Raw genomic sequence first — 71329 nt, 5'->3', positions numbered from 1 at the left:
AATATGTCACTATGGTACAACAATTTCATCTCCTGAAACACTTTACTATGACTTCACGAGTATGAAACTTTTTGAGATGAGCTTCCCTTGATATGTGTTCACTACCACCTTCCCGCCTTTTTTTCCCCGCCTCGTTTTATCTGAAAATAAGAAGAAGTAGACCTTTAGGCTGACATAAAACTCACTATGAATGCCTGGGATAGCCAATATTGGGCTTGAACAGAAATGAAGCTAATGCAGGTTAAAGAATATAAAAGCTGTATAAAAATGGGAATTTGCTTTCAATGACAGTGGTCAGTTGTTGTATGGTGTTCTTCTTATTTCGTCCAAGGTTTTAAATCACATAGAGGCATAAAAAATATATATAACTCCTTGAATTAAGACAATGTGCCTTATTTTTTGATTGTCAGCGCATTAACATCAAACTGGTTTTGAACAGGTTTCATGGGTCCATGAGGTGATGACATACTTGACACACAGATGCACGTACGCCATGGAAACTTTCAATTCAAGGAGGAAAAAAAAAAAAAAACACCCTAAGTTGACGATGCAAGTTTTTAACACAACAGCTGTGATAAGAGCTTTGTTTGGCAAGACATCCACTAACAAATGATAAAACAGCAAAGCATCAGTTCACGCTCTCATGAAACTTTGCTGTAACTAACTGTGATGTCTAAGGCAGAAGGCTCTTTAATGGCCTCCCATTCATTTTTGCATTTCTCACACACACACACACACACACAAAATTGCCATCTGTCAGTTTGAAGCCCCTAGTTTTTCCTAGTTTCTCACTGGCTGTGTGTTCCTCTCCCACCCAGTACTCTCCCCTGCTGAAGAAGCTCTACTGTCAGATCGCCAAGACCTGTCCCATCCAGATCAAGCTGTCCTGCTCCCCTCCGCACGGCAGCATCATCAGGGCCATGCCCGTCTACAAGAAGGCGGAGCACGTCACCGAGGTCGTCAAGCGCTGCCCCAACCACGAGCTGGGCCGCGACTTCAACGATGGTGAGGCCGTGATTGTCCTGCATGTCCTACTTTGAAGTAATCATTTGTGACATTTTCATTTGAATAAATTTCCGTTTTGCTACACTCTATTGATTGATATAACACAATAGTGGTTCATGAATGGTTTTACATTTGCTGTTCTAAACACCCGGCTGTCAGGTAGCTCTTTCCTGGGAAAAATCCTCTGGCACATAGGAAGTGATGCAATAAATAAAATAAATAGAAGAAGAACTGGGTAGTTAGCATGAGCAGCGATGGCCACCATGGCTGAATAGACAAAGAAAAGAGGGACACCTACAGAAACTCAAACTTCATCCAAGGAAAAATACTTCACAGTACTGGACACACAGTTTGATTGACAGGTGATCTCTGGGAAGTGCAGTGCAGAAACACCACAGCAATGATGTCACCAAAATTAAGATTACCTCTTAAAAGGAGAATTCCACCAAAATTTGCTTAGTTTGTTATTCCACAACTGTAGACATTTTCCCAAAATGTTATATTATTTTGCTGTTTTTGTTTTATTCTGTTATGAGTTCAATGCATGTGAAACAGTGGACTTAGGAAAAGATAAATTACGTTATTCATTATTCATAAATCACAACATTTGTCGTAAGCAAAAAAATTGTGCGTAAAACCTTTTACCCCCTGGTGTCTTGTACCTGTGCTGCTTTGACTCAGCTAAACCAACTCCCTCCCATCTCCCACCCGCCCTCTGCTCAGGCCAAGCTGCCCCAGCCAGTCACCTGATCCGGGTGGAGGGGAATAACCTGTCCCAGTACGTGGATGACCCCGTCACGGGCCGGCAGAGCGTCCTGGTGCCGTACGAGGCTCCGCAGGTCAGTGGATCATCAGCTGCATCATACAGATACAGACTGGGTCGAATCAGCTGCGTTACGGTGTGGATGACACAGGCACACATGTTAAAAAGCACGAGTTTGAATTTCAAGATCAGAAACAAAATTTGCTTTAGTGTAGCACACTAACAGATATACTGATACAATGCAACTTTATTGCATGTAACGTCATGGTATTTGATTTTACTGTGATGATCTACACTGAATGTACAAAATATTAGGGACATTTACTCTTTTAATGAAGTTCACTGAGGAACTTCATGAAAAGAGTAATGAGGTGAATCTAGGTAAAAGCCATTGTCCCATATTGAGTTCCATTCTATACCAATCTATACTAATCACAAAGGAGGAGATAAAGAGGAGTAGACGAGTTAGAGGATTTTTAAGCTTTGAGACATCCGAGATGTGGATTGTGCAAGAGGGGCTGCAACTCAAAATCAAGATGTCCCTAATATTTTGTACATTCAGCATAGGCGCTATATTTCAAGATAAACCAAGTATCTTTCAAGTTGACTTCAGTAAAACATATTTCATATACATATAAAACATATATTTCATTTCATTTTTAGTGAGGGACTTCATAGGAGGCACATCTATATATAAAGATGTTGCGAACCCCGTCAGGCAAGTCCGAACAAGTACGAGAGTGAGAACTCATCATGTCTGCGATTTCACCCTAACAAATTAATGAGAAATGCAGGGGGAAAGCATTACTTTTCCTCTCACTGCAGACTGCATTGCAACATTGCCCTCTGGTGGTGGATCGCTCACTTGTTTCAGATGGAGATCAACCCTAACAAGTGAAATATAAGAATGAAAACCAGATAGACAGCAGGTACCATAACATAGGGATACATCTAAGAAAAAAAAAATATATATATATATTAAAACCAACATTCAGGAATTTTAGCTACCTATTGAAACCCCCTCTTAAGACATTCAGAGTTTTCATTCCTGTTTTTGAGAAATGTATTTATTTGCAATTCTAGTCAGTGGGGTTTGAAATTACTTCTCTAAAAATTGCATATAAAAAGTAATTCCATTCACTTCCATCAGTAAGTATGGCGACGGGGTTGTCCAGCAGTTAGAGTGACTGTCCCATCATAGAATGTCATAGAATCCCATCAAATAAATGTAAAGTATTGCAGCATGTAAGAATAAGTAATAAAATAGTTTTGCTTGTGTGCAGATGATATGTGGTTTTGCTAGAAACGTTTCTGACTCTGTTTACTTCTAAAAGTCCTGAACCTTCCTCTTAGACACGTTAAACATGAGTAAACCAACAAAACATACAGTAAATCCCTCGGCATCCGCTTATTTTACCTGTAAATGAATTCAAACTGATGGGATTGATTGTTGTGTGTTCCAGGTTGGGACTGAGTTCACCACCATCCTATATAACTTCATGTGCAACAGCAGCTGTGTGGGTGGCATGAACAGGAGACCCATCCTCATCATCATCACCTTGGAGACCAGAGAGTAAGTCCACAACCAGCATTAAATGTTTTGGTGAATATAACGTTTGTTGTTGGAGTTACATCAATTTTGTAGCCTGTGTATCCAGTTTGCTTGCCAACAGATGGTAGACATTGCAACAGAATAGATCACAACGACATGTCAACAAAAAAGACACATATGGACTAATTTTCTAATTTTCTAATACCTTATATGACTTCAACAAGCAATTCTCAGTTCTCTGTGCCTGTGTATTCTGCAGTTCTTACTGATGCAGAGACTTAGAAAAGTTTCCCAGTATACTACAGGATAACAGGACCTGTCTGCACTGCAATGGGGTGTGAACGACCCACTATAAACAGTAGATTATACACATCACTTCATATACATTCAATATTCAGTATTATTTAACTAGTGCATAGTGTGAGACCAATTAGCGCATTGGTCCACTGTACCAAGCCAAAGTAATACTGAATAGTAATGAGATGCATGAAAACAATTCTGAAATTGAGAGAACCTGCATTCTATCAAAGTTTGCTTGACAGAGTCCAAGTTCTTCATGAGTATTTTTTAAATCCCCAATCCTCCCTGCAGCGGTCAGGTGTTGGGCAGAAGGTCATTTGAAGGCCGGATATGTGCGTGTCCGGGCCGAGACCGCAAGGCGGACGAGGACCACTTCAGAGAGCAGCAGGCCCTGAACGACAGCGTGGCCAAAAACGGAAATGCCAACAAGCGTAGTGAGTCGCTTCAATCTGAGCATTTCTAACATCTAGAACTGTGATCATGCACTGTATATTTGACAATGTCTGTGTTTAGAGTTCCTATGCAGGTCTGGAAAGTTACTAACTAATATAAAGTGATAATTCCCAGGAAAAGATTTGGAATTGCAGAAAAAATCTGGAAAAGTATGTAAAAACTGTTCCGTCCTTTTGCATATGACTACACATTTTATACAGTTGTAGACCCACTGGCATTTCAAATATTGTTATTATGATAAAATAACCTGCAACAATAGAGTGATATGGCTTAGATGTCATATTGCTCAACTGCTATTAGCATACATCAGATTGAATACTGACAAAAATCTTCTAATCCAGTCAAGGTATTTTGGTCTGGAAAAACAATTATGAAATGGGAAATGTGTAGGAAACCTGCTTGATGATTATGATCCTGTTTCTCTCATCTGCAGACTTCAAACAGACCCCGCCAAATATTCCCAGTCCAAATATTAACATGAAGAAGAGGCGGCATGGAGAGGAGGAGATTTACTATATTCCTGTAAGAGCCTTTTACATATTGATTTTACATGACAGTAATCTTAACAGTGAAATAAAGACATATAAATATGTGCCTAGGGAATCATGCACTTCATTAGATTTACTGTAGAAGGGTTTCAGCCCCTTAAAACCATTAAATCCACCCTTTCAGGCAATGTTGAAATATTTTATGTTGACTTCTCTTTTACGTCATTTAGACTCGTCCACGCTGCATTAAAACTGTTCCCAATATGTCTCTGGTAAAATAATGTGGCAGTGTTTGTTTTAGCAAATGCTGTCAAATCATGCTGCTACATTTTAGAAAGTCTCTAACTCGGTAAGTAACTCAGGAAGCAGAGTGTAACGTAATGCAGCACTGATATGAAAACATTCAACTCAGGCCCAATGAAATAACGATAAAACAGCAATTTTGACAAGACCAAATTAAGCTTTCATGTTTACTGTGATGGATTATCACAGTAACACAAGTCTGTGGAAGTTGTTTTTCATAAAGTACAAGAATGAATGGCAGCAAATGAAGGGAGGAAAACGAGTCCTGATATCTCCAACTATGCTGACACCAACAGGAGGAATGTAAAGGAGAGGCCTAGACGATTGGCACAAACTTAAACAAAACAGCAGTATTATCCTTTAAAGGACGGTCTCGCTACTCACTATGCCACCCTGCTGCCCTAAATGGAATATGTTATATGTTATATGTTATATGTTATGTTTGTGTGTAGGTTCGTGGAAGGGAGAACTTTGAGCTGCTGATGAAGATCAAAGACAGCCTGGAGCTGGTGGAGCTGGTGCCCCAGCCACTGGTGGACTCCTACAGACAACAGACACAGCAGCAGTTGCTGCAGAGACCGTGAGTCACACACACACACACACACACACACACACACACACACACACATAAGCTCTCTTTCGTACTAATTTCCTGATGAACTCTACGAGTGAAATAATAGGGAGAAATGAAACTTGTACATGCCAACCTTGAAGCTCAATAGCAGGACCATGATAACTCAAAGCTGAACTTAGATTCTTGTTCGCTTGTACTTTTTTTTACAGCCAGTTTTGAAATAAATGAGACAGGAACATATTCAGGTGCAAATAGAAGAGGAAAATAGTGACGATGTTGATGGAGGGGGAGGTGATTTGGGGGGTGGAGTAGAGAAGAGGGGTGTGTGAAGTGTCTCTCACACACACACCAACACACACACACATTCCCTCGACATCCTCTAACCTCTGCCATTCCCTCCTCTTTTCTCTAGGAGCCACATAGCGTCTCCCTCCTCCTACTCTCCACTGTCCAACATGAACAAGCTTCATGTCCATGGAGGCCTCAGCAAACTGCCCTCAGTCAACCAGCTGGTGGGGCAGCAGCCCCAGCAAAACCACACTGCCCCCAACTCCTTAGCCCACATGGGTGAGTGTCTGCGCATGTGTGTGTGTGTGAGTCAAATCAAATCAGATTTGTGAAGTTCTCTATAGACTCTTTTCACAAACATGGCTGACGTACTTCTGCTTCGTCTTTGTAGGGTATAGATCGGCAATGTTAAGAAGCCAACTTTCTGTCGCCTCCGACTCTGTCTGTGATCACTTATTTTGGGTTTCAACATAATGTATAACACAATACAGGTGTTGTCATTGACATCTTTCTGTTTCTGTTGCCAGACGACTGCAAGACTATAAAAAGTGATTTACAAAATGCTAACAGCACAGAAATTACCGTTGGCATTGGTTAGCTAGTTAGTGATCACAGACAGAGTTGGAGGTGACAGAAAGTTGGCTTTTTAACATTGCTGGCAATGGTGAGAAGTGATCTATAACCTGCAGAAGTACGTCAGCCATGTTTGTGAAAAAGGTCTATTGAGCAAACAAAACAGTCAGTGGCAAGAGAGTCTATATATGCCGTTATACTGAGAATGCTTCTTGTGTTGTTTGGCTGCTGATTGCCTTATTGATCCCCCCTCCCCTCTCCCTTCTCTCAGGTCCCAACATGCTCAACAGCCACCACATGCAGGCCAATGGTGATATGAATGGTGGCCACAGCAGTCAGCCTATAGTGTCTACTTCCCACTGCAGCCCGCCCCCTCCGTATAACCCTGACCCCAGCCTCGTCAGGTACCTCACCCTCCAATGACACTCCTTCTTTCTCCTCCTGTCAAAGACAATCAAAGATGCAGTCGTTGTGTTAAAAATGAATCGGTGCCATGTTGGTGCCAGGTACTTTGTTGGGCCATGTTTGGTCAAATCGTTTTAGAAAAGTTCCCTTTTGAGGCAAAATTTGAATAAATGGAACTGTGTTATACAGTCAGGCTGTGGCCGGAATGGATCACTATCTGCGGGTTAGGGCACTAATACGTACGTCAGACATTTTTTGTTAGTGTCCGAATCGTAAAATGATATTGTGGAATGATTTTGAGGGCACTACATATTTCCCACAATGCACTATAATATCTAGTGAACAAGCCTGGTCACTAAAACGGTGAAAGTATACCAAAATGCATTGCGAGTCTGTCGTCACCTGGCCGTTACCAAACAACGAAGTTGTAACCCTTCCGTGGTTTTATAATGACGGCATCCTCTTCTTCACTAAATCTCGTTTACAAATGCAAGTAAATAAACTTTTTTTGGTATCAAAAAGATGTCAAGCTATTCTAAAGATGTTTTCTTGTAACTGCCAATTCATAACTAATTATAAGTGCACGTTTTGTTACGCTAATTTGAGCTCGTTAACGCTAACATTAACATGAAGGTCTCTTCAGGAAGGTATTTATCTCTAGCTGCAAGTTATACGGTACATAGCTTATTGTAACGTGTTTTTTTGTTAATGTCAGCTAGTGAGAACCGCACACCTGGATTGGCGAAGTGCTGGCTGTGTGAAAATAAACAGAAAAAAGTAGCCACACACAACTCCGATGCATATAATATTTATTCACCGACATAAGGTCGGAAAACACCTAGATGGGAACGTCGGTGAATATTTTTTTTCTGTTTAATGTCAGCTAGTGACACATATATGGTTGGCTTTGAAGGAATATTGGTAACTTGTCAAATGTTAGCTGAAACATTTGTTTATGCGACTGGTGGACGCAGGTTGATGATGAATGATGATGAATTAAGTGTCCGAATTCACTCATTAATCATGTGTGATTTACCGCTAATTAGTGCACTAATAGAGCAGCACTATATAGGGAAATACAAATGAGAGAATAGTGATCCATTCCGGTCACAGCCTCAGAGTTTGATTTCAATATGGCTGCTGTGTAGAGGCTTTGCAGTTGCATCATAAATCTCCTAGCAACCACAGCTGGCGCCATTATAGAAGTCCACTGGAGAATTGGCTGCCCTCAAATAATGTCTATAAATAACAACCAGGCAATAAGGCTAGACACCTGGAAAAGATTGTTGTGGTATGGGTGTAGGTCAATTTGCATTCTGTACATTCTAAGTAAAAGTGAATAATTTGATAAGGTGGATTTGTTTCCAGATTTAGGCAGTGACACAGAAGCTGCCAGCAGACTCATTTAGCTAGGCAAGTGATGTTAATGTTAACATGCAACGACTGCTTCTACTAGTGTGAACAACAGGACAGTGATAGTTAGCTGACCAGATACTATGGTTAGCTAGCTAACAAGCTGACATTATCTAAACACAAAATCAGTCAGATATATCAGTGGTGAAATGATCAGTTCCCAGTCAAAAACAGCACAGAAATAAACCCTGTCTATTCACTCTGCTGATACGGCCAAGTCGCACATTTAGAAACACAGCTATTCACAGCTATTGCTGCCCAGGAGATGTGGACCTCCACTATGGCTGCCAGAGGGTGCGTTATGTCACCTGAAAGCCCTCTGTAGCTATAAACTGTCACAATTACAAAAATCATCCACACAGTCATTTTGTATACAGCCATAAAACCCTTTGCCATGCACTGCTGATAATTTTGCTTCAAAGAAATTTCCATTGTTTATGTTTTCTAAGTTCTATTTAATTTAAAACTTTTTCATATTTTTTTTTCTAAGATAATGTGTCAATGCAGTGGCATTAATACTGGGACTTTGCTTTTGCAATTTGAATAGTTTTGATACTGTAGGTTTTGTTCAGCTGTTTGGTTTTTAGATTTGTTCTGTTCATTGTACAGTTAAATTGTACAGCTAGCTTCTCTTTTGTTTATAATGTATGTTGCCAAAACTTTAACATTTCATGTATTTATAATAAAGGTTTTTCATCAAAGCAAGAGTGGCCTTATGAATCATTGATAAATGCATGCTTATGATTGATGTGAATGATTTATGTATCAAGATGTTCATTTTCTGTACACTTGAGGCTAGACTTGTGCCCTAATTCTTTATAATATATTAAAAGAAACTAATAATAGCTTTAGTAGAACTAATCTGATGGTGATGGTGGGTTAGTGAGAACTGTTAACATGCAACATAAGTGACTTAGGTGCATTTCTATTCAGTCCTGCCTCAAAGTAAATGCTGACTCTGACTTTCTGGTTAGGACATCCTCTAATCTGATCAAGCACACACTGTACTTTAAATCAGTCAGCGTTAATGACATTGATTTTTGCGTCTTAATCCTCCACCTTTCAGCTGTGTAGCTGTGGTCTAAGCAGCCCTGCTTTTCTCCCCATACAGTTTTCTAACCAGTGTGGGCTGTCAGAACTGCATTGACTACTTCACCTCCCAAGGCCTCCAGACCATCTACCATCTGCAGACTCTCTCCATGGAGGTAACCGCTCCATCCTCGCACTCACCATCTCACAACGTATTTGGAAATGTAATATGACACTGACCATATGCTATTGATCTGTGAGTTGTTGCAAATGTGCCATTGGTTATGGTGGTTGAGTTTCAATGGCGAGACATTGATTTTCTCTTTTTCTTTGTTGTTTGTCTCACTAATTTACTCTAAAATCGTGTCTTCCTCCTTCTCCATTACTGTCTTTCCCTTTTCTCCCTCCTCCTTCTCCTCCTCCAACGCCTCACCTTGTACCTTCCCCAGGATCTAGGTGCGCTGAAGATCCCAGAGCAGTTCCGCCTGGCCATCTGGCGAGGTCTGCAGGACATGAAGCAAGGCGCTCCTCTCCCTCCGCCTTCCTCTACTCATCACCATGACTACCACGGCCAGCAGCTACTTCGCTCCAGCAGCAACATGGCCGCCTCGGCTATGGCGGCCATCGGGGCTGCCGGCGGGGAACTCCAACGTCAGCGCGTCATGGAGGCCGTGCACTTCCGCGTGCGCCACACCATCACCATCCCCAACAGACCAGGTGTGGTCGGGACGTCCGGGATGGGAGCCGCTACTGACGAGTGGGCCGACTTCGGCTTCGACATGCCCGACTGCAAGGTGTCCCGCAGCAAGCACTCCATCAAGGAGGAGTTCATGGAAAGTGACATCCACTAAGAGGGAGGGAGAGAAGGAGAGTCATAGAAAATAGATCTTGGGACTGTTTGCCAATATTATTGTCACCATAAGCCTACTTATAAAGTAATACAATGCAGATAGGATCTTTAAATGTGTTTTTAGGTGTTGCTGTCATATTTCAGTCAGTGATTTTGTAGAGAGCCATGGTCTTTCATGTTCCCTATTTTAATATGGGACATTTTCATTGTGTTAATGCACTTCCTATGTAGTCTTTATGTTGTGCTTGAACACTTGTTCCATCCAAGAGATTGAACATGAGATGACAAAAGGACACAACTCTACAACTCTACAATAGCAAATACCACTGGAAAAACTATACAGTGTGATCTGAACTATGCTTTTCAAACAACGGGACTCTGATAAGTGCATTGTGACGATGGACAACAACAGCAATTGTTCTGGAAAATGGGATTTTTTTTAAGTTGCGCTGTGCAATAATACAAACATGACAGACTTTTCCTCTTCTTTTACACCTATTGACATAGGCCTATATGGTGAGCACAAAGATTGTAGGGATAGACATATCACCATTTGGCAAACTGATAGTTGCCATTTTCTGTTTTGAATACACAGTGAATGGAGGGGACACAAAATTAGTTCTCAGTTGACTTATTTATTGTTTTCCTTCAGTTGTACAAATGTATATATCTTGTAAATGTTTTGTATTAGATATGTGGTTGAAAAAAGGTATTTTGATTCCAAATGGTGTAGCCCCTGTTTGAACCACATGTATAGACTTCAAACTCACAGCAGCAAGAAGACATAGTTATGTATATGCTTCAATAGTTTTGATAACTTAATGACTCTAAACACTCTAGTTCAGTATACCCCTATCTTATCAATGTAAAACAAATCTTGTTATGTGGACTACTGTATTAATAGTGTGTATTCATGAGAACTAAGAAAAATCAAAGTCATCACAAAATATAAAAAATCAGACGTTGCCTCCATAACAGATTTTTTTCATAGTTGTAGGAAATAGGCTACTATGTTGTTTCTTGTGCAAACACATCAGCATTGGAAACCATTGTGAAACAAAATAACAAAAACAGTATTATATCTTTACAGTGGGGATTTAATCAGAATTGTAAATCATAAATTCAGTGATAAATACATCCCTGTGTACCAAGACACTTGGCAAGACAGTTAGTAGCCTTCTCTGTGTATTTTGAAAAGCCTTGCAGGGCAAGGTCCTCACATGATTGATTATAGCTAGCTGTGTACCTATGTATCTTCATGGCACTTGTTTGTGGTTAATGATTAACATGTTCGATAGCAACATTCCAGTTTTTCTAGCTTTCCATCCAACATGTTTAATCATGGTGCGATAGTAGTAATGCTGTAAAGTTGATCTGTATGAATTAGTTCTTGACTTTGTGACTGTAACTCGGACCTGTCTTGCAGTCATTTCTTTACAAAAGCACTCTATGTCAGTGCAGGAGCAAAACTATGTTTTGTTTTTTCATCAAAAACTGTTTTGATAATGACCATTATTGATCTGGCGTCCATAAATGAAATTGTTTGGTGTGTTTATTTATCTTTCGTTTGAACGCTCACACACGCACACACACACACACACACACATAGCCAACTGGTCACAGAATGAGCACTTTAATGCTTTAAAAGGAACATAATTTTAGGTTATTTGTGCTTATGATCAGTATTATGCTTTATCACTATGTAAATGATAGATTGCCTTTTGTTTTGATATTTCTGGTGAGATTTTTTGTGTTTGTTTTTTAAACATTGCTAAGAGATGTACCAATGTAACTATTGATGTTTGTCAATGTTAGTTTCTGAGGTTAAGTACAGTGTTTTTTTCTTATAAATCATGGATATTAAAATGTTTGCATTTCTTTGATTTCCCTCTTATCAAAGTCGAAAGATAGAAACTTTAATTGCTGGTCTAGTTAGACCTTTTACTGGAATGGACTATAAGTGAATTGTCTACAATATCAATGTAGCCAAATTTGATAAAGCTATGATTTAACCGTTAATGATTGTATTGTATTAATCGAGTAGGTCGGTAAGTGTGCGTTCCTGTGTTCATGGTTTTCGGAGCTCTACTATCTTGCCTGCCGTATGTTCGAGTCCTCGCGGAAATACTGACGTGTTCACACTAGCCTGCACGAGAAGTAGCTAGTTAGCTAGCTAGGTAGAGCCGGGCAGTGACACAGCGGCCGCATCAGGTAAGAAAGGACTGTCATTGAGCATTTCATCTCTGATTGCAAACACAAACAATTGACGCAGACAGCTAGTGAAATCAGGAAACAAAAATCAAAACTGTTGTATAATTCAATGGATAACTGTAGCTATCAGAGGATTGTGTGATTTCTAATTGGGCTAGCTCGCTAGCTATGATTCCGTTGCTAGCGAAGTGCCGTATCTCCGGAAGTGAGTTGTCAAATGTACCAACTCCTTGCTGGTAGTTGTAGTTCAACATTCCCCTGATGCGCGTTTTTCGCAATGGTGAGGGAGGGGTAATAGACTACAAAGGTGTTGTTTCAGGTTTAAGGCATAACACTCGGGAGTTGTGGGAAGTGTAGTGACATATTTTTCATTGCACGACCGATACGGGTGAACTGTAGCTGTACTAAAACTACATAACCCATAGAGCGAGAATTTGGGGGAAGGGGCAAATTATATTTAGATGGCTAGTTAGCTATTTCTTGAGCTAGTTTGTTAGCCAACGTTTGTAACTTAGAATAACATTACTGATGAAACGTAATTTCCAGCTGAACAATATCAGTGCGTTATTTATTGAGTTGTTGTGATACGATGTGCCGGAGAGGCTAGATGGCTAAATATGACTTGTGAGCTTGGTTGCTAGTTGGCTTAGCTAGCTAGCTATTTAGGCAGCTAGCTAACCACGAACAACTCTTCACGGTCTCACTTTGGTTTTCTACAGGAGCATAAATGAATCATCGATGTACAATACTCAGTACAGCAACACAGTGTAGCTACCAATCAAATTTCTGTAACGCGGCACTAAACTACAAGGCAAAGGTGGGCAACTACCTAGTAATTTCATCATCCCAAAGGTTTGATAGCTACCCACTACAGCACTAGCAAGTCATTGGTTAGCAATTCAGATATGTCATAGGTAGTAATAGCAGTAAATGTCGCAATCTGATTAACGCTAGTTTCAAGTTACAACGGCAGTGTCTAACGTATATTGTTGATTCCTCACAGAGCTTTACTAGATCTTGTTCTTTTGGTAATTTCCCCCCGGTGCCAGTCCAGTCCCGACACGGATATCAATCTCAACCCCCCCCCCCCGCTATAAACCATAGATTGTATTAGTGCAATTGCTATGTGCGTAACGTTACCTAACAGTAACAAGTTCTCGACCCATGTTGGGTCCATCCCATCATAGTTGAAGGAGCACTGTTCAGCACACACAGGCTGACATCTGACCGTGCTATACACAGCGTCGAGGGATATGTTGTTAACTAGTTTTATCTGCTGTTCTAAGTCAAGTTTTAGTACATGTAGGAAAGGAACCAGTCACTGAGTTTAATTTGTGTTAAGAACACACATCTACAAAGAATTGGAGCCATACAACTAGAAACAGCTGTGTCTTCTTCACCCTGTCTCTTCTCCTGAGGGACAGCCTGCACCGGTAGGGCTGGAGGCTTGGAGCTACTTTAAGCTCACAGGATACTTATTATTGGCACATGAAAAAAGTAGAGGATAAAACACATTTCCTTTGGCAGGTTGTGGAATTAATGCCCTATAATGTCTTCCACAAATACAGGCACTTTCTTAAAAATCCCTTGAAGAAAGCTAATTTATTTTAAGGCCAGGTTTAATAGACTCTATAGAAGCAGATTCTGTTTTTTTAGATCATTTTCATAAAAAATATAGGCTTTTCTTTTCATATTTCTTATTGTTGGAGCAAAGCATTATGGTACTCATAATATATGAAGCTAAAGATTTTACATCTTGGTGAAATTACAGCATGGAATCCTTTTAGGAGAGACTTGTTCATGTTCTGTCCCAGATCACAGGAAAATCTAATGCTTAAATGGAATTGAATTACACCTCAATCTTTATTATGAAATTGACTTATGACAACACTATTACAAGGATATACAACATAACCTTTTTTATTCAAAAGGAAAAGGACCAAAAAAGCAAATGAGCTGTGTGTTGACATATCTTTCTTGCCTCTGGACATTACCTAAGTAAGTTGGAAGCCATTCCACCATCTGACAAACTTGTCAAACGTCTCAGCCTACCAGCTACAATGTACTCAAGCCTGGGAGATGCTAGCCAGTGTGTAGCTTACAGACTCTGTTTTAGCCAGACCAGACGCCTTAAGTAGACTAGACTGATGCTAGAGAAGCGTTACTAATGGAAATGTTGTCTGTTTCTCTCCTCAGACAGAATGTCAGAAGGGGACAGTGTTGGGGAATCGATCCATGGGAAACCATCTGCAGTCGCTACCTTTTTCACACGGCTCGGACAGGTAACTTTTCTACAACTGAGCTTAAGGCTCTCATCAGATCTTGTCAATTAGGGATGAAATGTTTTGATACTGGGTGTTGATATCGGCACGATCTTGGCCTAAACACTGAATCATATCAGAAAATGTGAATAGTAGGAAACCGATCTGATCCCCTGACATAAATTGATTTAGCCTAAACCATGCTGCTAACACAAGTTCAAAAATTCATATTTCCTGCTAAAACTAACATTGTGTAACAGACGTTAATTAAATTGGTGTTAGTAAAAGGCTTTACTTTGGCATAAATCAGTCATGTCATTGTCTGTATTTTTGAGAAATGTTTCTATATTGGATTTTTTTCAGAACCACTGTGTTTTGTACCTCTTACCACAGCGTGTCATGTCTCGTCCATCTTCAGATTTCATAAAAATATCACACCCACAAACATAGGCTACATCATAGTAGACATAATTTATTTACACACAGGTAATGTTTGCCAAATATTTTAGTAGAATATAATGCTCCAGATAACTTGCAATGGTCTGTGTGTTTAGTTCTGATGGACGTGTTTTGCCAGCGTCGCACACCAGCAGCACAGTGGAGAAATACACTCCAGTGTAATACTTACTGTGGTTTCAGTTTCCTACCTCCAATCGCATCTCCTTTATTCTTTCTTTTTTGTTGACATACCGGTAATTAAATATATTTGGAATTGGCAGATACCTAAAGCTTTGTATTCAGTATTGGTATCAGCACTGAAAAGGTGGTATCAGTGCATCCCGACTGCAGATGCGGAAGTGCACATCAGATCTTCCAAATGTTAGGTTCAGCCAGGCATGAAAAGACAGGGATAAATTTGTCATGATTGAGAACCAAGTAAGATCTTTGTAGATGAAAATGGGAATTTAGAATGTTAATTTAAGAAGAACTTATGACAAGGATAATCATCAGATGGTCCATCCCTGTCCAATGGCACCGCATCTCCTCAAAGTGAAAGAGAAAGAGAAACCCTATTGTAATGTTTTTTCTAACCTTACCTGTTCATAGTTAAAAACAAAACAAAAAAAAAAACCTGTTCATAGTTGATCTTCTCTACCACTGATGGTTGCATTCTGTTTAATTTGTGTCTTTGCTCTTCCAGATCTATCAGTCATGGCTAGACAAGTCAACACCGTTCTATGCAGTGCGATGGGCAGCCACTCTACTACTTACTGCTGTCTACATGATCAGAGTGTACATATTACAGGTAATTACAGCACCTCTTTGCCTGTTACTGACATTTAAAGGAATGCAATGATCTTGAGGAAAGGAACCCTTCAATCAAACTATGGGACAGTAAGTTGGGGAACAGTTTCACCTCTGCATGTCTAGTGTTGACTGCGGTATAGAGCACATGCTAATGCTTCTTAGAAGGGATGTAACGAAAGTTTGTGACACAGAATTTTGTGGGAAAAAAATGTATGATATGCATTGTGGAGTTGATAAAACGTTCACGGTTTCAACTGGTCTAATACCTAAGAAAAGTTGTTCAGAATGGTCTTTTCAGTTTTGCATACCACACTGGAGAGCACAAGGCTAGCACGTTTTAGCTTGGGGCAAGTTTTAGCTTGAGGACTCTCACTCTAAAGGCCCATTCACATCTAGAACGATAACTATAAAGATAACTATAACTATAAAAAGATTTAAATCGTTATAAGTAAATAGAATGTCTGTGTTCACACTACAACTGTAACTATAAAAACATCCAAAACAACAACTATAACTATATTCTTGGTTCCATCTCAGAGCGATTTTTCTGGCGGTAGAAACAACGATAAAACATTTTCAACCAATTAAACTAAAACAAAGAAGGACGGGGTGGGAGAATTCAATAGTTCACTGCAGTGACGGAGCTGCTGCTGAGGAACTGATTACAGAAGTCCAGAGGAACCCGGCGCTGTTTGACAAAGACCACCGCCTCTAAAAATGTTGAAAAGAAACGTGACATACCGGTCGGGATCGGAACAGCTCTTGGGATTAGCGGTAAGGCGTGTTTACTGACCTGGAAGCTAGTTAAATCGCTACCTTTTGCTAGCATGATGCTAAGAAAATAGCATAATATCTTGGCCAACCTGACCGCATATGCGCTATTATCCTATGTTTTCAATATGACCGGGAGGGAACAACAGACCCCTCCAGTATCCTGTTGAAACCCATTTAGCCACGGTGAAGTTACAGGTGTTTCTCTCAACATGGGCTACAGGAGACTTTACTTTTTGATCCACAGTAGATGTAGTGTGCAGAGTCTCCTACTGGTAAAGAAATGAATAGCTTCACTTGGAGACCATTAGTACCATTAGCAGTCATATAAACAAAGCACAATAATGTCATGAAAGCGCCATAAAAGAGCATTATTATCTGCCATCTCCTCTCTCTTTTGCGGCAATGCATGAACCCAAATCCTTCGGCTATTTCGTTATTTACTTTAGAGAGCGAGTAAAATAAAAGCACGTCGTTAAAGTAATCATGCTCCATTTTTTCTCTGAATATTCGGCACCGATATCGTTGTAGTGTGAACGCTTGAGCAACAGCATATCGTTATAGTTTATAGTTATCTTTATAGTTGTCGCTCTAAGTGTGAATGGGCCTTAAGTCTGCTGTGTGGCAGCATTTTGGGTTTCAAATTGAGGAAAACAGCAACAAGACAAGACTGTTCGCAAGTATTGTGAGAGAGTCTTGTCTAACAGGTAACACTAGCAACATGCTGCACCCAGTCGCTGATATGTGGTTAAATGTTGTGTTTTAAGTTTCACAGGTAGTAAAAACATAGCTGTTTTTCTTAAAAAGTGTTAAATGTCTTAAAAAATTTAGAATTTATCTTAGTCACCCTATTAATGGATTGTACTTTTGTTTCTGTTTTCCCTTCAAAATTATAAAGGGATTTTTCAGCCGTAATTGACTTTCAGATCATCATTTCAGATTTTGCTAAAAATATTGTGACAATATCAAACCATGATCCAGTATTGTTTATCAAACCGAACCATTAGCAGAACGTATCGTTACAATCCTACTTCTTAGATGATGCTAAGCTAGCTTGTATTGACCACTAAGCAGAGTGTGCCAATGCATTAGCGTGAACTGTAGCAAACTAAATAAATTCTTGACACCCATAGGCGAAACTGCTCCCAATCTTCTTGTTGCATAACAGTAAGTTAATGAAGGAAAGTTGGCGTATTCCTTTGTGTTTTCTTATTTACAGTGTAGTATGCACTGTAAATAAGTCCTGCAGTATGCTCTTGGGCAAGCATTGTGTCATATTAGGGCTTTCTCTTTGATAGCAAAGAATAACACAGTGAGAATGATTGTATGGTTTGGTTTTTGTTTGCTTTTAGACTTTAGTCGACTTGTCTGTTCTGATTCCATGAGAATATGTTTGCTCTTTACCATGTGTATATGTGAATTTTACTAAGGAATGTACATTTTTGTGAGTATTGGCTGCCCGCAATGCCTGTTAATATGGTCATGCTCCTTATGCTGCTTTTCAGGGTTGGTATATAGTAACATATGCTTTGGGAATCTACCACCTCAACCTGTTCATCGCTTTTCTATCACCGAAAGTGGATCCTTCACTGCTTGACGAAGGCAAGTTGACTCAACAAAATCAGATCAGTCTTTTGTGATGTGGGCATGTATAGCTGACAGTGGGCTACTTTTGGCAGTGATATCTGCTCTTACATTCAGGCTGCCATTTACTTGACAAGTCATATTTATGTTAAATGTCAATTCCATACAATGTCAGGAAAATCAGATGTTGCTAATGATGCATTACACTTACATGACACAGGCATGCATCAGATTGTTATTCTGAAAGCTTGTTCACAGTAAGTAATCATCAGAATAACAGAATACTGTTATTTATACATTTGAGGATTGAGTTGAAATTCACTTCAGACCATTTTTGTGCTGGAAACATTAGTGAATGGAGATGGATACATTAAAAATAAAATTACCTTTAATCAATAATCCATGACATTTGAATGTAAATAAATGTCCATTTTACTACTCTCTATTGCCAGTTGATATAACACAATAGTGATTCAAACTGTATCCAGTTCATGAAAGCTTTTACACTTGCTGTTCTAAACTCCCGGTGTTGAGTAGCTTGTTCCTGGGGGAAAAAGTCCTCCGGTGAACAGGAAGTGATGCATTTTACATTTGCGATAACAACAGCAGCAGTTTGTTTGGTATAAATAGAAAAATAGGAAATTGAGTCTTTTCTAGAAAATAAAACATGAATTAGTATTTTCTATTAAACATAATATTTTTTGCTCTCAGTGTCATGTTTTGGATTGGTGGTTGTTGGCCTTATGCTGAATTGCGACTGAAGTTCATAGTTGATCCAGCTTTTTATTAACCACTACATCACTGTGTGTAACCTGTCTCACCTGCAGATGAGGGCCCATCCCTCCCTACCAAGCAGAACGAGGAGTTCCGCCCTTTCATCAGGAGGTTGCCTGAATTCAAATTCTGGTGAGAGCCCACCTCATGGCCTGGCCATCCGTCGCTCTCATCCGCACAGCGATTGCAAATTATCTTCTTTCAAATGACCTGTGTGGTCCCAGGTTGAGTCATGCGGCACTCATTTGTAAGAGGTGGTAGCAATTTATCATAAACCAAAGATACTGGGTTATTGCTTGGGTATTATAATTAGTTTGTGTGTGACCCTATGACCCTACAAACTATATAATCTTTGTTTGCTGAGATCCACCCCACCCCCCCTCTCTGGCGTAACTTTACTCTGAAGGGCCGCCCGACTGTTATTAGTCTTCTAAAAGTGCAGCTTAACGAACCTGCATTGGGACAGCAGGAGTTCATATTGTTCAAAAGCCTTGAGCAGGTAGTTTTAAGCATTTTAAAAATTGTGTATCAAAGCAAAACGCTATTAAACTATTTTAAGGTATGTGTCAAGGCAACCTTTCTTTGTGTTCTACTATTGGAAAGTTGTTTTAACCTCACATGACCTTGCGTGTATGTGTGTATGCAAACCCTCTTTCCACTTGTGTATTAAAGCAGGAAGAGTGGAAAGTGGTTTTGCATCAGTCATCTTACAACTTGCATTTGCCTGGTGTGTGAATAGATAACCTTTGGTTCCTCTTTGCACGTATGTTTTAACACTGCCTGTAACCTAAGTTGTTGTGGCCGGGGGAGTGGAGTAATTTTTCCAAAAATGTGAATATCCTATATTGTCTAGATGGTCTATTGTCTATATTGTCTCTGTATACATAATCTATCCAGTTAACAGCTATAAGTAAGAGTTTAGGACATTGTTGATGCATGCTGCCTCAGTGGGATCATTATGGTAATACATTGTTTTAATTGTGTTTAATTGTTTGTTTGTTTTTCATCTTGCCAGGCATTCGGCAACGAAAGGCATCGTCATCGCCATGATTTGCACATTCTTTGAAGCCTTCAACGTGCCAGTGTTCTGGCCTATACTTGTAATGTACTTCATCATGCTCTTCTGCATCACCATGAAGAGGCAGATCAAGGTAAAAAAGCTGGGCTGAGCCAGGCCATAATTCAGTTACTGCAGTTGATCCAAAAAGTGTGCTGTGGAAGAGGCATGTTGTGAGCGCAAAAGCAAATATGTCCACATGCACTGCATTAATTCTCATGCCTGAGTATTCTGCATGAGCCCTAATTCCTTTGAAAGCACCTGATACAGCCAGTAGGGCTGTACTTGTCTATGTACTCTATGTATGTTTGTATGTATGGTTTAAATTCGTGAAAATGTTTGAGCTTAATGATAACTGTTGCTAATTCTCCTTTCTTCTCTTCCCCTCATCTCTAGCATATGATCAAGTACAGATACCTACCCTTCACACATGGGAAGAGGACTTACAAAGGCAAGGAAGACACAGCGAAACCTTTTGCTAGTTAAAAACTCCCACTTTCCCTTCCCCTCCTTCACGTTTGAAATTAAAATTTATCAAAATAACAAAAAGATTAAGTGAGGAGTGACAAGGGTCAGTGATTTTTTTTTGTTTTGTTTTGTTTTTTTGAGGGGGACAATTTAAAAAAAAAAAAGAAAAAGAAAAAAAAAGAATTTTGATCCATGGTTGACGGTGTTTGATGAGGATAGGAGTGGCACGGATCAAATTAGCCTGGAAACGTTGCCTTTGTCTATTAAGGGGTATGGGAATTTCTGTTGAGGACCTTGATCCTCATTTTGGGATTGGTCTGCATTTGTTCAGTAGTAGGTGAGACACAGTGCTACCTTTTGCCTTTTTAACCCCATGGGGTAAGTATAAAGTCACCAGGAAGGAATCACACTGAAAGGAATTGCAGTGAAATTCATTTGTGGTTTTTTTTTTTTCCCAATGATGGTGATTCCAATAGATCTCCGTCTCCCAAGTGAAACAAATCTGCCAACTTTTGATTAAGACATTGATACCTACTCATTTGTAACAAGTTCTATATGGAAAGTCAGTAGTATTAGAGCAAAAATAAATAACATGATTAGATGTAAAAGTTGAAATCTGAAGGAAATGGTTTTCAAGTTGAATCATTTTGTCTCTTGTGATAAAAGTGTGCTGCTGCTCTGGCTTCAGAGGGTCCCATCCAATTGTCCTCTATACTAGATGCAGACATTTGTTTAGAAATTAGTTACATTTCACTTGAATATGCATTCATTACACGCATAAGATACCTATCATAACATATCTATTCTTGACAAATTGATGACATTTTATTAAAATAAACACACTCGGCACACATAGTTTTTCTTAATTGGTGATTAGCTTGAGTTGGCTACTAATGCAATTCTTATCTGATTCTCGCTGGCATAGCCAATGTAGGAAGTACCAATATGGATTTTTGTTGACTTCATGTTATGTTTTTCGTTTTCCCACCACAGCATGGGATGCATAATTCAAGTTGAGTGTCACTAACCTCCAACCCATTTAGTCTCCTGTAGCCCTTAGTCTACCTTTATCTCAGTTCTCTGAGCTTTTGCGCCTTGTAGGATTTAACAGATTAAATACTGTGTCATTGAGCACTCCTGGAAACCAAATTCTGTAACCATTTACGGGGGCATTTTGCTTGATATGGCAAGGCAATGAAGTTGCTGTACGTGGGCGTTTTACACAATTCTGTTACTCTTTTAGTCAAAACACACACTACCTACAAAGTGTGCTACCAGTATTTTCCGTCAACCAAGCCCAAGTCATAGTAAATTTAAACCTGAGATACTAATCAAGCAATTACATGTTCTCCCCCGAAGACCCTTGCTCTTTGAAACATTGAGCCAGCTGTGTTTCAAAGCCCGGGGTCCATTCCATTTATGTAGACTAGCTGGTGTACTCCCTTTATATTGTGTTTAGTTTAAAAGATTTATGGTAAATATCTAATCATTCCAAGCAAAAATATTGTTCTCTTTCTTTCTTTTTCAGAGGAAACATAAGAACATTGAGATTGAGAGCTTTTATTAAAACAAATGGATGAAGGGGGTGACGATCACACTTTTTTTTTTTTCTCTAACCCTAAGATTTTTTTTTTTGCCATTTTTATCAGTATGCTGGGGATCTTATAAGTGTTTGCAGTAGTATTTTTGGTACCCAGAGACTTTTTTTTTTTTTTTTTTTTTTTTTTTAAACCTTGATCAGCACTGTAGTGAGGGATCAAAACATTTTTTCCTGTAAAAAGTCAATGTTTCAAAGGGTTGTCTGGAGGATTTGTATATATATATTTTAAAATATGAAATTGTTTTGAGATTATTTTTCTTTTCTTTTTCTTCCAACCACCATACTGTTTCCAAGTGTTCAAATCCATCAGTTGAAATTGATGAAAAGCAGAACTGGTTAATTGGGTTCTATTTGATTAATTAAATATGTTTCTCATGGATTGCATGTTATTGTTTTCTTGTGCTACAGTTATAAACAAAAACTTGATTTTAATAACTTAAGTGTAATTTTTTCACTCCAAATGCTATTAAAGAGGCTGTGTCCCTTCAAACAATATGTAGGTGTCTCAGCTTCATATTTTTAGGCCTTTTATGGAGGAGAGATAAAGGAGAAATAAAACCCACCATAGATCTGCACATTTTCAACAATGAGCATAAATACAACAAATAAAGCAAAGTGCAATAAATACACATTCCAGGTTCACAGAACTACATACTTGCACGCATCCAACATGCACCATAGTAAGGGGTGCTAACATTACCTTTTCATTTTAACATCTAACTTTACATTTTGCTAAGTTGTTCTTCACCAGGCACTTGTCACAGGGAAATTGTATTTTTCTCAAAATATGAAAATGTGTCTTCATATCTTTCAAAAATTAAAGTGTAAAATGCATCTGGCACTTTGGCCAAAGGAAGAAGCTTGCCTACCACAACTGAACCTCCAGGATTACCCAATTAATGAATATTGCAGGAATTTGTTTGACCATAACTATGCTTGTTTAACCCTGTGTCCAGTCCCCAGTCTCTCTAGCAGCAGTTAAGATGCTTTTTGCATACTGATTTGTGAATTTTCTACCAACCATTAGCCACCATGTAGTTATGATATCCTCATTAAGTCATGCATATCTAAGTCCATGGAAATGAGCACTGGGGGTGTGCCATCGCCAGCATGTCAGAACTTATTAAAGGCAGAAGCAGAGCCCATTAGAGTTCACATCAGATTGGTGAAAGGTAAACAAGACAATGAAGCATTTCCTTGCCTCTCTGTGTCTACTGGGATCTCTTCTGCTTGCCGTGCCTCAATGCACTCTTCCAGCCTCAGAGTTTCATCTACAAGGAGATTATTTGCTCGGTGGACTTTTTGATGTTCATCATGCCATCGGCTCGATTGTTCATGTCAGACCGGAAGCTATTGACTGCTCCAGGTGAGTATTATATCAGTCTTGTCTCAAACTTGAGCTACAGTTCAGTGGCACATTTTCACCTCACTCTATTCAATTAGTACATTTCTATTTTGTCAAAGTTGCTGTATAAAGTTAACTGCATAAATGGATGATAAATGGACTTTTTTTTTTTTACATCCAAACCTGGGAAGGAGTCACAAGATTGATAGTGTTTGTTGTGGTCGGTTTACAAGTGACGCTTCTTTGCAAATGGTAATACCTGAAGCAGTGCACTGAGGCTGCAAAGCACTTGTAATGAAATAGTTTTTAAGCTACAGTGAAAACGCAGTGGAAGTGAAGCATGAAAACTTAAAGGTTAATGCTTATTATAAAATCCACTCTCCTGCTCTCCTGTCTCTCTCTGTCCACAGTCAACGGTTCACTCTGCCAAGTTATCGGATGTTTCAGGTGATGAGGTTCTCCATAGAGGAAATCAATAACTCTACTAGCCTCCTGCCAAACGTATCACTTGGGTATGAGATATTTGACCACTGCTCAGATACTCTCAATTTCCCAGGTGTTTTGAAGCTCGTCTCGGTCAACGGCTCGATCCGAGAAGGAAACAAGTATATGTCCAAAGTGATGGCAGTGATCGGTCCTTTTGGAAGCACTGAGACCCTGACTGTGGCCCCGCTGTTCATGATGAATCTCATCCCCATGGTAGATTTGTCAACCTTTTTTTATTTTATTGTATATTTCTAAAGGCAGAGCCAGTGAGAAAATAGTGATTTTGGTAATATCTGGTGGTGTTACTGACTCAAATGCGCTTTTCAGGACTTAAGAAGTCACAAATTCAAAATCATGAGTGCCAAGATCTGAAGGCAGCCAATCTCTATCGCTTTAATATTCAAGTTATCTCTAACATCATGATACAAATGATCAATGCTGCACTTCGTGGTGACATTTTCATCTGACAGTTAAATAAAATGTCATTAGTTGATTTTATTGTAGTTTACTGACATCTTCACATTATGTCACAGATGATTTGTTTTTATAATGACATTGGTAGAAGAAAACAATGATTTAGAAAAAATTTAGATAAGAATAGGTGAGAATGGGCGAGGATTTGGGAGAATTTCTGTTGATGAAGTTTGAGTTTCTGTGGGTGGTGCACTAACTACCCAGTTCTTCTTCTATTTATTCCAAACAACAAACTGCTGCCAGAACAATAAAACATATAATTTTTGTTATATCAAATGGCAATAGAGAGTAGCAAAACAAACATATTTATATGACAATGTCATTATTATTGTTATTGTTTATACTGTAATGTTATTACTTTGATATATTGCTAACCTTGCCTTTAACTTTAAACTTGAGTATTGTATTGTCACTTAAAATGATAAAACTTGATCTATCACTCTTTTGACAGGTAAATTATGGATCTGCAAGTTCTGTCTTTTCAGAAAAACAGAGATTTCCTTCTTTCCTACGAACAGTACATCCCAATAAAGACATCATACAGGTGATTGTTCACCTCATGCAGCACTTCAACTGGCGCTGGGTCGCTTTCCTCAAAAGCAGCGATGCTTACAGCACAGATGGCCTGGAATTGTTCAAAAAACAGATTAAGGGCACAAAGATCTGCTTGGCCTACACCGAAGAACTCCAACACGATACAAATTACTCAAGAATGTACAAGGAAATAGAGGCACAGAAAATATCTACCATTATTGTTTTTTCCCTTAAAAAGTACGTTGAGCCTGCCATTCAGTCAGCAATACAGTTTCATGTCACCAACAAGGTGTGGATAGCAGGGGATACGTGGTCCTTAAACAAGAATCTCCCCAAGTTGAAAGGAATCCAAAATATTGGAACTATACTTGGGGTTTCTGAGACTGTAGTGGTGATGCCTGGTTTACGTGATTTTATCTATTCTTCCAAAGACCAGAAGCATTGTGAAAATGCAGGACAAGAGAAGTTTTGTAATCAAGTTTGCAACTGCAGTAGCCTCAATCCAGATGAGGTCATTGCTGAGAACCCATCTTATTCCTTTCCCATTTACTCTGCGGCGTATGCCATCGCTCATGCCATACACAAAGTGTTGCAATGTGGAGTTGGCAAATGCCGGAACAATATCACAGTGTACCCGTACATGGTAAGTACAACTAATTTAAGAATCTATTTAATTTATTTAACTTAATTTGAGAATCTATTTAATTTATTTAACTATCTGAGTTTTGGTTAGATTCATATGTTCCTCAGCTTTGACTTGTAGATGGTTATATGCCTTTTTGAACTTTCGAAATCCATCACAACTCAAAATACTGGTCTGTTTTGCTCCAGGGTTAACAACTATAGCAAATGTAAACAAACCTTTTACAGCCTCACAATACAAACAAAACGCAAAAGCAAATAGTTTTTCTGTCAAATACTGCCTTGGTATCAAAAGTTAAGTTAAGATTCTTCAATCCAATACATCACTTTGTAAAAGTAGTGGCGTCACACTGCAATTACTCCCTCAGGAATATTTTTATGGTTTAACAACTTGTTTAGTTAGCATCTCAAATGTCCACTGGGAACCAATGCAAGTATTATCATTTCAACTCTGTGTACCCTCTACAGGTTCTAGAAGAGCTGAAGAAGTCAAACTTCACCCTTTTAAACCGGGTTATTCAGTTTGATGAAAATGGTGACCCCAAGTATGCGTCCTATTCTATAGTTTACTGGAACCGCACAGGTGATGCAGAGGAGGTTGGCTTATATGAAAGTCATCCATCGGTCTACTTCTCTATCAACAACACCAAAATTCACTGGCACACAAATGGAAAAGTGAGTTTTTTTTTCTCTGAATCATAATACTTTTATATATATTAAGACCCAGGAAAAACACAATATATATGATAATATATTCCTGTATATTATCAGGAAGATAAATAGATGGTGTCATTCATGCTAGCATGCTAGCTTCCCTAGTATTTGCCTGTACTCTTTACGGCACTTTTATTTGATTTGCTGCTACATCACTGTCTTGTACAGGTGCCTATTTCAGAGTGTTCTCCAGAATGTGATGCAGGATATAAAAAGGAGCAAGATGGAATCCATAAATGCTGCTTCCATTGTGAAATCTGTCTAAATGGAACTTACGAGAACCGCACAGGTAAAATAGCATGCATGAAAACAAGAAAAAGAGAGAGAAAAAGAGAACACCACTGTTTTTGGCATGAGGAGGCGGTGTCATTAACACCACAGACTCTCAGCATGGTTTTCCACTGCTGAGATGATTTAATAGCCATTTCAAGCTGATTGAACACAGCCATAGGCTTTGTTTTCCACAGTGATCACTGAATTTTTAATCTGACAAAAAAAGAAAAACTCAAAAGCTCACTAACTTATTGTAAATCTGGAGCAGAAACATTTTTAATCCCTGTTGTGTTTCTATTCAACAGTGATTTGTTGTGGTTTCAGGCTGGCAACCAGAAGCACATTACAGTGACAAATTATTTATTTCAATGAATATTCTGTCAAGAGTGATTTCTTTTATTTATTTCAATGAATATTCTGTCTAGAGGGATTTCTTTTTTTTCTGAAAACCTGCTTGATTCTTCAGAAAAAGGAGTGACAGATCAGTGGGTTTAATTTCAGATGTGATCCTGTGTGGCTCAGTGGGTAGAACAACATACAGTAGCACTAGAACTGCTTGGGCCGTTGGATCGATTCACACTGATTAATCAGCAAAAGATGGCATCCAACTATATCAGTAATGGAACAATGGTTTTGAGGTTTTACTGTCATCTTCCCTCAACTTGACCCCTAACAATGAACCAATTTGTTCTCATCATGTGAGATGTTCTTGTCTTGTAACAACTACCTCTAAGGTGGTATCAAATATGTGTGTGTGTATGTGTGTTTTCCCAAAATGCTACGTGAAACTTACCTAAGAGTAAACCTGCTGGCAACTAAAAGCTCATCACAGAACATATCACAGAACATATCACAGATGAAACATAAAACACTGCACCCTCAGTTATCTGATCTATTTTTTCTATGGCTATGCTTAAATTTACCCCCATTTGTCCCTCTCTCCTTTAAAACAGAGGATGCCTACCACTGCATCCGCTGTCAGGAGACAGAGTGGTCTGTAGACGGAAGTACATCATGCACTCCGCGGTCAGTGGAGTACGTCCCGTTCACAGACGGAGTGGCTATATTGATCATGGTAGCGACTTGTGCCTTGGTGGGCCTCTCGCTAGCTATGGCCGTTCTCTTTGCCACTAACTACAGCACACCTGTTGTCAAATCTGCTGGAGGGTCCATGTGCTTCCTCATTTTAGGCTGCCTAAGTGTGTGTAGTCTCAGCGTGTTCTTTTACTTTGGTAAGCCAACAGGCACCTATTGTATCTTAAGGTATTTGCCATTTCTGTTGTTTTATACTCCCTGTCTAGCGTGCTTTGTGGTGCGCTCTTTTCAAATTGTTTGCATTTTCAAAATGGCCGCCAAGTTCCCCAAGCTCCACAGTTGGTGGATGAAATATAATGGACAGTGGGTGGTCATCGCAGTGGCATTTTTTACCCAAGCATTGTTACTTACTATTGAGTATGCTTCTGGACCACACAAGCCCTACAATGAAACATTTTGGTACCCAGACAAAATCATAATCGGCTGTGAAATCGGTAAATTCAAAGCGTTCACCATTTCCGTGCTTTTGCTTGGATCCTTGTGTTTCCTTTGCTTTGTCTTTTCCTACATGGGGAAAGACCTCCCAAAAAACTACAATGAGGCCAAAGCAATAACCTTCTGCCTCTTCCTGCTGATCCTCACCTGGGTCATCTTTGCCACTGAATACATAATGTACCACGGCAAGTACATCCAAACTCTTAACGCTCTGGCAGTACTCTCCAGTCTCTACTCCGTCCTGCTCTGGTATTTTCTCCCAAAATGCTACATCATCATTTTTCAGCCCCACAAAAACACGCAGCAGTACTTCCAAGGTCTCATTCAGAGTTACACCCAAAACATTAGCAAGTAGCAGACAGCTTAAGGTAGCTATGTGTCTCTGCAGACAGAGAAACTGATGTGCTTCAGGCTTTTTTTTCTCTTTAAATGCTGACAATTTTACTTTAGAAAATATATAGTAGTCTAATTTTGCTGCAACAGTTGTAAACCAATTGTTTTAGATGCATTTGTTGTTGTTTGTATTTATGAGAGATGTATTGATAAGCAAAATCTTGAAATGAGCTGAAGCAACCAACAACAGGCACACATGATTTCAGAGGTGGTCGGCAACCTCTCTTGGTGCAAAACAGAAACTCAGTCATAAGATTCCCGCTTTGAGCAAAATATGATTGGATGAAATTATATATTACTTCCCTCTTTGCTAGACATTTCTGGCCTTGCTAGACAATCATCATACCATCTAACCTCTACACACCAAAAACAAAACAAAAAATCTCTGCTCAGTTCTTATTTCAATACCTTTACTAATATTAAGCTACTCATGTGTAATACATAAATATCCTCAGCTCACAGAAATATCTCTGAGCTGTTGTGTTAACTCTTGCACTCCTTGAATTCAGCATGCCTTTCACACATCTGAACCTAGTTTTAAACACAACTACACAGTCATAATGAGAAAATGTGTTTGTATTGTTCGTGACATAGGGATTTAAGCTTATTCTACTGTTACACTACACCTACACAAATGTTGTCTAAAATTTCCAAGATGACACTAATAATGTTAATTTTGTTTTATGGTGAAATATTAACTTCTTATGAATGACTGTTGAGTTATGTAACAGCCTCAAGGCATTTAATGGTGAAACATGGAATGGGGAACAGCTGATGCTATTACACCACTTTACTAATTCAAATATTTGCATACATCAGTTATATACAAGTGAAAGTGGTTCAATAAAGACATGAAATGGGATCTGTGTGCGTTTTTCCTCTCGTTCAGCAAACTGTTTGATGTTGCTGCAACATTGATCTCACCACATGATGGCACTAGTTACTATAGGCACTACTTAAATATAGTAAGTTCCCTAAAAGTTCCCTAAAATGGAAATACTCAAGTAAAGTATCTCAAAACTATACTTAAGCAAAGTATGTGAATAAAAAATATCCATTCATTTTTCACCCATCCAGACTATACATTTTCAAACCAGATTCTATAGTGCCTTTGAAAAAGAGGCTGCATTTGAAATCTGAGCATTTGGATGCTCTGAATTTAGTTTAACACAAAAACAGCCATAACAAGACAATGTGAGAAGGGTTACTGTACTGAGGTTTAAACCAGGGGGGGTTGTCAGATCGTGGCCAGATCTTCTACAGTGTGTGTGTACAGCTTTGTCAAATAGAAATTCAACATTTTATTGTTATTAACTCATACCCAGAAGTCACAAATGAAGGATACTCAGCCCTGGTTTAAGTGTTCCCATTTTTTTTATGCCTATACTAATGGGTTTCTGTACTTTTTTTGGACACATGAGGGAGCCAAAGTAGTTTACTGATTTGACACTGAATTTAATTCCTTTTTAGGAGCAATAAGCAGCCTGTACAGGATCCTCCTAGTAAGATCTTTCCTGGCCAAGCTGGGCACATAATCCTTTTTTTTTTTTTTAATGGGTATTTCTCCTGAGAACCGCTGTCTTTTATCGTGTTGCTTCCCAGACAAAAGCTTCTTAACAATTAAAAATCCATGCTTTCTTCATTCTCTGCCATCTCTGGACCAGAGAATCATGTTTGGCCTCTAGGCATTCAAGGGTTTTGCACGCTGTTTGCAAAGTTGATCTAGGATGCCTCTCTTGTGTTCTGCAGTTAATCTTATGTACGTTTTTTTTTTTTTACTGTATTTATTATTGTATTATTTCAATGTCTATTATATCAGCTTGAGCAGGACTATCTGCAGGACATATGCTGTGTGTGATATGTTAGCTCCCTGACATTTAGAAGGGATTTCCTAATTTCATTTGTTGATAGACAGATGTTGTCCCTCTGGTTTTCCTTAGTGTAGTATGGGGGTACCCATGAGGACTTGGCTATACATATTCTTTGACTGCTTCTTTTTTTTTTTTTATTATTTAACCTTTATTTTATCAGGAAGCTCACTTAAGAACAAATTCTTATTTACAAGGGCGGCCTGGTTAGACTCTTGCGGGAAAAGGGAGTGGATTTGTTGGATTATCTGAGTCATCTTTACCCCCTCTACCAACAGTGTAAATTAATAGGTTTAGCTATGCTTTTCTTCTGTTACTGCACAGTCAACCAATATGACCATGTGCCCACTGTGTGCCATGTGTAGGTTTTTTTCTCCACTGCTATAATTCCTGGCACCAAACACATGAAGTAAAGGTGCTTTTGATTCCTTTTATGTTCCTGACAGGTTGCTTTCCACTGACAGTCCGGCAGGCTACAGGTACTATGAGTGACACAACGCTGATTCTTGTTGAGAGATACTGACAGTGAACCACTTTCCTCTCCATTTAAAAGTCAAACTCTCAAACTGAGGCGCTCAGTGAAGCCGGGGTGCCCCACGTCGTGAAACGGAAAAGGCCTTACCACAGGGGGTATGTGACAGTTCCAGAGGGTAAATTGCCATTTTGTTGTGGCTATTCAGTTTCCTGGCAAGGAGAAGGGGAGGATGGACCGTGAAACTAGGAACGAATCGGTAAATAGTGCCACTTAGCATGGCATATGGCGCGTTTGGAAAGCTGAACGCTGACACCAACAAATTGACGATTTCATACCAATTTCAGAGTTACATACGCCACACACGTTGTCATACAGAATTTCAATGTTTTCATCCATTTATTCGATGTTTAAGCTTTGGGTAGCCTATGTTTTAATCTTGTAATCTGGGGTGATTAAAATAAATAGGCAAATTGCAGGATGATAAATAAAATAATATACATTTTAAAAGATAAGTAGGCTCCGAAACCATCAATAGACCTACACTACCGCAACATTTTTAGTAGGCTACTTTCTCACGAATCATATACCAGCTAACATATAGACCTATTTTATTTTTAAAGAAATTGTTCTTTTTGTTCGAGTCGAGGGCACCAACTGCGTGCTGAGAGGACACATATTTCTGTTTTACAAAATATGGAGCGAGGAAAATCGGAGGAACGCCCCATGGCTTTTCACTTGTACCTTCCAATTTTCCACTTTTGCCAGATAAAGGGAAAACCCTGGGAAAAACTGGACCGGCAACTGGTCCTTCTTTTTGCAGCCAAAGCAAAAACAAAACACACTTAAGTGGAAGCCCTTACTTTTTGGTGGCCATATGGGATTTGTCTTAAAAGAAAAATGTCTTGTGAATCAATAGGCATTTAGTTCAGGGATGCTGCTGTTGCTGACTGAGCCTGGCCACACATTTCTCCTCACATCAAATAAGATCATTTATGTCCATTCACTCAATTTCTGCATTTAATAAACCGTTTTGAATACATATTGTTTTGTAATACACTCAATTTAGTCGAAATACTAGAACGTCTTTAAAACGAGGTTATCTTAGACCTTTGGGAATATTGGTTTGATAATTAACAGAGTGAGTGGTGTCTCACCAATGAATTCATGATGAAGTGGGCTTTAATACCTTTACATTAACTCATTGTCTATATAGTCGTGCCGTCTCAACCCACTGACAATAAGTCGGAGTTAATTTTTAGTCAGTTCGCTGTTCTTTAAATCCAACTGTAGGTTTATTCTAGAGCTGGGCGCTGTGCGTAAAATCAGATTATTTTCTGAGCTCTGGATTTATATAAACTCATCTTGAATTTCAAACCGAAACCGCAATGCCGTGGACTACAATTAGACTAGACAACTTTTCCAACACATTTGGAGGTTTGAATATTGTAATAAAATATGGGCCCATGTAACTTAAGATGACAACGCTGACCAAAATGGGCACCCTACCTGAAATGTTGACTGTAACAGTCGGGTGAAGTAAACTTTAAATTCCAGGAAAGGCAAAATAATGTTTTCTCACAATCATTATACAATATGCTTCTAATCTCTTTTTCCAAGTCGGTCTTAAGCCGGGTGACTGTTGTTTTACGCGCGGCCAAAGACAGTGCGCTAAAAAGTTGCTTCGTTATTCTCATTCAAATCTGTTTGAAGTGGTGTAGAGTAAATGGCAGATGTTTTGCAATTCAAGGCGCATCAATACCCATGCGCCTTAGTGTTTAACAAAGGCGCTCCTCTTTTGTTAGGCACTTGTGTCTTTCAGTCGAGAGCTCGACAAAGGCTTCATCCTCCAGCGAGTTATAAAGTTACTTTCCAGTCAGTTCATTTCGGCCCTTGAGAAAACCCTAAGCGATGTTAATGTGCACCTCTGGTCTTTTCAGGCGGTAACCCCGGCACACATAGGCAAACAGCAGCCATTGTGTGCCCAAACCAAAGTAAGAAGTCTTAAATAACCTGACGACCAGTCTATAGAAATTCATGATGCTATTTCTGTTTGATGTTTGATCAGAGCTTCGTCAACAGGTCCGTCGCGTGGCTTTTCAACAAATCCTCTCTATATTTCTAATATTTTTCCAGTGCACCTGTCCGTGTACCTGTTCCTTTTACTCTGGCCTTGTTGCTCACAATACACGTTTTGGTCACACCAGTTCTGCCTCAGGTCAGTCTGAATGGAAGGCGGGACCTCGATTTGCTCCGCTCGCAGCAATACCCAAAAATATGGGCCTATATTTACATACATTTTAACAACATGGTTCTGTATTGATATAGGCTATATGATAACCACATGTAAAAATCTGCAATACGTGTAGACCTACAATATATAGAGGAAATACATGTCAACATTACAAAAATAGTCACTTTCATGTTCTGCATTTACATGCATTTATAATACATTTGACATGGAATATAGGCTCTTATCTCAGAATACATTATTCATGAATCTGATATTTTAAAATATACGTGCTCATCCCAGAATACATTATACAACAGCAATAAAACAAATAGACTACATTTACTTGTACATTTTGGAATAGCTTGCCAGAATATATTATTAATGAATATATGTATAGGCCTATTGTGAAATATTTCAAACACTGGCCTGATATTGTCAAATATGTTATTTTTGCGTATGGGGGAGTTCCATCTCACAGTTTTGCATTGATAACCTACAATATATTTTCTATACTTAATAAACCAAGCATTAAAAAGAAGTAAAGTTAAGATTCAGGTATCCGCCTTTGCATTACTGACATGATCTCCAGTAGCCTACTTGGGTATAATGTAACCATTGGCTTGCTAATGTCTCCCAGTTTCCCTCTAGGAGGAAAATAGTTTATTGCAGTAATTGTATAATTGCTTCACTAATTGTTGTTAACAAGTCCCCCAATAGTCCAATTATTACAGCAGCTTTGTCAGGTCCCCGCCGGCAGGGATCCATGACAAAGGCCCGCCAGGGTTAATGAATGACCCGGGGCTGAAAAGTGAAAGTGGAGGGAGAGCCCGCGTCCTTTTATAAACATACACTTAACTTGTCATTTAATGGCATTGGCATTATCATGTCCAACTGGGACACAAGTTTCTCGTTGCGCTATTCTTATGGATATGATGACCTATAGGATACCAACTTTTTTGAGAGAGAGAGAGAGAGAGAGAGAGAGAGAGGTGAATTGGTATGTGTGAGGAAACATTTTTAAAGCCTCGCTCATTCCTTCACTGTTGATGTTTATTACATTCACAGGTCAACAGTTATTTCGATAAAAACACCAAAACAAATCCCTTTCATTTGGCAAATCTCCGTTCTCATTTTGACCCCAAAGGGTATAACCAACGCTAATTGAAATTATACCGCGTAATCAGCGGTGAAATCTCTCCTCTATGGCTCAGAATAACTAGACAAGCGATTGCTGTGATACCACGACTCCATGCTGAAATCAACCCACCACGGTCTTGTGTTAAAGCCAAGCGTGAAAACGCAGATAATGTAGCGTCCAGAGAGGACAAAAGCCGCGAGAAAGCTCACTTATACCAGAGCATCTCGGCCGAATTTCATACTGATTAAACGCTTCAGAATATAGCACCAAAACTGTGGCATGCAATTTTTCGGTACATTTTACGCAATTAGCGTCTTCTGACACAAGCCAGACCTGCGCTTCAATTGTAGGCTATTTGAACGATTTAAGTATAGGCCTATAGGTTACAAGCTGTGACTTAAAACTGTGGACTTTGTTCCTTGAGGCCAATCAGTCCAGCCTTGAATGTGGGCTAATGTATTTAGGCCTACACCAATTAGGACTACATGCAATTTAATAAACGGATAGCCTATGCATAGTCTACGGGGTTTGTAGCTTGTAGTTGTAGGCTAATGCATTTTAAGCTTTTCAAAAATAAATCTTATAGCTTTGTATGTTGTCAATTCAAACTTTGGTAATCTGCCTCATTTTAACCTTTCCAATAAAACGGGATAAAACTGGTTCATTTAAAATGTTCTAATAATTCTGGCCATTGCAAATTGTGCAGGTATCTAGTTTATATTGTCAAAAACTGCTCAGCAAACCATGTGGCTTCCCTTTAGAAGTGGAGGGAATCTGTGATGCCCACACTTTTGTGGTCACAAAACAGACGAAAAGAAAAGATCAATGGCCCACGACTATAAACTGGCCTCTTTTCATGGGCGCTCTGCCCCCGGACTGAATACACCGAGACAAACCCCTCTCCCTTTACCCGGGCCCTCAGTTGTCATTTTAACACACGCATTGTGTGTTGTATCAAACCTGAGGAGACTTGGGCAACGCTGAGAGCTGAAAGCTTTTCTCAGCCTGTCGCGTGTCTTTCAAAAAGACTCCATCTTCAGTGCTTCTGAAGCTTCTCAAATATAGGCTATAATATCTTTATATGCAAAGGTTACATAGCAATCATAGATTCTCTCCCACCACTTTGTTGAAGACAAACTTAACCTTTACTGTAGCCTATATGAATGAACACCTGTAACTAACGACAACGCTGCAGCCTATTATTGCACCACCTGGGTCTTGGTATAGTTTCTCATCCAGCCCCATTTAGTCTGTTTTCAGGTGGTCTGAGTGTGTGAGCACAAGATGCGCAGTGGACTGCAGTTTGCCCATATTCTATACATTGTTTCAGCTGGTATGACTTTCCCAAGCCTTCGCCCTTTTCAGGCAGCAGTGTGGAGAATCGGGAGGCGAGGGACCGAAGACAGGGGGCGGCCCTGCGATTCTCCTCGGTGCCTCACCGCGCCTGGTATGAAGACAAAAACTGTTGACGCACAATAGCCAAAGAATACAAAAGTGTACACAATTTTTCAAAATCTCTTATGCTTTTCTTGTTTATGTTTGGTTTTTTAAGTGCGTAAATAAGAGCGTTGCTGCACATTTTGCCTGTGAGGTATGCCCCAGCCACCTGTTGTGCCTTGTTGCAGGAGGTGACAGTTTCCCTGCATTTGGCTACCAGAAAATCGAAATGTTGTGGAGACACGCAGGGAATTACCACGGTGCTGCCTTCGACCTTGTGGCGTGAAACTCACATATAAAAGAATGAATAACACGAGTTAGTACGAGTCCCCAAACCGCTCACCAAGGCATTACCATTACGATTACCCATTATGTTTTTGATTTTTACGCTTCTCTTAATTTTTTTGCCCCACACGTTGGTGTCTCTTGGGTATTTTGCACTAATAACGCATTCAATACACAGTGTATGCTATAGTTAGATTTTATTTATTTTCTATATGAGCTTTATGGATATATATTGTGCTTAAAATCAATCTACAAATAATCCCATAAACTATTAACAGCACATTTGACAAATTATGATCTACAACACAGCAACAGAGAAGCTGTTAGTGGGATTTTCATTTCTTCATAATGTCCCTAGGTTTTTTGCCTATTTCTGCCTATTTTACCATTCCATGGTAGGCTGTAGGGCCTGTGTAAACGGGCTATTGTTAAAAACTAGTTGATCAAAACTAACTAAAGAAGACAAATAACTAATTATTTCAGGTCGTTTTGGCCTATATTTCAATAGATTGAGAACGGATTCAGTAGAAAACCATTTAGTAATTTTAAAAATAAAAAAAAACATGAAATTCTTTGGTTTAAATTTCTTTGGTGAGTGAGCTTTTGGTTGGTTTTGGCTGACAAATGACGCCAGTGCTGCTCATTTGAGCGCGAGAGACAGGCAGGCTGTTTGGCATTGAGATGTTAAGTGGGTGTCTCTATATAAATCCACTCGGGGTCACAACTTCTTCATTCGTGCGCCAGAGAGGGAAAGAGATTAACTTCAAGGAAACCAGAATAGGACTACAACAGAGAATGGTGGCAACATCAGACTGCGTAAAATCCAAACCCATCGCTGGAAGTAAGGTGTGTAGAGCAACTTCTGAATGGGAACTGGACTTATAGGTAGAAGGACAAATACAGTGACTTATGAAAACTTAGTGTCCTTTATTGAATGATTTTCTCCTCTTTTGTTAACAGGTATCCAAACCACTCATGGAAAAGAAACGAAGAGCCCGCATAAACAAGTGTTTGGACCAGCTAAAATCTCTTCTGGAGAGCTATTACACTAACAATGTAAGCATGGAGACTATAATTTCATAATTTTGATTATACATTCACAGAGCACTTTATTAGGAACACCTGTACACCTGCTTATTCATGCAATTATCCATTCAGACAATCATGTGGCAGCAGTGCAATGCATAAGATCATGCAGATACAGGTCAGCAGCTTTAGTTAACGTTCACATCAAGCATCAGAATGGGGAAAAGATCTGATTGATCTCAGTTACTTTGACCGTGGCATGGTTGTTGGTGCCAGACGGGCTGCTTTGAGTATTTCTGAAACTGCTGATCTCCTGGGATTTTCACGCGCAACAGTCTCTAGAGGTTATACAGAATGGTGCAAAAAACAAAAAACATCCAGTGAGCGGCAGTTCTGCGGACGGAAACGCCTTGTTGATGAGAGAGGTCAGATGAGAATGGCCAGACTGGTTGGAGCTGACAGAAAGGCTTCAGTGACTCAGATAACCTCTTTACAACTGTGGTGAGCAGAAAAGCATCTCAGAATGCAACACGTCGAACCTTGAAGCGGATGTCACTTTGGTAGCCGGTTGCCACTGAGCTGAAAGCTGATACCTACCCAGTATTAGTAAGGTGTTCCTAATAAAGTGCTCGGTGAGTGTAAATGTAATGCCTCGTGGAGACCAGTTAACGACTGATTGCTAATTGCTCAATGTATTCGCTTCATTCAGATTCGAAAGCGCAAACTGGAGAAAGCTGACATTTTGGAGCTCACTGTGAAACATCTGAGGAACCTCCAGAAGATTCAGAGCTGTAAGTTATAAATTCACTTTTGAAGTAGACTAGGCCATCGACATTCAAACATAATTTGAATATTGCGACTACAAATACCCGGCTGTTTTAAGTTTATGGGTGCTTTACGCGCAGCTTTACGCACAGCTTTGCGCACAGTTTTACGCATGTTTCTCACCTTAAAATGTCTTTCTATTGGTTTCAGGTCCTACCACGGCTTCCGAGGTTTCTGACTACCATGCAGGCTTCCGCAGTTGCCTGGCAAGCGTCAACCAATACTTGCTGATGGCAGACAACTTGAATGGGAGCGACCGCTGGATGTTATCGCAGCTTTCCACTAAGCTGTGCTGCTCTCGGGGACTGGGGGAAGTCTCCAGCACCTTGGACAGCGACCCGGCCAAGGCTGAGACGCAAGAGGCGGTGATGCAGCGACTTCTTCCATCGACAACAGGTCCCGAGGCGGGAAAAACACAAAAAACCAGAGCACTCAAACCCCACAGTGCAAGCACAGCTCCCACGTCCCACTCTCTACCGACTGAAATTAAAGAGGAACGACAGTCTCCCGGAACCAAACGAGCCCTCCTCGTGGCGGCACCCACACAAAACAGTCTAGGAAAAACAAGTTCCAGTGCGTGTCACAGCAATAAGTTTCACTCCGTCAGTCAGTGCAGGAATGAAGTCGCAAGCACTCAACAGAACGTTTGGCGGCCTTGGTAGATTCGCTCAAAAGCTGTAGATAATTGATAGTCTGATTCAATGTTTTTATACACTTGCACTGTATGGATTTACACAATATGTTATTACTTGTATATATATGTTTTATTTTCTTAATAAAAATGCCGAAAGAAGGAACATGTTGTCTTATTTGTCAAAACTGGATATATAGCCTGTCATATCGTAGACTACTAGCCTACAATTCCCTCTGGGTGTAAAGGGGTCATCTATAATTCAGATACAAAAATTGGTGAGGGCTGAAGTGTCAAATGTGATTTTAGATCACAATCCCTCCCTCAAAAGTCACCCGAACATTGCTGAGAAAACATCTTGCATGCTCCCAGGGAAGATACAGATACAAGTTTTACGGAATATATGGGACTGTTTTGCAGATCATTGTCCCGGACCGGTCCTAGAGAGAGTCTGCCCGTGCAGCCACGACCACAATGATTTTAGAGATTTGTCGATGGAGACGTATTGTGTCTGTTCATTATGGCCATTAAGGTTCTCCAGTGCCATAGTCCAGCACCATAGTCGGAGGAAAAAGGTATCGATTAAGCCTAGAAAAGTGATCAGTCAACAATTGTTTAGTTTGTCATTTCATACCTGGAAGATGCAGAAGTGTCAGAAAATATGACACGGATCTGCTATTTTGAGCACACAAACTCGAATAACTAACAGCTATTTTATTTTTGTTTTTATTTGTATGAACAGGGCCAAAGTCAACAAGACGAAATTTATCTTGGATTATATATTATAGGACCTCTTCAAATTTATATAGGCTACATTGATTTTAGAACCCGCCTAGTCGTTTGTGAGTTAGTGGGGGGAAAGCACTATGGGGTATTGTGCCATTTTTCCAAACTTGATTTGTCTGCAATGTTTCGTTTGCAACATGTCATTTCTCTTATTCTTAAAACACATCCAACTTTATAAGTAATTTCCTGGTGTTAAGACACAGGGAGAAAACGTCCAAGGAATTGGGGGTTGACAACCCCCGTGTCATTTCTCCCATTCTTCTCTGGTTTTACGCATAAGTACCGAAACAGTGGCGCGCAAATTAGATGCTTGTCGGACAGCACAACAATTTTCTGCTACTAATTACATAGGCTCTCTGTCGGCTCGGGACTCCCCGCATTATTCTAGCTGATTGAGATAGTGACACGCTGTACAAATCTGTCATAGTTAACCAATTAGATTAAGAAACATGATTGCTGATGATTCAGTCTAATTTCTCGTCGAGGTGGAAATTAAAAGCCTTGTAGGGGTTTGTTCGTACTGCATTTATACCATCAGTGTTGGGATCGTTGCTGAGCAAAGTAACTTATTACCTATTAGGAAAGTAACCTTATTATACTTATTACTCCCTGGGAGCAGTAATTCGTTACACTACTCGTTTCCATTACACCACCAAAATTGTCTCTATATCTTCAATAATTTGGACAACTTACCTGTCTCTTCCTGTGTACTATATCCCCTTGCTCGATAAAATCATAGGCGTGGGAGGATTTAGAGAGAGTAAACTATTAATCTGAGCTACAATGTGAGGGAAAGACGACAAATCACTATAAAGAAAATGAATCGAGGGATTAGGGTGGGATACCATTTTGGAATAATTCGACTAAAATCTGATATTTAGAGGGAGTGATGACAAAAGCAACGTCTTATGCATTGATTGGTAACTGTAATATGACAAAATGAAACCATATTCTTCACTGGAGAAATGAATGCAGTAACTGTAACGCGTTACTGAGTTGCGTGTTGTCACCCAAAACTACTAGTCCAGTCAAATCTACTAGTGGGCTTTCTTCAAAGTAGCCTTTACTTTTCTTCCGCTGCTCTTGTGTTGGGAGGTCTTTAGTCTTTGGCAGCGGTGTCATAAAGTGTCTCTCCATTCTTCAGGAGCAGCGCTGGAGAGGATGGCACCTTGCGGCGAGGAGAATCGCTGAAACGCCCACTGCTCTTTCAGATGGTATGGATGTTGAAAAGACACTGGTACCCCAGGAAAGAGGGGTGCCTCTATGCAGCACGGAGGAAAAACAAAAATAGACCCTGCCTGGTTCAAGGTTTTGGCCGCAAAATAAGAACCGAGCCCCCCAACCCCTTTTGGCAAGCTTGCTATTCCAACTGCTGGAACTTTTTCGTAGGGCATGATCAGCTCATAAACCCCTGGGCCTGTAAATCTTCTTAATACTCTCTTCCCACAAAGTCAAAGCTGCTCTTTTGATGAGACGAACACTGGCCCGTACCACAAGAAAAGTTTGTTTTATCCAAGAAAGGAAAGGCCACGTGACTTCCACACTGAATGCCCTTCAACTTTTTCTAAGAATTTCTATGAACTCTTCTCAGTATTGTTTAAGTAACCTAGTTTGGTTTGCACTATAATAGCGACGCATATTAGAGCTGAGAACCGAAGGGAGGGAGAGAATAAGTTATTTGCATTAGACTGGGCCCAGTCAAGCGCTCTTAAGAGAGCAGACGTGGATGAAGTGCGCTCCGGAGGATCAGATCCCCTGTTCGCTGCTCTTTTTGCTCCTGAAGAGTTTGTTTGACAGCATGCTTAGTCAGGTTCAACACCAAGATCCAAACATGTGACTGTTGAAAATGTACTCTCTGTGCATGAATTGCTAAGACACATTTTGCCACACAAGGTATCACTTGATGGGATGCACACTACTAGAGCAAATGTGGCTCAACCCAAGTCTCATAATTAGGCGTAAACGTGTTACAATGGGGCTCTGGCCTTTGGTTGCAGGCTGTTTCCAGCTAGACCTCCAGCACACCGTGGAATTACCTTTTAGCTCAGAGAAAGAGCCGTGTCGAGGCTCACTGCGAGTAAAACAAAGTGCCGACCTCTCCATTCTCTATCCGGACACAAAGCTTTAACCAGGAGCTGCAGTGCTGAGGCAGGCGGGAGACACCTGCGTCAAGACAAGAATGTGCACATTAGTTTCCTACATCTACATTGTGTGCATTTCGCTGACGCTCTTTAACAGGAGCGACGTAGGCTAGTGCAGAATGAGTGCAAAAATAGAATAAGCTTCAGATATGGTCAGTAGACTATAGGGTAGTAGGCTACTTGTGATTTGTATTCCGTTGTTACCTAAAAACAATTAATTCTGATTACAGATAGCCTATTTGTGAAAAATTCGAGCATTATTTCTGGATTACTTTTAAAGTGAGAATGAGAAACTCAGAAGGTCATTTAAATGGTGGCAGATGTCTTTACAGAATGTGGCACAGAATAAAAATTGTGTTCGTATCCAACCCTGAAATACATTTCCTGAACTAAATTTCTCGCATCTGTACCGGTACCTTTATAGTTTGGCCTACCTCAAATATGGCAAAGCAACCTGAAATGAGGCTGAAAGTAACCACAAAACTGAGTTTGAGTAATCCCTTGGATTATATTACTTAAATTGATTAGATAACTACTAGTCTAACTATAGTGGAATAACGTTACGTTTTAAAGTAAACTACGCAGCCGACATTTTTAAACTGTCTGTGTCCCTATCATGTATGATAGAGAGCTGCAAGGTAAGGAAGAGCGATAGATACAGTAGATACAGAGCGTTTTTCTATTTTTTAACAAGAGAAACACAGGTGCTGACGCAACGGGAGACGAGGAGAGGAGCCGGTAGTCTGAGGAGAAAGGAAGGTAAAAGTCTATAAAACAATTAGCAGAGGATGGTTTCGATCCATCGACCTCTGGGTTATGGGCCCAGCACGCTTCCGCTGCGCCACTCTGCTGCGTCTCCATTTCACTGCAGGTTTGACTAACATCTCAGTTTCAGGTAGCCTAGCATAGCAAGCTAACCTCCCATCCAGTTGTAACGTTAGCTGCCAGCAGAAGGCGACATCTTTTGGCCAAACAGTCAATAGAGTCTAGTTAGGACCAGGCAAACTTTCAGGAGGCTAGTAGGGTATTCTTTGCGTGTGAAACGGGTAAAAGATACGAAATGTTTATTTTGTCCAATGACCAGCGACGTATCAGAGAGGAAACCCACCCGAACTTAGCTAGCAAAATGCAATTCTTGTTCGTGTCTAAGTTCATAACGGGTCGTGTTTGTATATTTAGCTCCTCGGACATTTATGAATTCACATCACTTGCCTTTTGGTCATACATGTCTCTTTTTGGAAGGGAGTTCATCGCACCAAAAGACCGAAAATGACGTTAGAGAGTGGGCAGAGTCGATGCTGCTGTCCAGCCACTCGCGGTCGATGCTGCCGGTGTTCAGCTCTCTTGAACCACGGCTTGAACTGAGCTTTGTATAGAGGATTTTAGTCTGGGAATATGTCTTTTAGCTTCTTAGAAAAAACGACAAGAGAAAACTACCAAATGGAAGTAAAAAAAATTCGAAGGTTGTGGTTGTGAAAGTTCAAATAAGAGGAAATGGGACGGGAGAAAGACGGTTAGGGAGGGAGCCGTTTAACATCTGGTCACCATGGCAACCGCCCTGTTACAGCTACCGAGTGAAATTGGTAGACGATGGAAAATGTTTCTTAAAGTCCCAAGATGTAGTGGAGGGGAAATCCACCTAAACTCAGTTTGCCCATCTTTTTATTTGCAGAACAACTGACACAAATCATCCTGATGTAGGCTGTACCCATAGTGCACAACATACAATATAGGAGTTTTAAAAAAGAAAGAAAAAAGGTTGTGAAGGGTTGAAAAATCCGTCCCTAAACATCTAGGCTACTTTGTGTCGAATAAATAAAACTTTTATTTCACTTACAGTAAGCCATGGTAATGTGCAGGGCTTGACAATTAATTGAACAAATACAATCAAAGACAAATTATTTTCTCAGAGGGAAGGTATTCTGGTGCTGTGAAGAATCATTGTGAGACTTGGAGAAAATCTTTCTTTATACTGAAACTGAGCGTCAGCATGTCAGTTTTAAACATTTTAAAGAGCTTAAAAGGAAATGCAGAAATAGCTGTGTCAATACGTATCACAATTCATGTTGCAATCAATAATCAGATGAAAATTAAATATGATTTTTTTTGTCACTACTGTGTAGACAAAGCGTTGCATGCAGAGAATAGGGTGGATTCATCTGTTGGGTAGAGGAGCAGGAGGTCACAGTCTCTGAGCAAGACACCAAACCTCTGTGTGCTCCAGGAGCCACTTGGTGACCTGCAGCAGGGAAAAATGACATGCATGCCTCTGTCTCAAGGTGATATGAGAAGTAGCAAAATGAAATTTCACTGTGTGCAACGTGCTGCTCTATGTCCCTAAACAAAAGTCTTATAAGAATCAAACAGAACTCACTGAAAGTTCGTCAGAAATGGAAGTTGGGAGTTGGGAAGTTGGGCTCCACATCACACATAATCAATAAAACAAACTGCATCTACAGTAAAAATCTCTGGAAAAAAGATTCGGAAGCATCTTCTCGTGTGAATTTAATTTGAAATAGGTTAGTTGTATCTTCTTAACAAAGCCATCATCTGAACAAGAAAAACATAACATTTAACATCGTTCATATTTGACAGTCATAAATCTTTGAATATGTTACAAAATTATATTTTGATATTGTAAACACAACAAAATGCAAAAAGTCTATGACGTAGCAAAATTTGACAAGGGAATATGAACTCAAGTTCCCAAAGAAAGGTAAATTTAGGCTAGCCTATCCAAGTGAATAGGCCGCCATAAGTGAGAGGTGCACTAATACATGAGAATTTAAACAGAAAATAGATTTTAATGACAATGATGAGTTTAAAAGTGTACGCCAAACGCGTGCAACTTCATAACTGGGATGTAATACCAAAGAAATCTTTCACAACTAATAAGGCTATCAAAGGGTTAACTGGATACTTCTCATGTCATATTGTCATCACTCTTGATAAATAATTTTCTTTGCAAACTTACACCTAACTTGTGCAAATACATTCATGTTAAACGTTACTGTCCTTGACAGAGGCCGAAGCTCAAAGCAGGCTATGCTTGTATTTGTCGATAGAAGAGTACATTTTTTGGGCAGCTATCAAACTCTCACTCTCATCTCAAAGTCAGCAAATTGTCACATGCAATTGTTGGGAAAAATAAAAAGATGGGATTCTAATTCAAAATTTGAGGAAGACTGGTAAAGCTTGGTCCACACCAACATTTTGTTTGGTTTTACATGTCTTCCAAATTGTAAACTTTGCGTGTAAGTCCATTCAGGAGGTGAGGGTGGGAGGGTAGGAAGTGAGAATCTGTCATACAAATGAAGGGATAATTCACTGATAGTTATTAACTATTTTTGTCCTTATCTTGGGTGTAATTAACTCCATAATGAGGAATTTTGTTATGGTCATTAGTTCTTTAAATATTCTGTGGTAATGCTTTGTTCCAATGTCAACTGACCCTGTTCACTTTCAAAGTATATAGAAAATTAATAAAACTTCATTTAACTATATCTTTCCTACAGTATCCCTTACTGACGCTTTGGGCCATGCTTATTTTTCATCTACATCATTTCATGGAGCTTTAGTTAACAAATCAGGTGTTCAGTAACTGAAAAAAACTCATCTTAAACCAAACAAAGTTGTGCAAGACCGTTAACAGCCTTTGCATATGTGGTGAGATAATGGATAAAACATAATAGGTTTGCTTTTTTGTTGAAGCAGATAACTAACTTACTAGAACTCATTACCTTGCATACAGCTTCCATACCATTCACAATGTTCCTAATTTGTGCTAATATTTTAAAATCCGTCTTGTGGAGGATTTGGCCGTTTGGGAATGGCAACCTGCATTTCAGTAGTGCTACATGAAGTCAGCCCCAAGGCTCACATGATTGAAACTTCACACTCTCAGACCATTTGACATTGTTTAGAGTTTCCCTCCTGGTTGGCTACTTCGAAAAACCATCTCATTTTGTTAGTGGCTCCTAACAGGTGATGCAAACAACTAAGAGGTGATGTCAGACTGTCATGCTCAGCTGCAAAGTGTAACGTACTGTTTGGTGCTCTATTGGCTTGATGCATGTAAATTACTGTATGCAATCTGGTGTGCAACAGTAGTGTCTGATGATGATTTCTCCACAGTTTTTAACACAAATATCGAATGACAGTGTAATAGGAATTGGGAGGAAACATTCCAGTCAAACTCTTGTTAAACAAAAAAGAACACCAAAACCATACATCCAATACCCTTCATATGTACAAGACTTGTCGATCTGCTAGGAAAACTGACTTCAGATTTTCAATTTAGGGATCTTCACTGAAGAGTTTGGGATTACCACTAAACCTCCGTGTGCTTCAACAAAGGAGTTCAACAAAGTTTTTCAGGTGTTGTGGATCATAATGATAACAATAGAAAACAAAGTTGTACATCATGACGAAAATCAAACAAATATTTATTCTTCCAAAGTGTCATATCCTAAAGTTAATCTCAAGGAACATGGGCAGTACTTACCTCCTTTATTCGTGGGATAGAGTTTGGTTTGAAAACAAATGTATCCATACAACAAAACACGCACCCATTAGAGAAAAAAAACACAGCTTTTACAATATGAGTTTTTGAATTGGTAAGTGCAAAAAATACCAACGCCCCCCCCCCGCCCCCCGCCCCCCGCTCCCCGCCCCCCGCTCCCAACCCCTTCCCCAATTCCTTGAACATTTCATAGGAAACAACATCAAACAGCAAAAACAAGGCGTGGGAATGTTCACTCCATTCAAAAACAGTTATTTGTGTCAGTGCTGGAAAAAAGTAGCGTGTCCTCAGTGGATATTTTGTGATGTGAAAGCTGAATCCCAGGACCTACCCAACCGTTTCACAAGCCTACTTACTAAATAAACAGTAGGCCCCTTCAGAAATGTGTCCAAAGCTCCCAAGGCCATTTATATCTAAGTATACCGTAGATATTCATCGGAAACTTTGGGATTACAGTGGAATATAGTAAAATAGATCAGTGGTACAATTAAAAAGGCCAAATAATCCAGTATGTCACTTTACCATAGCCCCCAGTATTCCAGTGGTTTTCATAATGATAACAACTTCAGTTATAATGTTTATATTAAGAAGAAAAACTTTGTTTTTAGGTGGTGGAGCCTACAGAATCAGAGTGAAAGGTGATGTATCCCGAGGACGATGCCGAGGGTGTGCTTACAAAACTGTTTGTGCTTCCTTTACTCTCGGCCTTGCTCAGGTGCTTCTGGTGGCCCCAGTCAGCTGCGGCCCCGGCCCCGGCTCCGTGGCCTGTCCTGGGCCTGCGAGCCGACTGCCCTACAGTCTGCTGGCTGTGGCCGGGGGAGGCCGGCTGTTTGCCCTCTCGCTGGTGCTCCCGGCAGCCTTTCCCAGAGCCACAAGCCCCGGGGCTTTCCTTGCCGGCAGGTCTGTCAGGTTTGGGCGTGCTGTCAGGCGAGCTGCCCCGACTCCCGCTCCTTTTGTGTTCTGAGAGCCGCCTCAGCGCTTGCGGCTCACGCTCGAAGTCTGTGAGCGGGAAGTGCGGAAAGAGGACAGCGTGCTGTTCGTACACGTTGGGGATGAGTGAGATGGCGGATGCGCGCCGCGGGCTCTTCCTGGGGCTCGGCAGCGGCGTCTCGTCTATAAAGTTGATCACCTCGTCGCGGCTGAAACACCGCAGGTCGTCCTCGTAGCGCTCCCCGCCGCAGACCACGCGCGGCAGGTGCTTGAGGGAGTGCATGCTATCCTCGGAGCGCCGCCGCTTGCGGTGCGGGTGGTGATGGTGGTGGCTCTCCTCGTGGTAGGAGACCAGGCTGCTCCTGCGCCTCTCGTGGCGCGGCAAGCTGGAGCTGTAGTGGCCCGTCGCCATCATGTCCTCGGTGGAGCCCCAGCGGTGAAGGTAGGAGGGGATCTGGTCGCTGGTCCACATGTCGGTTTCGTCGTGGGAGTATCTTCTTGTAGGGGGCACCTGGACGCAAGACACAGAGCCAGCACTTCAATCTACAAGTTACCGTTACATGACATGCACTCATCCACAGCAACACAAAATCAATTAACATTGTGGCAATGCATGTTAAGTACCATTACACTGCATGTTAAATAATATAAGAATGTAACACAACTACATAATCAATCTTAAGGATATTACATGTAGGATCTCTTCATAGTTAAGTGGCTGCTCAATCTACTGTGGTAGTACACTGGAATTTTAGTAATAAGAATGATTTGCAGTAGCCCCATTGAGCTGCTTTGAGTATTAATTTGGGTTGATGCTGTATATTGAAATTCCATATAAGTGGACTGGTAAGAAGCACTTTCAAACAAGCAGCGAGGAGAAACACCCTGCTCCCAATGCAAACAGGTCACATGGGGCTGCACTATCAGGAATGATTGCATTTTTAGGACCCTAATTGAATTGTAATGCATTACTGGAACATCCTACATGTAACACATTTAAGTTTTTTGTACAAGGCGTTGAGTGCTACTTTCTAAATCGACATACATTTTTTTCTTTTTTTTCTACTTAGTCCTTCAGACTTCTATGAACTAAAAGCATTTTTCACATTGTAACATATATCTACAGGAGTATAACTGAACTTATATCCAACTCCATCGTTTGGAGTTGAATACTGATTGCATAGGTTGACAGTTCCCTAAATGTTATACTCACATTCCAGTTTGTTCTGACAACTATACGAGAGAGATAGGGTTTGTCAAGGTGGTGTCAAGAGGCACAAGACTGATATCAGACTGCCGCCCTGTGGTGGCTTTTTGTAAATGCAGAGAAATGAGACAGCAGACTATACAGTAGCGTTAAGTGTTGAGGGTGTTGGACAGCAGAGGGCAGCACAAGCATTAGAATGAATTAGGATGCGGGACAAACTGGGCAGGATGGGAGAGAGACAATCAGACAACAGGCCAATTGGTAAGAGGCTTTATTCTGCAATCAAGCCACTTGAGAAGTGCCACAGCAATTCTTAAATGGAGGTGCTAGTTAATAATGATTTGAAGGGTTTTGTTGATTCAGAGTCTAATTTGAGCTTTAACCCTTCCAGCAGCTGCAAAAGTTAAGATTGCATGATTGTATCATGGTTCAGACACTCATCCTTTAATCGAGATCAAAAATGCACCTTGTTTGTTTCACCATTACATGTATGCAACAAGGAATAACACAGACAAATATTACTTTACAATAACATGAAACCACTGTCATGTGAAGAGGTGCATGGGAGACAACCACGGTGAATGGAGTAATGGTTTGGTATGATGAAGTGATAGCTACTGTATACATCTCTGTTTCAAGGCTTGTTAAAAAGTCAGATGGACTAGAGATCCATTCCAATGGGAGGATTCTTCTTTCTATGAAATGTCCATTGTACAAATTTTAGACAATTTGAGTCTTAATTGAGGTGTTATATCTAATCGCTCTTTTTTTTTTTTTTTTTTTCTAATATTCTGTAAGCAAATCATTCTTTTAACTGTCAACTGTTTGGGCTGCAGGCTGTAATGAGAAGCTGAAGCCCTTGTTGAGTTGTTGTTTATGACAAAGATGACACAGTGTTAAGATGCTTTGCAGGGGGTGAGTGTAAGTTAAGGCTATGTGGGTTGTGACAAAGTTGATTCTTAAGTTACATCCCCACATCCAGTCTTCCAGGCCAAGTTCAACAAATGATTTTCTTTAATATTGGCCAAATGTTTCATTAATAATTTTGAATAGATTCTGTAGTAAGTTTTTAACCCCTGAGTGGAAAGGGGTGACTTCAAATGTTCTTCAAACATGCTGTTTTCTAGTGGGTTCTGGATCAGAATTTGTAGTTTATTGAGTTAAGTCAGTGTTTTGGCGTAAAAACAGGGAATAGGATTTTGTTGAATTGCCCTAGAAGGCTGAATGTTGGAAACAAACTTTGGGGTTAATGCAGGCTGAAGAGGAGCATTTCACAGCTCTGCAACTGACTGGCTTGGATGTTGGATCCAATGGACACAATGCTTTTGGATAGAGAATGAGCAGATGTTTATATTGCTTTCCTGAAAGGTTGAAGGTTTCCTGAAATGTAGAAGGTAAGTCAGTTACTTATTTCTTACCCTCTTTCAAAATAAAAATTTAATCAATAGTTTGTAGGTCGGTGGCAAGTAAGTACTGGTTGATAAATAAAGGACATCTAATATGTTGGTGGAACTGCTGATGGTCATATTTGCCAAACATTAGTCAGCCAGAGTATATTTTTGACTCACGTAAAAAAAGAAAAAAATCAGTGTCATATCTGGGAAATATAACATCACAAAATGTCAAATGATTCCAGAAAGATCAAGCAAGACCAGATACTGTACGGGCCCACAAGGCCATTTCACCATGCACATTAGCAAGTGTCACTGAAAAATAGTTCAATTGATCAAGTAATAGAAATGAAGAAAATCAATAGAAATATACCTGCAAATACTGCATTTTATCTTCCTGTAGTTCCCTCAATGGATACCCTTGCGGAACCCCCCTTTCTAAGGTTGAGAACTCATACTTGGCAATACGGTCTACCGTCACGATTTCAGGCGCCGAGCTATAGTCATATGGTCTGTCATATATTAAGTCGGCATGAATTCCTCCATCGTGGCTGTTTTCTGCAAAGTGCAGAAAAGCACGAGCGTCAGGATTAGAGAGCAACGGACTCAGATACACAAGACAGACAGACAGACAGACGAATAGATAAGAGAGACAAGTTCAATTGTTCTCTGGTTTGTTGTCTTTTCCTACGGGTCCGCTCAGAAATTTGGGAAGTTTAGGGATCAAAATAGGATTGTTACAAAAAATGATCAAGAATTTAAACATTTAGTAAGGGGATGAAAAAAGCCCCGAATTGGTTCTAAATTCAGAGACCCTGCCAAAGAGTTACATTAAGAATCTTTGAAAGCACAGGGCTTAATGGGGAATCCTATACAGCAAAATCGTACCAACAACTTCCAGTGTAATTATTGTACAAATAACTCAAATTTATCTTACAGATTACTGCATTCATGTTCATTAGAGGTCAATTGGAGATGGGTGTAAAATGCTGATCTTGAGGCAAATGTTAGCCAAAAGGATGAAGGATGACAGTAGCTATTTGCACAGGCAGCTTGGCATGCAAGTCAGTAGCTTTGGAAAAACAGGAAACAATCCTTATACATACAACTGTGCTGAGTTATACATGGCAAGCCCTCTGGAAAGAAGCAGAGAACTGGCAGTGTTAATTATCACAGAATGCGGGCTGCCCTATGTTGTTTTATGCCTCCTGCTAGACAATGAGCGGTTAGCAGGGAGGGTGTCAAGAGGGAGGGGATCAAAAGGTTTGGAGGGGTAGAAACAGGAGAGATGGGGTTGAGATCGGGTTGAGTTTAAACAGTGGCATTAGAAAAAGAAGGCAGTTGCATCAAAAGGTTATCAATTTGCATGAAATGTTGAGATTTGGTTACTGATTCAAATGCTTTTCATACCATATGCCAATCATCTTCTGGTCCAAATGAACCCAATTCATGAACCTTTATATGATTATCATGTGACCTAATTTTGGGACCAAAATTTGTGGAAGTGTCTGTGATTCCTTGGTGAAATGTTTCATTTTGGATCCCTATGGAATACATTTTGATTTCTGTGATGAAAGACTTCCATATTGGACCTCTTTGTAACACTTTTATCTTAGTCAAATATTCACTCAATGCAATTTAATGGGTATGAATTCTGCCCTAATAGATATTTTGTTCTTTGTTAAATTGCTATCATCTGACCATAAGGTAGGCGTGCATGACACACAGGTTAGAAAAAATCAGTGCTTTGATATCTATTTACGTCGTGCACCCTGAAAAACTTTGGTTATATGCCTTTGTGACTAGAGGGAAATATGACCATCATAATGACATGAAAGTGCTTTTCAGCTTTAGTGCAATTGTTCCAGTTTCACCCTGGGTCCTAACAAGTCTTCCCCATTTATTTTATCATCCTCTCATGCCAGGGCATTCTAGAGGAAGATTGCCCAGTTTGAACGCATTGAAGTGAAAAAAGTAAAAAAGGCTTCAGGGAAAGTATGTCCTTTTCCAGTGATATCCTCCAAAGTTGTTTCTCTTTTTTGTCATGGCATCAGTCTGATAGCATGGTAAAGCAAAGCATTTTGCAAAGTGCACACCACTAACAAAAACACTGCAAAATATAGTCTGATATAGAAAGTTATGATCGACAGACACTTGTCACTTCAGTTTCATCTGCTGACGAAAAAGGTCACATGATAGGTCACATGATAACATTTGACCACTAATCTAAGACCTCAAACTGCAGCAAAATGTAATGCAAGTAACATGACAATTCAAAAGAAGCTAAATTGTCTAATTTTTTTTTTTTTTTTAACAAGAAGCGTGTAAAGCTTGATTGCTCTCCTAATCGGGTCTCACCAACTCTGTGCCTGGAGAATCTTTAGGAGTTTTGTAACAACTGATAATGTAGTAACTGCCAAATAATGTAATAACTTGAAATGTAATAAAAAATGTCCCTCTAAATGGGCTGAAAATGTAATTAAAGCTGGTAATGTAATTGTATCCTTGCTGGATAATGTAATAAAATCACGTTATTACATTAACATTTATTACTTCACAAGGGGTGTAACATATTTTAACTGATGATGAAATAATAACATTGACTGATAATTTAATAACTCATATGAATAAGAAGAATGTAATAGCTCAATTTGTTGCATTATTAGTCAACACTATTATTACATCATCAATTAAAAATATGTTACACCGCTTTTGAACAATGTGCTGTAATTTATTACATTAACAGGTTTTATAAAATGTTCAACCCATATAGAACAAGATTTTTATTACATTTGGACACATCATTATCCAGTAGTTATTACATTATCAGTTGCTACAAGCTGTTTTAGCTTTTACTTTCCACTACAGGGCAAAACCAGGGCCAGTCAGGGCTTACTCATAGTTCAAATCACTCAATCTGCCACAATTCAAACAAACTGCGTTTTCAGACCTGTTATTTTTTAAGCCCTGGCCTAAATTCTATGTGGTTACTGTCAGAGCTGTTATCATGAGTATTGACTTCTCAGTTATATAACAATGAAGTTGGTACGATGAATTGTATTTGATGCACAAAGTGGATATAAGCTGATTCACTTCTGAGAAATCTGAATCACAGAGGTGACAGCATCTCCAGGACCAGAGTTGGAGACCTCTAACAAACCATCGTTACAAACTAGAGCCTGGACTTCTTTCTGAAGTACCTGACATTTTCTAGCCTGACACTAACCTCTGACCCCTGCCTGCATTACCGTTACCTTCAACTTCCCCATAATCCACTACTCCCTGGGTTGTCAGGTTCGAAGACAATACTATTCAATTTGATAAGTCACATGTGTAATTCCCATGGCCTAAGACAGTCCATTCAAAACTTCTGAAAATGAACAATTCTCTCTCTCCAAAAAGCTGGAATCCAGAGAGCCGTGTTGAGTCTGTAATGTCACTGGGATGCACAGGAGCTGCTCCATTGACAATTAATGGCAGGCTGATTTTGTGAACGCAAATAATTATCTGAGCTTTTATACCAAAGTGGCTATTATAATGTAGCTCTATGAATTTGGAACGCTCCAAAAATATATCAAATCATCTACTGTTACAGCCACTAATCCCACCTTTTCCAGTTCATTCTCAATGGAGCTGCACAGCCGCATGTCCTCACAGACAGGAGAAACTCTTCTCTCTTGCTTCTGTCATTGAGAGACAGCTGCACTACGATAATCCAAACTGAACTGTCTTAGGGAATAGGAATCATCAGCCATATTTACACATTGGGGTGGAGAGGAGGGAGAAGGGGGCAGGAAGGGAGGGAGGCACCTGGCAGTTGCTTACCTTCATCCACGTCGTCGTTGGACATGATGGCCACGCACTTCTCCCACACCATGCGGATGTCCGCCCGATAGCGGTCGCACGCCCACAGGAACATGGGCAGCAGGATGGATTGGGCGATGGAGCACCACAGCACGCACAACACCATCCAGTTGTAGGAGCGGTTGTACTTCAGGCTGGCAAAGCTCACCACCTGGACAGGATAAAGGAGGGGTTAGAAAAAAATACAATGTGGAGCTCCTCACAACAAATTTTGTGCTGTAAAATAAAAGAAACACAACAAACATATCAGCAATCAGCTATTATAAGGGGAGTTCTTTCAGTGCTGATTAATTAAGTCCCATAGCCTCATTAAAAACTATTCAGCAAAATTCAGAACATTGAACTCCCAGAAAACAAATTTTAACTATAATAAGATTGAAAAGTGCTATAGAAATAAAGTTTGTTACATTATTATGACGGCGCAGGCCAGGAAACAAAAAGGAAATAGCACGACAAAGCTATTTCTGTTTTAATCTGAAACACAGATGATAAATTGACTAAAAGCTCAGGAATGAGTTGCTAACTATGTCTTTGTTTTCCGAGCCATTCTGTTTGAAAGTTGGCTATAATCAATCTTGGCAACAATGGCGAGACAGTAAATTTAAATGGATCCTATTATTTTAGTAATGACTCCAATAATGAGTATGCAAAAACACCAGCTGCATGGATAGTACTGAAGTACAGACAAATGACAGGGGAGAGAACAGGAGAGCGGTTTCCTGGGCTTAGGTGTGAAATTCTGCAAATAAAGCAAAGGAGCCACACTCAATTTATGGAGGAGCAAACTAATGGCTTATGTTCTGCTCATCTTCTATGCTCGAGTCCCCAATTCACTAAATGCTGCCAGCAGCAAATTCTAACTTGTTTCATTAGTACTTAAAGCAGAGCCTTAAGGTAGGCTGAAGTGTCCTGTTATGTGGTCTCCCTTAACTTTGCAAAATTTTGCTCGCTTGGACTCATAACCCAATATATATGAGCAGTCTGACAGTCTGGCAGTCTGACAATCAAGAGCAAGCATCCATACAGAAGACCAATTCAGATGTCAAAAGAATGATGTAATAACCTAGGAACGTACAGGACATCAGCCTAAACTGTCAAATTTACAGGACCGTCAGACAGGCAGCACCATTCACTAAATGTTAAACAGCATTGAGTGTGTGAATGCAGATATGTCACTGAGGTTATTAAGTGGGTACTTCTTATCACCGATGTTTCATTAAATTAGGCCCATGACTCCTCCAGAACACTGTATTAGTCACCTACACCACCCTGTAGCCTGTATGCCTGGGCTGATCCCTAGTTCCCAACATTACCCAGTCATTTGCAAACTTGCTATGGGTTTCACCATCAACAGGCTAATGGGATGGCTGACTTCCTGGCTTGGAACAGCCCGCTTAGCAGTTCAGTAACCAAATTGTACATTTAATTATGTACGATAATTACACCAAAGGCTGTGAACGGTGTGACGAGCCAGTCCTGCTACCATAGTTATATTATATAACTCGTCTTAGTCGCTCTGCAAACTTTCCATGGACAAAAAACAATTAAAAATGATTTTATTCGACCATCCTGTTGAAGCTGTTTAGATCCAGCTCTTTTGGAAACATATCAGGTTGAATAATATATCGTCAATACACACATATGCTGACTCTTTAAATGATGGCACAGTATGTAACAGAAATTTATAACTAGTTTCCCCTGCAGAGTAAGTTGTGGGCCTAAATTCAACGAAAGATGCGTCATGGGAAGCGTCCCTTTGATAACCTCAAGGCCATACCCGCTCTGACCCCACACCCGCCTCCCTCTAACATCCGAGCCAGTATCCTCAATAGGCTCAGCCTAAAAAGCACAAAGGATAGTTACATCAGATCCTGTGCGCTAGTATAAGTGATGATGCATGGGCAAGAGCTGTGGCTTCAATCAAATCCACAGGTATATACTGTAGGGAAATGAACACAGAAAAAGCACAATGGCCCTTTTTTTTCTCCTGCCATCACTGGAGCTGCCATTCAAAGCAAACTCAATTCAAAGCAGGATCCACAGTGAAGAGAATATTCACAAGAACCCAGGCTACACCTACGTAATGGCTCCCTACAATGAAACCTATGAGGCACAAAGACTTCCACTTTGAACATTTGAGCCAAATATGATGATTTCCATATTACCTGTTGTGGAGCAATAAGCAAAGATCCATGACCTCTCCATGCTGTTTAGGGAACAGTGAGTATCGTGATGGGATACAATAAAACCTCTCGAAGTAAGACTTGATAGAAAACAACATCCAGCAGCAAATTCTGACTTGTTTCACTGGTACTCAGAGAAGATACCAAGATACCAACATTTGGACTTTGATACTACTATCAGCCAACGCATTTCGATTCCAGAACAACAAAAGAATCCAAACTGTAAAATTAAAATTAAGCTGTTTAAAATGCAATAATTAGCCAGAACCGTCTAATCAAATTGTCAGGCACTGAAGCGACAGGTTTTGGTAGAGGCAGTATGAGAAATAATAAATAATAAAAAGGGTTATTTTACAACTGGTTCAGATTTATTTTCTGCACTGCTGTAGGTCTTGTCCGCCACACGCTGGATTTAGAGTGAAAATGGTTGCAACTACATTTTAAGGTCAGACTGGAGTGGGTCAATCAAGGGATTTACGACATGTTGTGAAGGCACGACAAAGGGAAATCTTTGGATTAACAAGACTAATTTCTCTACTCTAAATAAGGACTCATCTTATCCATTCATCCCATTCCTGCATCCACTGCATTAATTCAACCACTGAATTCCCCCCGCTGCAGGGAAATGTAACATCTACTTGGACACAACCCCTTTTACAACAACCATCAGAGCTATTATGAGTTATCAACCTCAGGAACGCAATAGAGTGCATTATCTGGTCATTAAAGTGGGCAGGTTCAGTGCTTCACCTTGATCCCTGATGCTGCAGAGTATCCTACATGACGTGTGCGAGGGCTCATTCACATTAAACCATGACACTGATCAGATTGATTATTCCAACCCATTATCTTGGACATCACCTCCCCCCTTGAACTCTAGCGACAACCACACAGTGGCATACGTCACTAAGCGGCTTGATGAAGTTGTGAAGTTGCTCTACCTGATGTAGACGGAGCGATTAGGTGATTCAATACGTCAGCGGTCTCCAACTACGTGCCACCATGACCCAAAAGTACGTAGGTTTTCATTCCAACCAACCACTTCACCAGCTGCTTTCACTGATTAGCATGCCTTCGACCACAGAAAAGGAATAATTCAAGTGAAATCAGCTGGTGGAGTGTCTGGTTGCAATGAAAACCTGCATACACATGGTTCTTTATGGCACATAGTTGGAGACCTATCTTTACATGCATACAGTATTGCAAATAATGGTTCAGATCCCAATTGACATGATTTTCAAGACCTGCTGTTTATGCTGCGTTCTGAATGCTGTTTACTGACTGATGGAGCTGGTAGGGATTCAGTGTCTTGCTCAAGGACTCTTCAGCAGGGCGGATGCTTGCCCATGAGGGAGCTTGAACCCAGGATATTCCAAATTTCACCGCAGACAACAAGCTCTCTTTTGGTCACCCTAAAGTCACCCTAGCGACAGCAATGTATACCTAGATCATTGGTTTCAATTATGTGCCATCGTGACGCAGAAACACACAGGTTTTCATTCCAACCAAAGTGATTTCACTCCAACCAGCTGATTTCCTTGATTAGCACACCTTCAATCAGAGAGGGGGGGAACTAATCAGTGAGTTCAGCTGGTGTATTGTTTGGCTGGGATAAAAACCTGCAGACTCTTGGGTTACAATGGCAGATGATTGAAAACCGCTGACGTACATGTTAGAGAGGCCATCCTTACATGACATCCTTACAATAGATTACAATGCTTTATGAATATAGTATAACCAGTTTATGAGGCTGCTTTAAGTAATGTATTTACCGTTGAAACCTATTATTTCTTTTGTTCATAAGAAATTGAATGTCTTATGAGTTGCGGAGTGCTTATTAGTGTGCCACAATGTCTTATACTGTAAGTCTATTGTCTTGTTAGTATGACACTCTAATGCTCGCTTCATAAACTCATAATATTGCCTCAAATAAAGTGAGATCAACTACATCTTTATAAGTACGGCATGGTACATTGCGATATGTATCTAATTTTAATAGGAGATGTAAAATAACTGTTGCATAATATATTGTAAGAGACAAGATTTTGGTTTCAAGAGCTTCATTATTTTCTGTGTTCATCTGAGGAATTATATAAGATGACTATTCTAAAAAATAAATAAATAATTATGAGCGCAGTTCTTAAAGATGACTTCCCATAATGGGCTTTACTTTCATGTAAACAATCGTTTTGTGGGGATAGACGTCATTATTTTCAAATGGTGAATGCAGCATCTCACTAGTTGTCTCATTCTGAAATGAGACTTCATATATAAATTGTTACAACATGTTATATTTTCTATGCATGTGTATAAGCTCCTATAAATAATTCTAAAGGGCATATTTTTAGTACATAGTGCTATGTCCAACAGCAGTGTGAACCCATTTCATGTCTATTGTAGATGCAATCTACAGAGTAATTGTATTTCTCACCAGTTCTCTGTGCAACCCCACTCAAATGAAAAAGGTTGTCCACGCGCATTCGTATGTGTGTTATAGCTTCCCATGCATTTAAATAACTCATTACATCGGGTCATAAAGACGGGTAGGAGAACTGCTGTGCTTCAGTCACTGCACTGGAAATATGATCTTTCATCTGCACACACACACTTACAGGCACAATGGGACGGTGGGTTTAAAAGTAACACACCGACTTCTTTTCAAATAAGCTCTTTGATCAACTTACTGTTCATCTGGCAAGAAGATCGGTAGCAGTTTCACCTCTGATCCTATCTAGTCTGTATACACTGTTGGATGTAATGTTGTTCTAACAACTAATGAGTAATACAGTATGTTATTTATTTTTGAGTAATGAGCCCAACACTGACTGTAGGGAACTAAATGATAAATACAAGACACACAGAGGTGAAACTGCTGCCAATCTTCTCAGGCAACAGTTGATCATCATATTTACTTAAAAAACTGCTGTATTTGTTTAAAGTAAATGATATGAAAGCAAGGTATTACTTAAGGTATTAAGTGAAGCATTGGCACAAGGAAATGTATCGAGTAAATACATAAATCACATTTCATGCCTACTTTAAAGGTGTTCATTCTGTCGATGTTGTGCATACACCCCAAACTGTGTGTGTGTGTGTGTGTGTGTGTGTGTGTGTGTGTGTGTGTGTGTGTGTGTGTCTTATCAAATGGATCCACTATGTGATAAGGCTTGATGCTAGTGGGGTTACGTTCAAGAAGGGGAAAAAAAATCAGGGGTTTTAACAAATTGTTCATGAAACCGTACATAGCTGGCAAAATGGATCAATAGGTCATCTTATTGATTCAGCAGAAGTGGACAGAGACAACCGCTTCACTCACATCAACACATGACATTCTCGGTCTACATAGCCTGGACTCCCGCTTTCTTTCTCTCTGTCTTTCACTACCTGTATCTTCCTTTCAGTGAGTCGATGGTTGAATATACAGGAAAGTAAAACCCATTCAAACTTCTATCTAAAAAAGCAGAAACACAAATTCCTCAATATAAACGGTTGATTTTGATAAACCTTGCAATGTGGCATTAATATGAAACACACAAACATTCAGCAAAAACACCGACTCTCATATAAGAAGGCAGAAGCATTATCCTAAGAAAGTAATGGCATTTCTCGCATTAATGTTACACCGGATTTCATTAATTCATAAAGGGCATTTCTCAGTGTTTTAATTCATATTTAGCAACCAGCTCATATATGGCCATTGACTTTGACTCTCACTGAACTGACCCACCTACAGCAGCTGTGGTGCCTAAAGACTTATGAGCTCATCACTGCTGAGTCATTGCACCTTATATCCACACAGAATTACTAATGAATTTCACTGAATCTCTACACGTACGCTTACCAGTAAAAAGCTTGGACACACACATTTTTCTTTATTTTTGCTATTTTTCACATTTTAGAATAACAGTAAAGACATCAAAACTGTGAAATAACACAAATGGAATTATGCAGTGACCAAAAAAGTGTTAAACAAATCAAAACTATCTTATATTTTAGATTCTTTAAAGTAGCCGCCCTTTGCCTTGATGGAAAGGCAAAGGCTTTGGAAAGAAATTCATACACAGGCATCAACTTCACTATTTATATTTGTCTAAGAAACAAATTTCAAGCATTTAAGCATAAGCCTTTAGATCAAAATGGCTTTAAGATAATGAAAAACATAGTACATTCAATCAGGTGTGTCCAAACTTTTGACTGGTAGTGTATAATTAGATTAGACATTATAGATATGATGTGATATGATGTGCTGCCATCTCCCCAAAATCTCAGTCGGGACCCTGCCTGTCCCTTGTGTTCAGGCATAGCTAATTTTAGGCATATTTTGCCGGGATGTAAAAGGAGTCTTTCCCAAGGACGATAAACTTGGCGACATAACAAAGCGCTGAAGTGTCTGGCAGCAGCTGATGAGTGCAAATTGTTACAGATGAATTTGTCAGGAAGGAAGGAAGGAAGATATTAAAATTAGTTTTGTTCGTGAGGGAGAAAAGACGAGGATTGAAGCATTTTTTGGAAGTCCTGTTGTAGGTCAGCTGACGGTGGGCAGAAACTGGCAAAAGGCAGTAGATTTGGGAAAACGGCGGATAATCCCACAGGAAATAGCGAGCACTACCTCGAGGCCAGACTTGAGCTGATTATTAAAGCCAAGACTTCCAAGTTGATACTCGCGACCTCATGGAAAATGTTCTTTCCAAGTTTTGTTGCAGAGAATGAATGTTTCCAAACCACAAGAAAGAAGATGGTAGCTCGGGGCTTTCGAGAGAGAATGTTATGGATTACTGCGATACCAAACAGGATGAGGGCTGGATGATGTTGCTTGCGAAATGGATATTGTTAATGGCTTTGGAGGACAGGTAAGAGGCTTCTCAGAATCTGCTGCACAGCTGCTCTCATCCTCATAATACAACAGTAACATGTAAGGTTTTCCTGCCCCTAAAAAACAACTAGGCTACACTACACTAGACTATGCAGTATTAGTCCTTTATTTACATCTTTGAGCATGCAATTTCACATTCATCTTTGTGTGTGTGTTTTGTAGTATATTCGCTCTTAAAAGCTTTGTACTTTCTTATGTTCCTGAGTGTATTGGCATTCAGCACATACTGGAACTTAGGCTGGTCAGGTTAAAAACTACTGAATGGACATGCTGGGATACAGGCTCCTGCGGTTTGGATTGCTAACTGAATGGCGATCAAGCTCAAATTGCAGCTGGTTAACTTGCTGTGTGCATTAAGTGGTTAGCTGATGCTATCAAGCTGCCTAGGTCAATTGTTTCCACACACTAAAAAGATGTGGTGCTGAATTGTTTAGAAAAGAACCGTAGTCAGTAAAACTTCCATCAAGTTGTTTTATGTTTCAATCAATTTTGCCACTTGAAATGTGGGTGAATGTGTTGTGGACAGCATTCATTTTGCAACCAGTAATTATCGATCTCTCTGAGCAGTGGGGGTTTATTCACCATGTTTTCAAAAAATGTGTTTGCATGAGTTTTGGAGATGGATGTGCCATTCTTGCAGTGAATCTTTAGTTTTCCTATTCATTCTCATCAAGCAAGTCGCCATCCAAGGCATCTTCAATATTGTGCTGTTGGCAAGTGAACTAACAGCATTAATATCCGTCCTTGGCATTCTGTTGTTTTGGAATTGCACTTCAACTGTAAAACATTACATCAAATGCATCACGTCATGCAGGACACAAGAATAGACAAGAACACGTGGAGAAAGGCCTTTAGCGTCGTGGTCAGAGGCGCAGATGACTGTGTGTTTTCGTGGAGCTCACGGTGTCATGGGAAGACGCAGGAGATGAGGCATGTGAAAGGAAAATGCTTAGGCAGAGAAAGTGGAGCAGCAGGGTTGGAAAGCTAGAGCGCGCCCCGTGGAGTCTGGATGCCAAGGGTTTGTAGCAAAGCCAACTTTAAGACTACCAGGTGGATTTGGCATTCAAGGGCGGACTGAAGGAAAATTCCACCCTCGGATCCTCTTACACTGTTCCTTATCATCAACCTGTGATGTTTAATTAATGCTGTGATGAAGTGTTGTAATTAACTTTTTTTGGTGTACCCATTTTCCCTCAACCTGCCTCGCCTACTTCTACTTCAGTTAGTGATTGCACACATTTCCCAGAAATCCTTTCGACATCCCCCAGTGAAGTCGCCTGGACTTTTCGCAGCTGTTGGTTTTACATGTAGGTGGAGAGAGCAGTAACGATAGCAATAGTAACAGCAAGAGAGTGAGTTTTTATTTTAACCTTTATTCTTAGCCCTCCCCTTTTTGTTAGTAGTATTTGCTTTTATGTTGGTTTGGTGGCATAACTTAATTCCTAACCCTCCTCTGTCTGTTACTAGTATGTTTGCTGCTATGTTGGTTTTGTTATGTATATTAGCTTGGCAGCACAACGGTACAATTGTGCAACCTTGTACCCTAACCACTCCCACTGAAAGGAAGGATACCAGTTGGGCTCCAAATATGGAAATTTAAATTTAAATATTTAATCTCAGACAGGAGTAACAGCAGGAGTAGCAGAAGTGTGATTCTCAGCATATATGCTTATTATTAGCTGATACAATTCAGTTGTGAACTGCTGAGTGGGCCGTTTGAAGCCAGATATGATTGGGTTGTGAACAAGGAGGTTCTATATTGTGAACTGAGTATAATAATAAAGTATAGGGAGAGGGCAGTGAAGGAGACTACAGTTCTGTTTAGTGTTCAAAATGCATGTGGAGCAGGACGGTTCTGGGACCCCACAACTTAAGGTGCCCACTTGATAACTCTAATAAAATATCTGCAGTCACACACTCAACCCTGTAACATTAAGATAGTGAATGGTGCTGCCATGATGCTAGTTAGTGAATGGTGTAGATCTGTGTCATCGTAGCCTGATGTCCTCTACAGTAACCATTTGTGGGTCAATATATCATTCTTTTGACATCTGAATTAGGTTTCTGTACATAAAATAAACAAATTAAGGATTTGGCATGAAAACTATTTTGCACTATTAAGGCATAACACTGTCATGTGAGCAGTAAGAAATGCTTTGGAAAAGTATACACAGAAAAGTTCTGTTTCCTCAGTGGCTCTCTGAAGTGTATAGTGGTGCTACATAGTACCACCATTACACAAAGAACCATTTATGTCCCTATAAGGTTCTTCAGAGGTCTGTGACTTCTTCAGTTCTTCCTGCAAAAATAGTTGGTGAGGTGGAGTTTGCTGATGAGTCACTGGTGCAATTACGGCAAACAATGCCAATAAGAATCCTTAATTATGGGTACCATATTGCACCAAAACGTTTCCCCTATGATTACGAGCCAAAGAACCATTTTCAGCTACTGATTAGAACCTTTTGTTGTTAGTGTGTAGGCTGCCGCTTTCAGCATTAGAGGCTTGTGCTGATAGCGCTTTCTGTGTGGATTTCTGTTTAGCTTGCCTCAGGTGTACAACACTTAATTAAAAACCCTTGTTTAATGTAAAACCGACTGTTAACAGATGTCTGCATCTATAAATGATAAAAGAACTGAGGCATTGTAATACATATAAACTGATGCTGAGGCACTGTGATACACAAAAGCCCACTGGGAGGTAAGAGAGAGATTTCATATACAATCAAACTGTAAACTGGACCGCAAACCACATGGCTCAAACCTGAGCAGTGGGGACTAGTTTTAACAGCCATAAAAACTGACAACATTTAGGAAGTGTATTTTATCATGCTGACAAAAAAAACACAACCTTGTTGATCTCCACGACATGCTTTTACGATGACAAGATAGCTGGTTTGGATACATCACACACAGCAATGTTTGAGCCTCCTACTGGCTCTCCAGTCTGCATGGTAAACCAAAGAATTGACTCGCTAAAAAATGGATGACGACCCGAGGGTGGAATTTGCAAACCAAATAGCACAGATAGAAACGGAGCTCACTCCAGTGCCCACTGATCACGCACTTAAAGGATCAGTTTCTCCAGGAAGCAGAGGAAACTCACACTAACCTCTGTTATTCAACGCCTGGTGTTCCCTGAAGGCAATGTAGCATCAAGACCAGTTTCATTGTAAGACAATGGAGTGAAGACGATCCAAGTGCTAATCTGCACTTGGGAAAGCCGGGCCAGGTCCGTGATCTACACATCAGTCCACAGACTATGCTAAAATTAGACTGTTGGTGGCTGTCGGGGATTTTTGTCGTTCTATTGGGAAACAGCAAATAACATTCTCTGCTTCCATCAGCTCATGTGAAGAAGTTACAGTAACGAACGGACAGGATTTGTAGAACATTATCTTTACCATCCCATGATGAAGTTTGATAGCACCCAGCTGTCATTCCGCTGCAGCTAATCGCATTATTCAACATTTGAAAATCAGCTTCTATCGGCTGTGATAGGCGTGCCATCAGCTGTGATCCGACTCAGGAGCTGCCAGGAATCTACCTGAGAGTTTCCAGTCGTTTTTCCATAACAACAGCCAAGAGAGAGTGAGCAGAGAGCAACAGTGTCCAGAAACCCTGCTGACAAAGTTCAAGCAAAAGTGAAAGAAGAACCACATCAAGCAAATGATAGCACATTTCCCTTCTGTGGCCATTTTGCATCCCTTTTCATAAGGATTCATTAGGATACAGAAATGGCACAAGTGAAAGAAACTAGTAGGAATGGCAGGAATGCCAAAAAAAACCTCCCCAAACACCAGAACATCAGTAGAATTAGTTTCAACTCAATTAAATTCAATAGACTTTATTTACCCTTGCGGGGCAATTCGATTCTTGGCACTCATCAGATTAACACAAAAATGCTGGCTACTCTTTTAGAGTGAGCTACTTTGTACTATGAACTACTTGTTCGGTTCAACATTCCTTACCATTTAACTGCTAGCAAATAGCCAACACAGACAGCTCTCTTCATACTGGAGCAATGGATGTATTAAAATCTACAGTTAAACTACGCAAAGGTGAGAAGGAGCCAAAGCTCAGGTTTAAAAAAAACAACCCTGAACCCTCCTTTTGAATACTTCACAGTATAATGACTGATCATTAAGCATTCTGTGCTCTTTTGGGCAGAACAGAGCAAGGACAGAATCCGGTCATTCCCCCTCCTTCCCACACACACACACACACACACACACACACACACACACACACACACACACACACACACACACACACACACACATCCACAAGCGCAGACACCCACACTCAGCCTGACCTACTTACAGCCCCAGATGAGCAGAAACATTAAAGTTCATGTAAATAATAAAGCAGCATTATATGATTATGGGAGCCTCTGTGGGTAAACGTTGCCCCTCCTCTTTCATTTTATTTCTACATTTTCACACGGACCCACATTGTCCATACTCTGTCCAGTCCTGACTGAAGTGGCCCCTCCCCTTTCTGTCTCTAGAACCTACGAAAACAGGGTGAACAACAGACCTTACTGTGTGTTTGTGTGTATGTGTGTGTGCGCATTTTAAGAGGAGAGAACAATGATGTGCTATACATACAACATGAACATTTTATTTATGTTCTTACCAGCCTGTGGTAGGACTGCCAGTCCTAAGTGACTTATGCAAACAAAGGATATGTTCTTGTTGAATCCTACTATGTACTTGTTTTTAAGATCAGCAAATTAATTCAATCAATCAATCAACAAGGCACAGTGAAGGAAACACACACAGGCTGGAAATTCAGGTTTATCACTACTGACTAAAATCATAATTATAAAACCAGCTGCATAAACCTTTCAAGCTGGAGTCGGCATACCGGGAAGGGTTTCAGTGGTACTTCTTTCTGAATGCTCCATGTCAACATACAGTGTGTGTGTATATGTGTGTGTGTGTGTGTGTGTGTGTGTGTGTGTGTGTGTGTGTGTGTACTCTGCATTCATTCTCTTTTTTCAAACCACCATGTTTAAAGCTGCATTGCTCAGTTTTCATGATATTCTTTGAAATGAAGCTCTAAGGCGATAATGAGAGAGTTATAATAAAATACTAATGAATGCCTGAAACAATACACACTAGGCTACAACTTCTGAACTGTAAATACTAACATCTGCATCTAATGTTTGACCTCAGGCCTATACCCCTGATGTTTGACTAAGTAGTGGATTCTTTGACCACGTTTGACCTGTGAACTCACCAGGATGGGGAAGCCAGTCAGGAAGTCGTAGATGAAGACGATGCCGCTGATCAGGTAGGTGATCTGCAGCGACGTCTTGAGAGGCTCTGATCCGTCGATGGACGATCGGCGCTTCCCCTGGGCGTCCTCCACCACTATGGTGGGCACGTTGAACTTGTTCTTGTCGGCGTTGTGGCCCGCCTGAATGGAGAAGGTCTGGAAGAGGGCGATGCCGATGCAGATGACGCCCATGGCCACGCTGCCGCCGATCAGCAGCAGAAAGCACACGCCGAAGCCCAGGCCGATCTCCGTCACGATGAAGCGGCAGTCGGAGGTGTAGAAGCGGTCGATGGTGTCGTGCCAGCCCACGGCCGGCAGCGTGGACAGGATGAAGGAGACCATCCAGATGCCCATCACTGTGTGCACTGCCTGTTTCTTGGTGTTACTCAGCCTGGAAGCAGAAGCAGAGGTGTTTAGCACAAGTGAAGCTGCTGTCACACGTCCAGGTGAAAAAGACTTTGGCCATGGGGTTCTCCTGATCCTGCTCCACTAGCAGAACCGTAGTGTAATCATATAGACCTTAAGTCTGATACTGGTGCGGCTAATAGACATGAATCAAGCCCTGTGGATCTGAATGGGTACAGCAACTGATACTGCTTGTGTTAGGGATTAAACACTAATAGTACGGGTGCTGGGGCCACTCATACCGAAAGTATATGCAATATCGTATTTTGGGACTTTAAACAGTTCAAAATGAGACAGTTCCCAGTTAATAACAGAACCAATAATACCCAAAATATTTGACTTGTTCACTGACCCAAACAAACACTTACATACTAAATAAATTCAAATGGGATACTATGATGAGAGCTTTTGTGTCAAGAAAATGTGCTGAACATCTGACAATATGGTTTTATACTGTATGGAGGAGACTGATGGTGAAGAATTAAGTCACAGTGAGCAGATAGGGGGCATGATCCTTATGAAACCACACCACACCTCAGCTGTGGGACATAACTGGAAATTAGTAAGCTTAGTACTCTGCAATGCCAGAAAATGGCAGGGTCTTGCCTGGGAAATATAAGCTGAAAAAAAGACAAAGACCATGATGAACTCAGCAAAAAAAAATTTTTTTTTTAGTACCATCCCAGAGGGTCATCACTCAAATAAACTGGAGTTGAACAGAGGGAAATCAATGGTTTGCTGATGGCAAAAGATTGCTTTTCACGTCCCTCGGTCTATTTGTCATCTAGGTCTATTTCAGCGCAAAGGGATTTCTATTTCCTCTCACCTCCAAGTAATTGTTACAGCCGAGCAATTTGCTGAATGTGTTTGTGTCCTCTGGCGGTGTGGCACTTTCAAGGTTTGCAACAGCACATGTACATCTAAAAATATGGCAGGCAGTGACTGGTGTTCCAATTTTCAAAATGTTGACTAAAGACTGGGCTAGTTTACCGAAACATTTGCACCTCAAGTAGCGCTGAGTGAAAAAACACAAGGAGGGCCATCCGTCTTAGCTTGTAGAGTAGATAGAGACTAATACGTGGCCACAGAAAAGAGAACACTTCTGAATCTGATAGCCCCTTCGGTCCATTTGGCATCTAAAATTTGGCCTACATCAAAAGTGGGTATGATATCAAGGGACATGTGGACAGAATGCTACGGTTCATTTAAATGGACCTCTCCTGCTTCATCTGTGTAGCGATGACATACAGTAAGTTCTCTGTTTAGTGTCAGTTGTCCGGGAGCAGTTTTGGCAGGAAACCCAAGCTGTCTCCCTCAAGAGAACCAGAGCACATGCTATCAGTCGCCTATCCTCTCCTGCCTCTCATTTACATCCTCTGTGGAAGCGCTGGCTGCATACAGAAGATCTCCGCCACAGAAAATGAACCAAAGACATATTTAAAAAAATATTTGCAGTTAATAACGCGGGCCCGGCACAATGGGAGTGAAACGGAGGTCTCCGTGTTTGCACTACGGCTTTGTGCAAAGTGAAGTAGGTCTTGTCGCTGTGAGTAATAACGCTAGCCTTTCCTGGATGTGCCTGAGGTTCATATGATGGAGAGTTTACGTCACCATGCTGCTTGAATCTATTACCAGAGAGAGAGCGTTGTGAGGGGAAAAGCTCCTCGGAGATAGTGAGCGCAGGCTGATGAGAACAGATGCTGAAGTACAAGGTTGGAATTCATAATTCAGGCCTTCAGTGTGCGTTAGTGTCAGAGATGAGGCAGCCATGCTAGCTCAGCAGGGCGAACGCAGAGCGATTCAAATGAAAGATGAATAGCAATTATATGGCGCATCACCTGAGCTATCACTCCACTATGTTGTTGGTAAAGGCGACTTGAAAAGAAAAAGAGGAGCTGCAGAGGGAAGAGTCAACACTTCCAGACAGGAGATGAGAGGGAATATAGTCGGAGGGAGAGAACAGACAAGAGAGATAAAAGCATTTGTGTAAAACCTCATATCGCTGTTTGGGCATCAGCCAATAGTGGCAGCTGCACAAGCAATATAGATAGCAAGATTGAGGATAGATGAACAAGAAAGTTTGCATATCTTATTTGAACGTCTGCTTATCTGAGTGAGGCTGGGAAATTGGCCTAGTTGACTGTAGGCTGAGCATCTGTGGGCCTGACGCTACAAGAAGTAAAATCACTCTGTTCTTCAGTGGGGGAGGAAGACAGAATACTGATCAGAGCAGCAACTTTGCTCTTTTTTATAATAAATCTTCCAGCTTTTTTGATGAACTGATGATTCAATTCCATTCCAATTCATCCGGTCTTTACCACGGAGCTGAAATGTACCGCAAACCCATTCCTGTGCCATTCTGAACAACTGACAAACTTGCTTGTGTGGCTTCTGCAGAAATGAATAGCACTTTCATATGTGCTCCGGCTGCTATTTGCCATGGCATTTGCTCTAGAAATGCACTCATCTGCAAATGATTGTTCTGCGCTTGATGACCAGAAAATGGAGTGGAGATCTGCATCGCCATAAATAACAGTGACGAGTGCAACAATACCAAGACCTTGGAGGTTTGTTTTAAGGTGAGATGTCAAGTCCCGTGGTGGTTTTTATCTCACCTGCACAAATTAGTAACTTGCATCTCTTCTTTCTGTTTTCTTCACCATTGTATTCTTTCTATCACTTCAGTTCTATGTTTCATTACTGTGCAACTATCAGTGTCATGTATCTAAAACTGATAAATAATAAAATCAAAGGCATCAGCATCTAAGAATTTGTGTAAAAAGTCAGAAATCAAAGTAATCCCACTTTTTTTGCACAAAGGACGTTAGAGGATAATAATAATAATAATTTCTCAGTTTGTTTTAATTTAGTGGTATCAATCATTTGCACCAGTAGAATTCACTATTAGCAAATGGTGGGTATCTCATTTTGAAATGAAACTTGACATTTTTAAAGCAGTAGTTAAAGCAATAGTTTAAATCTATATTGTTGGGTAAAAACAATGGATCATCAGTACTGAGTAATGACTGCTAAAAAAAGAATAATACTCTGTCATCAGTATCGGTAATGAAAAAGTGGCATTAGCTCATCCCTAAATACAGTCAGAAATAACAGCAAAGTCTCATATAAAAGTATGCGGTAATGTTGCTCTAAATATCTGATTTTGTGTTAACAGCAGACTTGTTGCGGGGCTAACAAAACTGACATGGTGTTGCCCTGGCAGGGTGCTGATCGTTAGTGAGAGGTGAAGTTGATCCTTAATTGACTGTTCTCATGTTATTCAGTGTTACTTTGTTAATTTCACTTGTTGTGAGGAGCCAAATGGAGCTGGATGCTGGAGTTGGCAGATGTTCACAGTCTGGAGGATCGTACACGGTGTTACCCTGAATAACCGCTACCAGCAGATGTGTTGGCAAGAGAGAGAGACTTCACCTGATACACAGCATCCCTCTGTGAAACTGAAGGAAATAGGCTGACAAGTTACTCTGTTCTATATCCCATCAGAGAAATATGCTCAAAAATGTAGTGAGAGGCCAATATTTCTCAGCCTAAACGTTGTTGTCTTTCCAAGTAGCTCTGGAGGATGCTGTATTATATCAAATGAAAAGCCTTAAACATTTTCAACTGTCAAGTATCTTCCAACTTCCATTGCTAAAAATGTTAGACAAATGCTTGGTTGGCTGGAAAAAAAGGCAAAGTACTGTAAAGTGATCAGCGTTACTTTTCAACATATGTTAATAACAACACATATTGAAAAAACGTATGTCGTTAGTATCACATGTTGTGTTGAAGAGTGTGCTGTCCAGACACGTCTTAAAAATGAAACCTTCTTTAAGCGCATACGCTGAGCTGTTGTTTAAAAGATTACTTTTTTTTGACATTTTTGCCCTCATTGGATAGTTCAAAGTATAAAGAGACAGGAAAGATTGGGAGAGAGAGAAGGATGACATGCGACAAAGGTCCCAGGCAGGATTCGAACCCACGATGTTGCGTTTACAGTTCATGGTACACGCCTTAGACCACTGAGCCACCAGGGGAGCCAAATGCGTCAGTTGTAATAGTTGTAATAAGAAAACCTGACATTTTACCTGTAGTTTACGGGCCAGCGCACCATCCACATGCGGTGGTAGGAGAGCGAGGTGACGGAGAAGCAGGTGACCAGCGTGAGCGTGTAGAAGGTGGAGACGAACACCTTGCACAGGCCCTCGTTCCACTCGTAGTTGGAGTGCTGCCGGCGCAGCGTTATGACGCAGTACATGGTGATGGGGATGGCCATGTTGAGGATGTGCGTTCCCGCCAGCGTGCAGATGAGAAACTCCAGGGGCTTCCACTTCTTCTGCTTGGCGCTGACGCTGAGGATGCCCCAGGTGTTGGCCAGGATGGACACGCCCGAGCAGACCAGCCAAGCCAGCGTGTTGGCGTTGATGACGTCATCCTTCATGGTGGTTACCTCATCCACCATGTTGGAGCGGGGCAGGGCGGAGCCTGGGGGGCCGGACGGAGCTGTTGGCGAGAGCAGGTACACGCGAGGAGAAGGAGGAGGTGGTGGTGGTGGTGGTGGTGGTGGTGGGCAGGAGGGGATGCAGGGCGTCGGGCGAGGCAGGCATCCTATCTGGGTGGGCGCGCACTCTCCATGGGTTGGGCACAGCGGGCAAAGGGCATGGCAGTAGTGCAACGCAGGGGGACGACGGAGGGGGAGAACGGCAGACCGGCCGCTGAACTTCCAATCCTGGAGCTGGAGAGAAGGAGAGAGAAAAGGAACAGAGAGAGGAAAGAGGAGAAGGAGGCACAGAGATCAGAAAAAGAGGAGGGAGGGGGGGTAGCGGGGGGGTCAGAAAAGCGAGGATGGAACGAAAATTATATTAGTCAGTCCAATTCAGCATAATCCCTCATCATACATAATCCCTCATCCCAGTGAACTAATAGGTTTATGTTAATCACAACACATTTACTGTTACTGCTAATATTGAAAGCCATCCATCTCATGCGGTTAAGAGAGAACAGTAATCAGTCAGCAGGCCCCGACTTTCAGATTCCTGCTAATTCACTGACAAAACAAACAAAGAAGCTACAGCAGTTCATAAGTGCTATTTTACGGCGCCTCTTTAAAAAGTCTGACCCAATAGTTCACATTAGTGAATCCGAACTCATAGGCGTAATGGTGCTAGCTGTGCAGGCAGTGATAAATTATGAATGTGGAAATGATGGGAATGATGGGAATACTTTGCACATGATGCCAGTAAGAAATCTATTTTAAGCAGGGGTGCAACAAAATCAAGTTATACCAAAGTGCTATTTCACAGCTGTGACTATTGACCACTTTAAACATGGGTCACAAAGCAACACTGAACCTCATGTAATCTTGTTACAGGCAGCGTTTGAAAGAAAACACACAAAAAAAGGAAAAACCATCTGTACAATTCAGTTTTTCAGGGCCATTTCCTACATAACACAGCTCCAGCCAGAGAGCA

The 71329-nt window shown here is 40.4% G+C and overlaps 5 protein-coding genes across 8 annotated transcripts in view; 4 read left to right on the top strand and 1 right to left on the bottom strand.

Moving 5' to 3' along the window:
• tp73 (tumor protein p73) overlaps positions 1-10286 on the top strand; it is a 24297-nt gene extending 14011 nt beyond the window's left edge. The window contains exons 3-12 of one of the 2 annotated variants that reach the window (XM_071923602.2): positions 819-1005; positions 1729-1844; positions 3232-3341; positions 3912-4051; positions 4507-4595; positions 5317-5444; positions 5851-6005; positions 6571-6703; positions 9229-9322; positions 9596-10286. In XM_071923602.2, coding sequence (XP_071779703.1) covers positions 819-1005; positions 1729-1844; positions 3232-3341; positions 3912-4051; positions 4507-4595; positions 5317-5444; positions 5851-6005; positions 6571-6703; positions 9229-9322; positions 9596-9997 — 1554 coding nt within the window. In that variant the 3' untranslated portion in view covers positions 9998-10286. Of the gene's footprint in view, positions 1-818; positions 1006-1728; positions 1845-3231; positions 3342-3911; positions 4055-4506; positions 4596-5316; positions 5445-5850; positions 6006-6570; positions 6704-9228; positions 9323-9595 lie in introns of both variants that reach the window. The other variant, XM_071923603.2, reaches the window with a different exon arrangement.
• A 1859-nt stretch (positions 10287-12145) lies between these two features.
• On the top strand, positions 12146-22094 carry rer1 (retention in endoplasmic reticulum sorting receptor 1). 3 transcript variants are annotated; one of them, XM_071923643.2, is made up of 8 exons: positions 12146-12207; positions 14404-14489; positions 15610-15714; positions 17993-18089; positions 18899-18977; positions 19861-19996; positions 20299-20353; positions 21899-22094. In XM_071923643.2, the coding sequence occupies exons 2-8, from the start codon at positions 14409-14411 to the stop codon at positions 21907-21909; spliced, it is 564 nt and encodes a 187-aa protein (XP_071779744.1). In that variant the 5' UTR covers positions 12146-12207; positions 14404-14408; the 3' UTR covers positions 21910-22094. The 3 variants fall into 3 exon arrangements, with proteins under 3 accessions (XP_071779744.1, XP_071779741.1, XP_071779742.1); XM_071923641.2 differs by adding an exon at positions 12927-13024 and having other exon boundaries at positions 12149-12207; positions 20299-22094; XM_071923640.2 differs by having other exon boundaries at positions 20299-22094.
• Positions 22095-23148: 1054 nt separating this feature from the next.
• tas1r2.2 (taste receptor, type 1, member 2, tandem duplicate 2) lies at positions 23149-28328 on the top strand. The gene is made up of 6 exons (XM_071923639.2): positions 23149-23336; positions 23726-24014; positions 24727-25452; positions 25920-26126; positions 26334-26454; positions 27392-28328. Exons 1-6 carry the CDS (start codon positions 23155-23157, stop codon positions 28321-28323), a joined length of 2457 nt encoding a protein of 818 aa, XP_071779740.2. The 5' UTR covers positions 23149-23154; the 3' UTR covers positions 28324-28328.
• An 8210-nt stretch (positions 28329-36538) lies between these two features.
• On the top strand, positions 36539-38307 carry her3 (hairy-related 3). Its single transcript, XM_071923600.2, has 4 exons — positions 36539-36640; positions 36755-36850; positions 37530-37611; positions 37796-38307. The coding sequence occupies exons 1-4, from the start codon at positions 36590-36592 to the stop codon at positions 38305-38307; spliced, it is 741 nt and encodes a 246-aa protein (XP_071779701.1). The 5' UTR covers positions 36539-36589.
• A 7617-nt stretch (positions 38308-45924) lies between these two features.
• Positions 45925-70371, bottom strand: gpr153 (G protein-coupled receptor 153). Its single transcript, XM_071923683.2, has 5 exons — positions 69947-70371; positions 65415-65844; positions 53079-53268; positions 49627-49811; positions 45925-47166 (listed from the first exon to the last, which is right to left on the bottom strand). The coding sequence occupies exons 1-5, from the start codon at positions 70318-70320 to the stop codon at positions 46330-46332; spliced, it is 2016 nt and encodes a 671-aa protein (XP_071779784.2). The 5' UTR covers positions 70321-70371; the 3' UTR covers positions 45925-46329.
• Between the last annotated feature and the right edge of the window lie 958 nt (positions 70372-71329).

This window comes from Centroberyx gerrardi, chromosome 14 (assembly GCF_048128805.1).
Source record: "Centroberyx gerrardi isolate f3 chromosome 14, fCenGer3.hap1.cur.20231027, whole genome shotgun sequence".
In the NCBI taxonomy this organism is placed as follows: domain Eukaryota; kingdom Metazoa; phylum Chordata; class Actinopteri; order Beryciformes; family Berycidae; genus Centroberyx; species Centroberyx gerrardi.
This window is presented reverse-complemented; position numbering and strand designations above follow the sequence as displayed.

What these genes read in the sequence shown, in the direction of transcription:
- tas1r2.2 (XM_071923639.2), top strand. Translation starts at nt 23,155, where the DNA reads ATGAAGCATTTCCTTGCCTCTCTGTGTCTACTGGGATCTCTTCTGCTT. An exon ending in GAAGCTATTGACTGCTCCAG is followed by an intron (nt 23,337 to 23,725) that starts GTGAGTATTATA and finishes CTCTGTCCACAG; the next exon opens with TCAACGGTTCACTCTGCCAA. An exon ending in ACTGGCACACAAATGGAAAA is followed by an intron (nt 26,127 to 26,333) that starts GTGAGTTTTTTT and finishes TGTCTTGTACAG; the next exon opens with GTGCCTATTTCAGAGTGTTC.
- gpr153 (XM_071923683.2), bottom strand. Translation starts at nt 70,320, where the DNA reads ATGGTGGATGAGGTAACCACCATGAAGGATGACGTCATCAACGCCAAC. An exon ending in CGCTGGCCCGTAAACTACAG is followed by an intron (nt 65,845 to 69,946) that starts GTAAAATGTCAG and finishes TTCTGCTTCCAG; the next exon opens with GCTGAGTAACACCAAGAAAC. An exon ending in CAACGACGACGTGGATGAAG is followed by an intron (nt 49,812 to 53,078) that starts GTAAGCAACTGC and finishes TGCACTTTGCAG; the next exon opens with AAAACAGCCACGATGGAGGA.
- her3 (XM_071923600.2), top strand. Translation starts at nt 36,590, where the DNA reads ATGGTGGCAACATCAGACTGCGTAAAATCCAAACCCATCGCTGGAAGT. An exon ending in AGAGCTATTACACTAACAAT is followed by an intron (nt 36,851 to 37,529) that starts GTAAGCATGGAG and finishes CGCTTCATTCAG; the next exon opens with ATTCGAAAGCGCAAACTGGA. An exon ending in CCTCCAGAAGATTCAGAGCT is followed by an intron (nt 37,612 to 37,795) that starts GTAAGTTATAAA and finishes TATTGGTTTCAG; the next exon opens with GTCCTACCACGGCTTCCGAG.
- rer1 (XM_071923640.2), top strand. Translation starts at nt 14,409, where the DNA reads ATGTCAGAAGGGGACAGTGTTGGGGAATCGATCCATGGGAAACCATCT. An exon ending in TTTTCACACGGCTCGGACAG is followed by an intron (nt 14,490 to 15,609) that starts GTAACTTTTCTA and finishes TTGCTCTTCCAG; the next exon opens with ATCTATCAGTCATGGCTAGA. An exon ending in CCATGAAGAGGCAGATCAAG is followed by an intron (nt 19,997 to 20,298) that starts GTAAAAAAGCTG and finishes CCTCATCTCTAG; the next exon opens with CATATGATCAAGTACAGATA.